The sequence below is a fragment of the Sorghum bicolor genome, chromosome 2 (assembly GCF_000003195.3).
Source record: "Sorghum bicolor cultivar BTx623 chromosome 2, Sorghum_bicolor_NCBIv3, whole genome shotgun sequence".
Taxonomy (NCBI): Eukaryota; Viridiplantae; Streptophyta; class Magnoliopsida; order Poales; family Poaceae; genus Sorghum; species Sorghum bicolor.
Genome location: NC_012871.2, coordinates 11,926,771 through 11,998,859, shown reverse-complemented (window position 1 = coordinate 11,998,859; position 72,089 = coordinate 11,926,771). Strand labels below are relative to the sequence as shown.

At 44.3% G+C, this 72,089-nt stretch overlaps 3 protein-coding genes, 1 long non-coding RNA gene and 1 pseudogene across 4 annotated transcripts; 3 read left to right on the top strand and 2 right to left on the bottom strand.

Moving 5' to 3' along the window:
* On the top strand, positions 30,841-31,437 carry LOC8084594. Its single transcript, XM_002461775.1, has one exon. The coding sequence runs from the start codon at positions 30,841-30,843 to the stop codon at positions 31,435-31,437; it is 597 nt and encodes a 198-aa protein (XP_002461820.1).
* LOC8084593 lies at positions 40,139-41,879 on the top strand (annotated as a pseudogene).
* LOC8057267 lies at positions 46,019-46,573 on the top strand. The gene has a single exon (XM_002461773.1). The coding sequence runs from the start codon at positions 46,019-46,021 to the stop codon at positions 46,571-46,573; it is 555 nt and encodes a 184-aa protein (XP_002461818.1).
* On the bottom strand, positions 49,571-53,786 carry LOC8084592 (cytochrome P450 87A3). The gene is made up of 9 exons (XM_021454740.1): positions 53,502-53,786; positions 52,671-52,989; positions 52,284-52,430; positions 51,425-51,676; positions 51,155-51,244; positions 50,952-51,030; positions 50,308-50,414; positions 50,100-50,230; positions 49,571-50,006 (listed from the first exon to the last, which is right to left on the bottom strand). Exons 1-9 carry the CDS (start codon positions 53,717-53,719, stop codon positions 49,916-49,918), a joined length of 1,434 nt encoding a protein of 477 aa, XP_021310415.1. The 5' UTR covers positions 53,720-53,786; the 3' UTR covers positions 49,571-49,915.
* Positions 65,475-66,042, bottom strand: LOC110432298. Its single transcript, XR_002449715.1, has 3 exons — positions 65,967-66,042; positions 65,630-65,863; positions 65,475-65,549 (listed from the first exon to the last, which is right to left on the bottom strand). It is a non-coding gene; the product is annotated as an uncharacterized LOC110432298 (long non-coding RNA).

The following is a 72,089-nucleotide window of genomic DNA, read 5'->3' as shown; positions in this document are numbered from 1 at the left end:
GTATATGCAAGGGTACCCAATCCCCAAGTGTGCACTACATATATGCAACAAGGCCATTAGATAGGCATAGGAGATGTCAGGAGCAGTAGTCATGGATAAAATGGAATCTGTAGAACAGGCACGTCCATCGATTCCTCAGCTGGAGTGGACAGGCGGGGTCTGAGAGGCCGTCATTGTCCAAAGGTCATCGATGTGCCTCTGATGCTAATAATAATAGCTAATAATTGTTGCTAATAATGGTAGATAATAAGTGTTACTTATTGATTGTGGCTAATAATTATGCCTAATAATCATTCCTGACACAATTATTGCTAATAATTGTTGCTAATAATTATTCTCAAGTAATTACTTAATTTTTTTTTGTTTTTATAAAGATGGAGGACAGGGTTACTTGGATGTATGGTTTGCCACGGTACTCGCAAGTCTATGTTGATGAGGTGGATAAATTTATTACAGTCGCGGTAAACCATGCAAAGACATTGTCAGCATGGACTAATTGTTCAATTATTTATCCCTACAAAGATTGCAAGAACCACTTGGCAACTTATGATGTGGAAACATCATATCACATCTGATTAGGCGAGGATTTGTTCCGGACTATATAGTATGGCTTCATCATGGTGAAATAATGGTTCTTGACGGCAACGATGATGACCAAGAAGACGATGCCGAAGGCCAATTATTGTCCCAATTGTCAGACATGTTTGGAACATAAATGCAACATGATTCAGCCAATGAACAAGCACGTGGTGATGATACTGGTGGTGTCGAAAATAATGATGGTGATGTTGGCGGTGTCGACAATAATGATGCTGGAGCATGTGAGGGGAATGCATAAAACTTTGACAACTTAGAGGAAATGCTTCAGGCCATTGGACCAGAAATACTACAACAGAGGAAGGGTCTAGAAAATCTAGAGCGGATGAAAACAACATCGAAGAAGACTGTGTATGGTGTTGAGAAGGGTTGTCCGACACACTGGACACTGCTCCATTTTGTGCTTGAGCTACTCATCTTGAAGGCTAAGTACAGCTACTCGGACTGCAGTTTTCACGATCTGTTGCATCTTCTCTCATCTATGCTGCCACTGTCAAACTTAGTTCCCTCCAACACATACCATGCTAAGAAGTTCATAAATCCATTGAGAATGGGTGTTGAAAAGATCCATGCATGCCCCAACCATTGTATCCTTTTTCGTGGTAAAACATTCGAAGGTCTGGATAAATGCCCTCGTTGTGGGGCAAGTCGGTACAAGGACAATGACCTTTATAGTAGCGGATAAGCCTCCACCTGGAACAAGAGGAGTACGAAGGGTTCTGTTGACGGTTGATAACATCAATTTTAATAGAACTTAAAACTCAAAGGAAACTATGAAAACACACTAGTCTAGGGTTTAAACTCACAATTTTCACGAGTTTTACATATTCTGTGATTTTCAAGGATTATTTTAGAAAGTGCTGAAAAGAGGTATTTAAGTGCCAATTAACCACAAAACTTATCCGCGGTGCAAGGAGGACACTAGAGGGATGAGGAAGATTCCTAGAGCAAGAGGACTGGCAGAGACCACTAGGTGGGGCCGGGCAGCACACCCTAGCGCCGCCCAGCCCATTGTGGTTAGGGTTTGGCCTCCCCTTCTGGAAGCTTCCCCCACCGCCTCTCTTGATGCATCTTGTCCCTTAGTTAAGTCAGTTTGATCCTATGGCGCACGTGCACTCCACTGGGCTATAAATAGAGGGGCAGACCCCTCCTCCCAGGAGACACCCCAGATTCAATTCATTCCTCCTGCTTCATTTGTCAAGAGTAGTCAGAAGTTAGGGTTTCTAGATATTAGAAGTAGAGCTCTAGTTCTTCAAGTTCTTAGTATAGGCGTCTAGCGAGGTTCAAGTAGAGATCGGGCACTTCGCTAGGGATTCTAGAGCTATCTTCTATAAATTGGTAATATTATCTTGTATTTTATTATGACTTTGCTCTACTTCAATATATTGCTATTTATTTAGTTCTTAGTTTATTCTAGTTGCATATTTGATATAGATGTGGTTTATGATGCTTATTGTTATATGATCGTAAAGAGCCTGATTCAGTACTCGAGTGAGTCAAGTGGTGCACATTATGTAGACGTGGTGTCTAGATATTTTGTGTACCTACGGAGGCACCCTGATGTGCCGGGTCGTGTGGTAGTCAGCGTAGGTGACAGCTGCGTTCGTTCCTCTGTAGTCCACCCCCCGTACGTAGGACTAGCCGAGTGCGGTCGCGAAGGAGGTGATGGTTGTGTCTTAAAACCCTCATTAGTTGATGCTTCTTATGATGTTTTTTGAGTTTATCACACTATAGATGAAAATGTGTACCATAGCGTAGGCTGTAGATTTTATATTAGTAATTACATAGGTTTCTTTTATTTATTTGAATATCAAGATTGTCTTGCTACATTAGTGAGTCTTTATTTTCTATCTCTAGAATACAATTTACTTCATTACTCATTATCATTTATCATTTATCATATTTTATTATTTATCGCTAAAGCATTAGTGCTATTGGTTATGATAGATTTACATAATTTCTTTAGTTCATACAAGATCACTTAAGCCTAATGAATAGAATGCTGCTTTATTTTTTTAGCATAAAATAAATCAACAATACTCGGAATATTTCCTAGGTGAAATGCTGCAATGGGAGAATTTTCTGTGCGCTTGTGGATATATTCCTTTTAGAGTTATTGTGTGTAGATTATTATTATTCTTGGTTTTGGCATCATGATAGGGATGACAACTTAATATGAAGTGATGCTAAAAATACCAAAAGGTTCCAAAAAGGCGGTACAAGAATAATCTCGACCTCGAGGACACCCCATTAGGTAGCGACGCAAAGAAGAGAAAAATTCCTGCCTTAGTAATGTGGTACCTGCTAGTGACCAACCGCTTGAGGCGTATTTTCCTGAACCCTAAGGAAGCCGCGCTCATGACATGGTGGGACGATGAGCGCAAGGTCGATGACGATGTGATTGCACACCCGGCGGATGGCAGTTAGTGCCAGAACTTCGATAATAACAACCCACTATTTAGCTCAGACCCAAGGAATGTATGGTTCGCCTTTGGCACTGATGGAATGAATCCCTTCAACCAGAGGACAAGCAACCATAGCACTTGGTCAGTGATCTTGAAAATGTAGAACATCCCAATGTGGTTGTGTGAGAAGACAAAGTACATGTTCCTCACAGTTCTTGTTTCTGGCCCTCAGCAACCATGTTTTGATATGAACGTGTTCCTCAAGCCTATGATGGAAGAATTTGAGAATCTATGGAGGAATGGGGAGCTGATGTATAATGCATTCCAAAAGGAGACCTTCACATTAAGAGCAATAATATTTGTGACTATCAACGACCACCTCGCGCTGTTTGCCTTGTCTGGACAGATCCAAGGCAAGACAGGATGCTTAGTCTATCTAGATGATACTAAATGGGTGTACCTAGATGGATCCAAGAAGACTGTTTCCATTAGGAATCGTTGCTTTTTAAAGCAAGGTCACAAGTACCGCAGCAAACTATACTTAAAGTACTTTGGCAACATCCTAGAGGATGAAGATCAGCCTCCGAAGAGATGTCATGATGGACAATATGTGTTCCAAATGGTGAAAACATAAGCATCATCTATGGAAAGAAGAAAAGGGATGGAACACCCAGAGATAGAAGCACACCTCCTATTGAAGGCCTGTGTTTTAAGAAAAAGTCAATCTTCTTTCAGTATCTTAAATATTGGCCACAATTGGAGGTCCCCCCATGCCATTGATGCTATGCATATGCAGAAGAATGTCTTTAAGAGTCTCATCGCTACCTTGATGGACACATTGAAGTCAAAGGATAGTCTCAAAGCAAGGAGGGACATGGAGAAACTACATGTGATGCTAGAGCTTCACCCGGTACTTGAGACAAAAACTAGAAAATACACCCTGCCCGTGGCTAGCTACAACCTAGAACTAGAAGAGAGGAGAGGTTTATGCACTTCTGTGAAGGGGATCAAAGTCCCGACTAGGTTTTCGGCAAACTCGAAGAAGCTAGTGTCGATGAAGGACCTGTCATTTCCACACTGCAAGGCTCACGATTGTCATATGATGATGACGGTGTTCCTACCAATCGCAATTAGGGCTATCAAGCTAGAGTTTCTGAAGATGGCTATCACCCGCATGTGCTACTTCTGGTCAAAGATCTCACAGAAGAAGGTTAGCAAGACAGAGTTGAGTGACCTACATGATTTTGTCATGGAGACCCAGAACCAACTAGAGATGTGTTTACCTCCCGCTTTGTTCGACCCAATGGTACATCTCATGATTCACATGGTTCATCAGATACAAGCGTTGGGTCCTTGCTACTTGCATGAAATGTGGTCGTACGAGCGGTTCATGTCAGTTCTAAGACGATACGTGCATAATCGTGCATACCTAGGGCTCCATGATAGAGGGCTACAGTAGTGAAGAAGTCATCGAGTGCTATCAAGAGTACCTAAAAGTACAAAGAGTGATTGGTATTCTCGGTTCTCGCTATAAAGATCCCCATCATGATAAGGTCGACATCTTTTGTGGATATGAATTTCACGGGTATGTACAAGTGGTATGCTTATGACCAGTTCAAGCCAGAGAACCAAGGCCCGAACAAATTTTCCTACAGGATGCCCATTGACACCTCAGACTACACAATGGTAAAGAAGTATCTAGATGTTGAAACCATCAAGTGGTCGAAGGATTTCTTGAAAGAATATGTAAGAGGCAAACATTTCCTACCAAATCGGATCCTGTGTAAGATGCCATATGGAATGAGAAGGTTCCATGATTGGTACAACTTGCATGTTACACGTCTAGAACTGGATGTGTTGGAAGCAGTAATACCTGCTCACACATTTGGAGGCCCAGCTTCGGGTATTGCCTTTAACTTCAGCGACATCCAATCATGCTTTCACCTCAATTCAATGTTGATGAATCCGATTCGCACTTGGTGCCTATAAGTCCATTCCTCCTGATGTGATCTGAATGTAACCTAGTTCGATGTTGTTGTAACTAACTTACATCGTGTTTTGTAGAATGCAACCATACTTTATGAAATCTACACGCTCAACGAAAGCTGAGTATATAGACCCTATGCATGTAGCACAAATAAATTTTAATTACCCATCGAGATGGGAACTGGATGCGCCACAGCTAGCTGCTGGAGAGAAGCTAAAGGAGAAAGCGAAGATCCGTGCAGCCAAAATAAGGGAAGAGTCCCTTAAGGTTGCGGCGTGGATTGTCGTATGTTTAAAGAATCTCCTACACTTCGAAACAATATGGATACCATACCACTTTAAGTAAGTTCGATTGTATACTTAAAGATTGTTCGGTAAATCTTATTTCGATGCAAAGAAACTTATGTGTTTATTCTATATTTAAAATTCTTGCAGCCAACACTAGATAGTCATATGCGTCGACGTCGGGATGAACACGACATGGGTCTGCAATTCTAGAGATTTTGACCCTCACACATATAAAGACTTCATATCAATTCTCATGACATAAGCAAATTAGTAATCCTAGTAACCTTATATGATTCACTTTAATGTTGACTTCTGCATACTATAAGTTGCATTTGCACTTTAATGTTCACTTTAATCCTAGTGACCTCACACATATAAAGACTTCACATCAATTCTCATTCGAATAGGGTATTCAGAGCCTATGTCAAGAATCATAAAGGAAGGCATGACCTAGATTTGGGGAGCCACTTGCGTCTCAAAACTCTATGTTTGGTAAGTGCAACTTAGTTTGGCACTAAATTACATGGTTTTCAATAGTTGTATTTGACATTTCCATTTGCGAATTGAAACACAAAAAGTTTCCCAAGCAAAGGCCACGGAGTCTGCATTGTGGATACTACGTATGTGCTTTCATCGGTAACACACAAGGCTTAGTGTTGACGGTCCTTAATGCTCACATTTAACCATCAACTAATCATGGAAAAGGATCCAAATGCAACCAACACCTAGACTTAGGGTTTTATCTGACAGAATTCCATGAGTTTTGTGTTTTTCTATTTCTGCAGGGGGTTATTAGGAAATACGGAAGAAAGGCCCACACGTCGGATTTACATTTAGAGGCATGGGACTATGCAAAAATTTAATTCGAAAAAAGAAAAAAAAAGAGAGTGAGACGAGAGGTAAAAATGGACAAGTGTCCGAAGTAGAATTAGGGGTACAAAGATACCCACCTGAGTGGAAAAAATGGACATGTGTCCGACAGTAGAATTAGGGGTACTTGCTGCCCACTTGAAAAAAAAAGAGACTGAAAAAAAAGAAAAAAAATGATAGCCCATGGTCCCTCTAATAAGCAATATGCCAATAAGAGATGACAAACTTTTCAAAAAGGTCAGAGGTCTTGATCTAGGAGTATGACATTCCTCTCCCTAGCTCCGAGCGTTGACATAGCAAAATGCAAAGTAAGAATGCTAAAACTATTAAAGCTCTACTTATATATCTTTCGAGAAGAAGGCAAATGCCTCAGTTTTATTTTGCAGGCTTATAAAAAAAACTCTAGAACAAAGGTAAGACAGAAGAACTTGAGACATAGTGCTTGACTTAATTGTTCTGTTTTTCAATCACTTAAGACCTTAAAAAACCCTGTAGTGAGAGGCATAAAAGTAACCCCTGTTTTCTTGCTAATTTTAGCTTTGCTCAGGGACGAGCAAAGATTAAGCTTGGGGGAGCTTGTTGACAGTCCTTAATGCTCACATTTAACCATCAACTAATCATGGAAAAGGATCCAAATGCAACCAACACCTAGACTTAGGGTTTTATCTGACAGAATTCCATGAGTTTTGTGTTTGTCTATTTCTGCAGGGGGTTATTAGGAAATACGGAAGAAAGGCCCACACGTCGGGTTTACATAGAGATATTAACGTGCCGCGTAATTTTCTACCATCTAGAAGACTCCAGAAGCCACGGGAACGAACGGGAAGGCGATCGGGCTCGGAGGCAAGGCGCCCGCCCTACTCTCCTGGGCGCCCGCCCTGCTACAGTACCCAATCAGGGTCAACTTCGCGGATCGTGCTCCACCGACTCTAAGGATCGAGGAAAATCACACGATTAAGGTCGGTTTGATCGGATGGTGGAGAATAACGTGGAAATTCCTTGGGAGCTACTCTTCCTAGATTTCTTGGGAGCTACTCTTCCTAGATTTCTTGGGGGCTACTCTTCCTGGACTATATAAGCAGACCCCCAACAGCCCCTGGAGGCATACCTCTTCTACAGAATCAAAGCTAGGGTTTCAATTCTTCATCCAAGTAGAGAGGATCTCTCTAGTTCTTCTAGTTCTACCTCTAGTTCATCTAGATCTAGTTCTAGTTCATCTAGTTCTAGTTCTAGTTCCTCTAGTTCTAGTTCTAGTTAGTTCTAGTTGTAATTTAGAAAATAGGGAGAGAGAAAAGGAGAGCGGAGGAGGAGGAGCCGGATCTGTCGGATCTTCCTCAACATTGTACTTTTGCAGCAACTGGTTCGTTCTTCATCGTTCTCCAGGTTCTTCAATTCATAATCCTGAGTTCTTTAATTACTTTTATTTACATTCAAGTTATTTATTGGATTCCCGCTTGCATCAAGTGCTCTAATCCTTGCAACATTAGAGTAGTAATTAATAGATTAGACGTGGTGTTTAGTCTTGCAATTACCTGAAATTGCACCCAATCCTGCGGATTGTTGTGGTAGCCTTAGGGTAGTGACAGCCCTAACGGTCGACGTATTCCACCTCGTTCGGATCGGTGTTTGTAGGACCGTAGTCAGACCTTCCTAGCCCCCTTCTCATCTCTTTCTGTGGTTAGTGCTCTGATGTCCCGAAATAGATAATCTTGAAGTAATTCTTGATTCTTAGATCAACTAGAGAACTCTCAGGAAACTTCCTCTCTTCCCACCAAAAATAATTATATAGTTATCCTTGGACGATCTTGATTCTTAATTAGTACACTCACGTTCCCTGTGGAAAATCGATACTCTGGAATACTCCCGGGTGAAAGCTACATCGGTATCCGTGTGCTTGCGGATTTTTTATGTTTGCGTTTAAAATACCCAACACTTACACACCCTGAATTGGTAAGTTCGAATCTCTTAGTAGGTCGTAGTATGAAAACATAGTATAAAAACTTAGCTTTGCAATCTCTTCTTTACACTAGACCTAAACTTGTATTTTGTGATCATATAATGGAAAGAAGAAAAAGGACTCAAAAGGGATGTTTACAAGGATGATGACCTCTTAGAGATTGTTGGTGACCTTTGTAACTTTATAATGGACCAGTCAGATTGCAGGCGGGCTCGTTCGCGGCCGGCCGCTAACCCGCATCGCTTGCCACAAAGTTTATTAGCGGGTTTGCGGCTTGCCACAAAGCTACAAATCTCGCGGACAAGTGTTCCGCGGACACAACAAATTTATATGCAAGACCCGCAAGATCCGCAAGACCAAAAAAACTACCTGTATTCATGTGGGACTAATTCAAAACTGCACACTGCCAAAGTCTCGAATCTATGCTGTTATAAGTGTTGCTCTGTTTTCCTTAACTAATGGTTTCCTTTGTTGATGCAACCTGCCCTGCCGAGTCAATCTGCCACAATATTCAGCTAGCAAAGCTATTGCTTCAGCCTTCATCAGATTATATTTTTCACAAAAACAAATCTTGCTTCGTATAAAAATTGTGTAGCAGTTACCTTAAGTATTCACGAAAACAAAGTGAACACTGCACACTACCTCCAAGCCAGATACATTAATTATCCGTGATGTTCAGCCTCCCATTCAAATAATCTAAATCCACTCAAACTATACATTAGCTCAATGAACCATTCAACCATAAGGAGGTGATAAATGTTATATTCAAGAGTCTCAATACATATATCATCATCACTAAAATTCATGCATCTGGTAACATGTGCTAATCGAAGTCATACATGAAGCAACTGCCTTAGTTGCAAGTTTCAACACAAAGTTAGCAGAGGCCAAGTTGCTTACACATGCATGAACTAGTGAAGTCTGATCACAGTTTATTAACAGTCATCCTTCCTTGAACTTACACTGTGCATGCATTTATTTTTTTTGAAGGGTAATTATCGTCCCATGGGGAGCATCAAGGAGCAACTGTGTTGCATTATCAGCTGAGAGATCTATGGAGGAGTCCTAGGGGAACAGTTCTCCCTGTCTTGCACCCCGCTTTTGCCACCTTCTTTGTTCAACTTGACACCTCCTTTCCTCAAATATCATCGCCATCGCCAATGTCATCTTCTGATAATTTAATATCTAATAAACCTGAAACATGAGTGAGTAGTGAGTTATAAGATGTCATTGTTGCTCAATCAAGAATACTTAAACTATCATTATGCTACTTTCTACAATTAAAAGAAAATGTACCTTCTGCTCTCAACCAATCTTGCAGGCATACAAATTGCACATTCGAAGCAGATGGCTTCCTCCGCTTCTCTATCGGAGGCTTTCGAGCATTAACAACAGATGACTTCTGTTTCACTAGCAATGACTTCTTCACGTTCACACTCCTTGAAGTTGCATGCTTACTCCTTTGTTGATCTTCTTCTTGACCACTAAATTCTTCTGGCGCAAGCTCATATGGCAGGGTTGCAATGTCAACACCAGCACATCTGGATAGAATTCAATAACATGACTGCTCTCAGAAAAAGATGAAAGATGCATAATAAAGGCCTATACAGCCTAGTGGAAGGAAGCCAAGACATGATCGAGACATCTATGCCAAGATAAAAGATGCATAATAAAGGCCTTGGTTGTGAGTAGTTAACTAAGTCAGGCTGATACTAACTAAAATGGCTAGATTGCAGATTAAAGAATTTCAGAAAATGGATTTCTTTTTAGCCTAAATTCTTTTTTGATGTACTTGCTTCATCCATGCAGAAATTGGACACGAAATAAGTCTGACAAAGTTTGGAGCACATAATGATACCCATATATGTAGAAATAAATCTAGAGGGAACTAACAACAGGAAAGGAAAGAGGAGAAAGGAACTGAACAAAACACTCATTATTCTAAAATATTTTCAATTTCAAATAAAATAAAAATCTAGGTGGGGACATCCATGGACGTGCTCACCTCCTGTAGCTCCGGCCCTCTTCTCACCATTGTCCATTGCAGTAGTACAGCTCTAACACACCACACAAGGCCACTACCGACAGCCCTCTCTCTCTCTAAAACAAGCTGGATTCCTAACAGTGCAAGCAAAGCAAAGCAAGCAGCAGAAGCACCCCCTCTCCCTCAGCAACGCATCTGGTCATATACTGTCCGGCATAATATCTGCTGACCAGATGCGGTGCTCGTGAGAGCAAATCGCCAAATCCTTTCACCTCCTATAAAATTGATCGAATGAGAGTAAATGACCAGATGCGGTGCTCATGACCCCCAGTCCCCAGATGCGGTGCTCATGACCCCAGATGCGGTGCTCAAACCAAAATCCTTACCCATATTTATCTCGCCCCAATCCTGCAAAAGCCGACGCCTGGAACTTGGAGGCTTCATGGTCCCCGTCCTCTCCTGCCTCCTCTTGCTCCACCATAGATGAGCGCGAGTCGAGGGCCAGGTTTCGGCCACCTGCCACGGCCGGAATCGGCGTTCCCACCATTTTGCGCCAAGGGCCAGGACGAGCGGAGGAGGACGATGTGGTGACGGCGGCACGACGCCTCGTGCGATAGCAGCCGGTAGGGTTCCCACCATTTTGCGCCAAGGGCCAGGACGAGCGGAGGAGGACGATGTGGTGACGGCGGCACGACGCCTCGTGCGATAGCAGCCGGTAGGGTTAGGAGATGCAGTAGTTGCGGGTCTTGCGGTCTTTGTCTCTTGTCCAATGGGCTTAGTGGGTTCAAATATGTTGGGCCACAAAAATACTGCAGCTGGGCCACTACAGCCACGAATAGAAATTTTGCGGGGCGAACATGCGGGCCTCGTTAAAAGCCCGCCCCGCCTGCAATTGTATGGACAAGGTTGTTTATTACAAAGGTGATTACCATAACCTACTTTTTGACTTAGGTAGCAATCCTCTTTACAAGTCCATCAGTGGGATAGGCTATGTCTAGGTCATTGATTACGTGTGAACTTGTGCTAATGGACTGTGATGAATTTGTAATAGACTTGGAAACATATCAGACTTTTGGATGGAATTGTAAATGTGGTGATGTGGTTAGATTAGAAATAGACATGCTGTGAATATATATATATATATATATATATATATATATATGTGTGTGTTGTGTTGGCTGTCAATTTTATTATTCTAATTTTTATTTTTTTTTCTAAAAATTAATTGTAGGGGCGGTTCTAGATTGAACCGCTCTTACAAATACAGAAAATAGAGGTGGCTGGAACAACAGCCGTCCTTACTAATGCTCACTGTAAGGACGGCTAGAAACACCTGGCGCTCTTGCGGTGGTCACTAGTAAGGGCAGCTAGTGTTCTCAGCCACCCTCAGCTAGTGTTGAACCGCTTTTATTGTGCAATCCATTGTAAGAGCATTTATATACTCACAGCTAGACCAGCGGGCTTTATAGAGTATATTTAGCCACTCCTGCTGTGTGTAACTGTAGTAGTGTATGTATCATTAATTTTGTGGTGGTGATCAACAACACCATCAACTACAACCTACCCATCGAGTGGATATATGATGCCCCTACAATGGCGTTCATTTTCAACGTGTGTGTGGTTAGAATGTATTGCCTATACTCTTTGTGCCTCTCATCTCTCCTGTCCGTACATAGGTCTTGTGTGGACTGCGGCACGGGTAGACTTCATAGGTATCCGAACCTACAAGCTCGTTTATTGGATCGAGGATTAGATTTAAGGATGAAAATGGTCGGAAACGATCGAAAAACTCCTCAATTATATTTGAAATACTAAAACAAAAACGTAAACAGAAAAATCGAACACGAAAATGAACGCGAACTTACGAGATATCGAGAATTTAGAAAACAAACCAATTCGAGCTGATTATGTCGAACACGGTCGATATACGAAAACTCAATACGGAATAACGACCCGTAGTACCAAGTGGATGACTAAGTAGATCAAATTCAAGTGCATATAATAATTAAAAAATACATGATCTAGAACACACATAAATATAAGTCTAATGGCCATTTTAAGTATTTAATATAATAGCCCACACATAAATATAAGTCTAGAACAAGCAAATAATAGCTAGCAGGATAATAGAAACTAAAATTAGGTGTAGCAATTAATATACCATTTTAAAATTTGAGCTAAAATTAAATCTTATTGAAATATAAACTCGAACTTAGAGGACAACACCTCGTGAGGTCAAAAGAGATGAGACGGTGTCGTCCATAAAAGAGAGGGCAGCTGACCACCAGTAGAAAGAACACAACTGCATGGTGAGTAGACTGTAATTGTGCTGTGTGACCGTTGCAGTTGGCTAAATTCGGTTTAAACCAAATTTTGAATTCAAAATATTTCAAATTAAAAGTAGAAAACTAGAAAATGGTCGAAACTATCTAAACTGTTTTCTACTTTAACATTTAAAATACGAAACATCTAAAATACAAAACAAAAACGGTAAAGTCGGATAAGAGAATATGAATCCGATCTGATTAAATATAGAAAATGATGCGGCTCGGATTGGGATATTTCCATTATGTTTTCATCCTTAATTAGATTGGTGTCATCAGGGCCTTGTTTAGTTGATCTCAAAATTCAAAAAAATTTCAAGATTTTCCATTACATCATATCTTACGGTATATGCATGAAGCACTAAATATAAATAAAAAATAATTAATTGCACAGTTTACCTGTAATTTGTAAGCTGAATGTTTTAAGTCTAATTAGTACATGGTTAAATAATTATTACCAAATATAAACAAAAGTACTACAGTGTCAAATCTAAAAAAATTCGGATCTAAACAAGGCCCAAGCCATTCTTTGGTAGCTACAAATACAGTTCAATTCTGACAACTAACTCATCCGTTGCAAAAACAAGGATGACCTCATCCGGAGCCACCTGACCCAAACTCCTTCCGCCTATTTAAAATGTCATTTTTTATTTTTAGATAGACTTCTTATTTAATTATTTATCTTAGTTAATTTTTGTATAAATGATAAAGTAAATAAATTATTATTAAAGTATCTCTAATAATAAAATAAATCATAAATAAATAAATAATATTTATATACAAAGTTTGAATACGACGAATGGTAAAACAAGCAGTTTGAAAATCAGAAAAACCATATTTTCAATGGGACAGACGGAATAACTGAGAAATCAAACCAAACAACCTCTAATAAATTCCCAACTGACACTACGTGAAAAACTTACTAAGACTTGGAAAAACTTAGGTAGCAATCCTCTTTAACAACACCTCCATCAATGGGATAGGCTATGTCTAGGTCGCTGATTACATGTGAACTTGTCGTAATTGACTGTGATAGATTTGTAATGGACTTAGAAAAATTTCCGACTTTTTGGATGGATTTATAATGGACTTGGAAACATTTCGGACTTGAAATGTGTTGGACTATAAATGTGGTGTTGTCGATCTGATTATATATGTATGGATCTGTGATGTTGTGAATCTGTGATGCTGTGAATCTGATTATATATGTATATATATATGTTGTGCTGTGCTGTCAATTTAATTATTGTAATTTTTATTTTTTTTAAAAAAAAAATAACTGTAGGGGCGGTTCTAGATTGAACCGACCTTACAAATGCAGACAATAGGGGCGGTTGAGACCCCAGCCGCCCTTACAGTGGTCACTAGTAAGGGCAGTTGTTGTTTCCAACTACCCTTACAGTGGCCCACTGTAAGGGCGGCTGATGTTGAACCGCTTTTAGAATGAATTCCACTGTAAGAGCGTTTGCATAAGGGCGTTTGCGTAAGAGCGTTTGCATAAGCGCGTACCTTATCTTACAGGAGAAGGAAGAGCCGTGGCGGTTCGCTTTCTTGCCCATTGGGCGCGCCTTTTTAGGCGGGAGCCATTGCAGCACTATGCCGTTGTGGAATTTGTAGCGTCCTGTCAGTGAGAGTAACAAGACCGTTAGGCGGTGCATTTACTAGGGAGGTTACCGTATTCGCCGGATCTACCTGTTAGGGGTTGGACGTCTATAAATATCGTTGGGTCTCTCGGCTGCTTCCCCTTCCACTTTCCGCCATTGTTCTTGCCTTTGCTCTCCTTGCCATCTTAACGCACACGCATCCTCGAGCACATAGCAGCAGAGCCACCTTTCTTCTTCCGTCAAGATGCCGGTTTGGCTCGTCGCTCCCGATGACTGGCGCCCGTCGTCGATGACTGACCGCCGGTTGCTGGACCTCGAGAAGGAGGGACTCCTGCGCCCCCGCGTTTCCTCGTCGCGGCCGGAGTGGATCGCACTGGCGGCAGACCACTGGGAGCCGAGACCGCCTAAGGGGTACGTGGTTTCCTTCGCCAAGTTTCATCGCCACGGCCTCGGTTCTCCCCCAAGCCGCTTCATGCGGGTGCTCTGCAACCACTACGGTGTGGAGCTCCAGCATTTTTCGCCGAACGCCATCACCGCCGCGACGATTTTTGCCCCGGTGTGTGAAGGCTACCTGGGGATGATGCCACACTGGGATCTGTGGCTTCATTTGTATCGGGGCAAGCTCTTCCGCGCCCCTAGTGGAGCCACAGGGGTGAGGAAGCCAGTGCGGGCCGGCTGCCTTAACCTGGTGCAGAAGAAAGGCCAGGCGGAGGAACCTCGAGAGTACATCCCAATTGGGCTGACGTCGAACCACGCCCAATGGGATTCCCAATGGTTCTATCTTTGAAACGACGACGACCTCTTACCTAACTACACCGGATGCTTGATTTCGGAGCGCACGGAGCACTGGAACTACGGTGTCGTCAAGACCCTCTAATCGCGGTTCCGCCCCATCCTCGATGCCCTAAAGACGCTGCGCGAGAAAGGCCTGACCGCCGCACTTGTCCTCTCAGTGGTCCATCACCGACGGGTACTCCCGTTGATGTCTCGACCGCTAAGGATGGACGAGATGGGTCCTGGTGTCTCGTCTCGGGACCTTGAGGCTTGCCGGATTTCCAACCAGGCTCCCGTTTTCCGATCTTCCCGATCCTCCCTAGGACTTACGCTAGCTTGTACAGGGATCGATCGACGCTCGGTCCTTGAAGCCTCCGGTAAAGGAGGACGGCGTCCATCGTGAGAGGAGACGCGAGTCCACGGAGAAGCAAAAGTCCGCAAAGGACTTGGAAAAGAAAAAAGAGAAGAAAAAGAATCTCGAGCGGCAAGCGCTCGAGAAACGCCGCGCGAAATCGAGGCAGAAGGGGTACTCCGAGGAGGATTCCCCTGACGAGGACGATGGCAACGAGGGAGACGATGACAGCGATGACTCCGAGGGGATGGCAGCTCGCCTTGACAGAATCCTCGAGGGCCCGTTGTGAGGCGACGCCGACGTATCGCGGGCGGGGGCTCCTAAGAGGACATCAGGCTGTCCTCACGATGGTCAGCAAAGGGAGCCCTCGCTGTGCTGCTCTCGTGCCGATACCCCTCCTGCGCCCCCAGCGGGCCACCGGGGCAAGACTATGGCGACGGGGCCATCGACCTGCAGCTGCGCCGCCGTGGCGGCCTCAAGTCAGATGGAAGGAGGTCATGGGAGCACTAGCCCCGGCGCTCGCCCGGCGGGAGGCGTGGAGCCGAGGCCCGCGCCTGCCTAGGAGAAACCCGGGGTCTCGACGCGAGGTGGCTCAAGGCTGGCTGGTCGAGGGACTGGCAGGCACGTTGTTCTTCCCGTGGGGTAAGATTTTTACGTTGTGATTTTTGTTTCTGATGTCTTGTTCCCCTTTTGGTCTCTGCTCTTCTTAAGCTATTCCTCCTTTTTGCCAGGTTAAAGAGGCCATTGGAGCAGGCCCAACCTTCGATGGCCAAGAAACTTAAGGTGGGGGCGGTCTCCAGAGGCTCGGGTGAGTAATTTATTCTTCTTTTAGTGGTTCTGGAGTCGGGTCGGTCTCATGCTAAATCCCTTTGCGACTAACGTACTGCTTGGGGCGTGCACAGGTTCCTCCGATCCTCGACCGTCAGCGGATGTCGAGGGGACCCCACCTCGACCGTTGGAGGGGGCGACGTTTGTAGAACCGCCTTGCCATCACCTGGGCGGGTCGAGATGCCTCATCTCCAGGGTCACGAGGGAGCCCCCGAGCCTCCCCAGTCTGGGGGCGTGGGTGACCCCATCACCGTCAGCGATGGGTCGGGTGGCGATCCGTTCTCGAAGGATGCTCGTACTACGGACAAGGAGGTCGTGGCCTCTCTTGTTGAGAAACGGACGTCGTGGCCCATCGGGCTCCACTCCGTCAAGGAGAGGAGGAAGAAAGAAGAAGAAAAGTGTGAGGGGGAAGAAGAAAAGGAAAAAGAAGAAGAAGAACAGAGCCACCTACAGGGAAGACTATCGCAAGAGGCGTAGGCGCAGCGGCTGCAGCAGGAGTAGCGGCAACAGCTGCAGGAGGAGTAGCCACAGTTGCGGCGGGGAGAACACCTCGAGGAGTAGTTGGAGCAGTGCCGACAGCAGGAGCTGTAGGAGCTTCAACGACAGCAGCAACAGCGGAGTCAACGGCTGGAAGAGCTGCTCGAGCAGCCACCGTGAAGCCCGCGCCAACCAGAATCGCTGCCGCCGCAAGGGCCTGAGGCCGGGGAAGAGAGACTTCCGATTTATGGTCCTCCAACCCCCACGTGGCTCCGTCCAGGGGGGCCCGCTTCCATCCCGGCCGAGCCTGGGCGGGAAGACGGTGTGGTGGCGCTCGCTTGTGCCATGCGCACTCCAGCAGACCCCCAGTCAGAGATCGATGGCACGATTTACGGTATCGAGGAGATCGCTCCCGGGTTCCTTCGAGACCGACGGCCATGGGTGGATCTCAGTACCGTCGGGGAAGATGAAGCTGGGACCTCGGGCGGAGGCGATACCAGCAAGACCGGGACCTGGAGGTCGGTGGACGACGACGGGCGGTTCCCCTACCTCGTTGACTTGTTCTTGCGCCATGGGGGGTCGCTCGAGACCATTCAAGAGCTCATCCAGAGCATTAAGGCACGCACGGAGGAGGAGATGGAGAACTGGAGCCCTAGGAGGATCCACCTTCGAGCCTCTACCTGTCCGGAGGAGCCCAACATCATGATGGACGACTGGAAGGAGTCGAAGAAGTGGGAGCACCTCGAGGAGCTTCGTCTCTAGATGAAGCACGTTGTGGGACTTATGTCCGACATTGTCAACAACGGGCTCGGCTAAGCCTATTTCGTAAGTATCTTTGGTCCTTAGCTATTTGGGTACTTAGTCTCGTATTCTTATCATTCGGTCACTTGTTGCAGGATCTGAAAGAGACCTCTCACCTAAAGTCGGGTTTTATTCACGCGACAAGAGGCGGTTGGGAGCAGCTCCCTCTTCTCAAGGAGCAACTCCTCGAGTCGCAAGAAAAGCTTCTCTAGGCGTACAAGGACCTCATGGTAGCTACGGAGGAGAAGAAAGAGAGGGAGGCTGCCCTGGCCAAGGCTCGGCAGGCCTCGGAAAAGATGAAAGAGGAGGTCGAGCAGCTAAGGGAGCGGACCGCTTCAGCCGAGGAGACAGCTTCCAAGGCCTGGGAAGAGGCCGCGCACTACAAAGGTGTGGCCACCAAGCTTGACATGGAGAAGTGCCTCATTAAGTCAGACCTTGCCTCTGCCCGGGAGGCTTATCGTGAGATAAAGGAGGAGTGTGTGAAGAGTGCCGCGGAGGAAGCTGGGAAGAAGACCCATGAGGACCTCGAGGCAGAGCGAATCCGTTCTCGCGGCCTCTCTGACAACATAGACCGTCTGAAGAAAATGCTGCTGGAGAAGGAGGGAGCCATCTTACAGGCAGGTAAGCTGATCGAGGACCTGCGGGTCGCAAATACTAATCTGGCTCGTTCTTATGAGGAGATTGAGAGCGATAACACCGACTTGGTTGGTGAGAACACGGCTCTCAAAGAAAGGATCCGCGATAAGTTTCTCCATAATTTTCGTGTTTCTTTTATAAGGTATTTCTCTTGTGTTGCCTAACTCTCCTGTGTCGGTCTTTGTAGGGCTCAAGGATGATCTCCTGGCCGCCCAGGTCGATGCCCGTTCTACCAATGCTCAGCTCGAGGGGGAGGTTGCTTTAAACGGTCGACTAAGGACTGTGATAAGCGACCTCTCGGCCTCCTGCGAGCTCGAGCCTATGGATGAGTTGAGGGAGGTGGCTCGAGGCGATGCGCTGGTCGACCAGCTGTGCTACTTAGGTGCCACGCTGAGGGATCGGGTGCGGGATGCCCTTCATACCAGGGTGAAGCGAGCGATGGCGGTCGTCTGCTCAGGCTTCTCCTATGACATGGAGGTAGTGTCCTACGGCTTCGTCACCGATATTTCCAAGACCGACGCCGAGAACGAGGAGAGGCTCCATGCCTTGATCGACAATGCAGAGGTCCCTAGGGAAAGGCTGGCGAGGCTGTTCGAGCCAGAGGTGCTCCCTCCTGAGACTAGCCCGGGCGCAGGAGACGGTGGTGAGGGCAGAGATGTGGACTAAGGCCCGCGAGCCTATTCTAGGTATCTAGACCCGTTGTAAAATACTTATCACTTGTCTTAACTAAACGATATGGCTTGAGCCTATTCACGTACATTTGTTTATTTTTACGCTTGAATTTCCTTTGTTTCCTTTCCTACCTAAGTTTGTATTCTCGTTCGATCTTTTGATGAGGCGTCTTCGATTGCCTTAAGGGTGAGGAAGTGAGTAGAGTTGCCATAGCCCCGGGGGCGTAAGGGTTCTCAGGCTCGACGTTTCTCGACCCTTAAGGGGTTCGAGGCGGCTTTGCTACTTGATATTGCGGGGTTTCCTTAGGGCTTGAAAAGAAAAATTTGTTCGATTTTTAGGAACCTGGGGGGGTCCCCCCTGCTAGCCCCCGAGGGAGTGTCGACTATGATGGTTCATAGTTGGGACTACCTCCTAACGTCGAGATTTGACCGGTGATAGCGTAAATTACTTGAGAAAAAAATTATCATTTATTCACATATTCATTCATAGAGTCTTGGTACAAAATGTGCATGAAAACGTAAAGCCTCGAAGCTCTAAGGGTAGAAGCGACGTAGTTGTTCGATGTTCCACGCGTTGGTGAAGATCGCCCCTTTTTCGTCCGCGAGCTTGTACGTCCCCGGCTTCAAGACCTCAGCCACCACGTATGGGCCTTCCCATGGTGGAGTCAGCTTGTGGCGTCCTTGGTTACTTTGTCGTCGTCGTAGGACGAGGTCGCCCACGTTCAGATCCCTTTTGCGCACGTGCTTGTCGTGATAGCGTCGAAGCTTCTGCTGGTATCTTGCGGAGTTGAGGAGGGCCATGTCTCGAGCTTCCTCGAGCTGGTCAACAGCGTTCTCTCGGGTCTCCTTATTTGTCTGTTCGTTGTAGGCTTTGAGTCAAGGTGACCCATACTCAAGGTCTGTTGGAAGCACAGCCTCGGAGCCGTAGACCATAAAGAACGGGGTATATTTCGTGGCCCTGCTTGGCGTCGTCCTTAAGCTCCATAGGACCGAGGAGAGTTCTTCGACCCATTTCTTGCCAAATTTCTTCAACTGGTTGTAGATTCTTGGTTTAAGTCCTTGCAAGATCATGCCGTTGGCACGCTCGACCTGGCCGTTAGTTCGAGGGTGAGCTACCGCGGACCAGTTCACACGGATGTGATGGTGGTCGCAGAAGTCCAGGAACGTTTTGCCGGTGAACTGCGTGCCATTGTCGGTGATAATGACGTTGGGTATTCCGAACCGGTGGATAATGTCGGTGAAGAAAAGGACGGCCTGCTCGGAGCGGATGTTCGTGATGGGTCGAGCCTCGATCCATTTGGAGAATTTGTCGATGGCTACCAGCAAATGGGTGTATCCTCCTGTAGCTTTCTGTAGAGTGCCCACGAGGTCGAGACCCCACACTATGAATGGCCACGTGAAATGGATCATCTGGATAGCATGAGTAGGGAGGTGGGTTTGCTTGGCATAGAATTGACACTCGTGGCACGAGCGAACGAGCTCTATGGCGTCAGCTATGGCCGTTGGCCAGTAGAAATCTTGTCGGAAGGCATTCCCTACACGGGTTCTAGGAGCAGCATGGTGGCCGCAAGCCCCCGAGTGTATATCCTCGAGGAGCTTTTGTCCTTCTTCTATGGTGATGCAGTGCTGCAGGATCCCTGTCGGGCTTCGTCGGTATAGCTCTTTGTTTTCGTCGTAGATCACGTACGATTTGGCCCGTCGAGCGATACGCCAGGCCTCAAATCGATTCTTCGGTAGTTCACACCGGATTTGGCAATCGAGGAACGGCGTACGCCAGTCGAACGGTCGACCGGGACGCTGTTCGACCTCCATTACTTCTGCTGTCGTTAGTAAGGCTTCGATAGCATCGGTTAGTTTGGGAGTGGGGGTTTCGATGTCAGCCCCCGTGCCCAGGTTGACAGATGGCTCGTGCAGGTCCCTCGAGAACGCGTCGGGTGGGACGGTGCCTCGAGTTGATGCGATGTTAGCGAGCTCGTCGGCTGCCTCGTTGTATCGTCGTGCGATGTGAACGAGCTCGAGGCCATGGAATTTGTCCTCGAGCCTGCGTACTTCCTTGCAGTATGCCTCCATTTTTTGGTTGTGGCAGCCCGAGGCCTTCATTACTTGGTCGATAACTAGCTGAGAGTCGCCTCGAACGTCGAGGCGACGAACCCCCTAGCTCGATGGTGATCCTTAACCCGTTGACGAGGGGCTCGTGTTCTGCAACGTTGTTGGACGCGGCAAAGTGTATTCTAATGACATACCTCATGTGGACGCCGAGGGGTGAGATGAGTAGCAAGACTGCCCCAGCTGCTGTCTTCATGAGGGATCCGTCGAAGTACATCGTCCATAGCTCTGCTTGAACCCGAGCTGGGGGGAGCTGAGTGTCTGTCCATTCCACGACGAAATCCGCCAGGGCTTGAGACTTGATGGCTTTGCGGGGCACATAAGTGAGGGTCTCACCCATGAGTTCGACTGACCATTTGGCGATCCTCCTAGTGGCCTCTCGATTCTGGATGATCTCGCCCAAGGGGAAGGACGAGACCACCGTGATCGGGTGGCCGAGGAAGTAGTGCTGTAGCTTGCGTCGGGCGAGAATCACAGCATAGATCAATTTCTGAATCTAGGGGTACCGTACTTTGGTTTCCGAGATCACCTCGCTGATGAAGTAGACCGGCCGCTGGACTGGTAACGTGTGTCCTTCCTCCGGCCTTTCGACAACCACAGCTACACTGACCACCTGGGTCGTCGCTGCGACGTATAGGAGCAGAGGCTCCGCAGGCTGAGGGCGAACTAGGACTGGGGTGGTGGTCAACGTCTTTTTCACGTTGTCGAGGGCTTCCTCGGCCTTGGGGGTCCAGGAGAAACGATCAGCTTTTTTCAAGAGCTGATACAGTGGCAACACCTTTTCTCCTAACCTTGAAATGAAACGGCTCAGTGCCGCCAGGCAACCCGTGACTTTTTGCACGCCCTTGACGTCTCGAATCGGCCCCATCCTTGCAACGGCCGAGACTTTCTTGGGATTAGCCTCAATGCCGCATTGGGAGACTATGTAACCCAGGAGCATGCCTCGTGGTACGTCGAAGACGCACTTCTCGAGGTTGAGCTTGATTCTATTAGCGCGTAAACAGCTAAAGGCGATCTCGAGGTCCTGAATTAGGTCATCTCGCTTTTTCGATTTGACGACGATGTCATCAACGTATGCCTCAACCGTCGACCCTATGTGTTCGCCGAACACGTGGAGCATGCATCGCTAGTATGTCGCCCCAGCATTTCGAAGCCCGAAGGGCATGGTCATGTAACAATACATCCCAAAAGGCGTGATGAAAGATGTCGCGAGGTGGTCGGACTCTTTCATCTTTATTTGATGGTAGCCAGAATATGCATCAAGGAACAAAAGAGTTTCACATCCCGCGGTAGAATCAACAATTTGGTCGATGCGTGGTAAAGGAAAGGGAACTTTTGGACATGCTTTATTCAAACTCATGTAATCGACACACATCCTCATTTTCCCATTCTTTTTCTTAACTAATACAGGATTTGCTAACCAGTCGGGATGGTGAACCTCCTTGATGAATCCGGCCATCAAAAGCTTGTGGATCTCCTCGCCAATGATCTTGCGTTTCTCCTCATCGAAGCAACGCAATCGTTGCTTCACTGGCTTGGAGCCGGCTCGAATCTCCAAGGAGTGCTCGGCGACTTCCCTAGGTATGCCAAGCATGTCCGAAGGACTCCATGCGACATTTGCCTGGACATGAACTCGAGGCTCCCAAACCAAATCACCATGGAGCGTGGGATCGGTGAAATGAGAGTGGCCATCTGGAAGGAGATGGGAAGTCGGTGGAAAACACGCAAGACCCCTACCTGGCGCGCCAACTGTCAGTGTTTTGACCCCGGGGGTAACACCAACGAGTGAATTTGCGTGCATGTTCCCTCTCCTAGATGGTGATGCAAGAATGACACAGAGATTTATCCTGGTTCGCGCAAGAAAAGGCCCTACGTCCAGCGGGGGGAGGAGATCTTCTATTATCTTGCACCTAAGTGCTTGTATAGGGTGAATACAGGCAAATGTTGCTAAAGTTTCTAAGTCCTAGACGGTAGTGATGAATGGGAGGTTGTTCTCCGTGTAGTGTTTTTGTATATCTCTTCCTCAGCCTCCCCTTTTATAGTTCCAAGGGGAACCTAGGTTACATGGCGTAGGCAATAGAATAAGGCTTGATAGGGGAATGGTGTGCTGACCTACTTGAGGCCTCCGTACCGGCGTGGCCTCGAGCCGTCTTGTTACTGAGCACTGTGATGATGATCGTGCATGCTTCTGAATTCGGCTCTTGTACATCGCCTTGGATTGGCTTAAGCGTGGGCACGCCTGTACGTCGTGGCAGTAGTCACATCTAGGGTGGTTGAGGTGCTGTCTTTTGTTGCCTGACTCTTCCCTGGGAAGGAACCGGTTCGCTCGAGGGTCTGGCGCTACGTATGACCTTGTTGAGCGGTACGCTGACTTTGGGTGCCTCGAGGGACACCGTGACGTGACATCCCGACTATCTCACTGTGCTTGGTTGTACTCTTGCTTATCTGGGGGATAAAGCTGTGGAAAGTGGGATTGGACGGGTGCTTGCTCCCTATCACGTTTCCCGTGACTGTCGGGTTAGGTGAGGGCATGGCTGGCGCATTAAATGCCCTGGCTTCCGTACCCGCGACAGGCGGCGGGCGGCGCCTTTGCGCTAGAGGCCTGTCGATTTGCCCGAGCCACTTCCGTATTCGATGGTTCGTTTGTTTAGTTGAGCCTCTGTCAATTCGCACAACCTTATTTCCTTTTTTGAGGCTATGGTCGACATCGAGCTTGGGTGATCATACGTGTAAACGAGGGTGTCGAGTTAGGGCCTCGATTTATGTACGGCCCCTTTCGTTATGTGCGTTGGTTGGGGTACCCCTTATTAACACCCTCGACATCATGATACTTCCCTTCGCATGGAATCACATATTTCAAGATGAATGTGCACACGTCCTCAACTATGTTGTATAAAGCTTTTTCGGTGATGTGCGCCACCTTTTCTTCCTTATATTTCTGCACATAAAGTTTATAAAAATCATATACTTAAAATTTGCACTTTTAATTAATGTCACAACTACGATATACATGACTATTACTTATATTAATTACTTTGGAAGGGTTGCTGGCGAATCGTCCGGTCTCTTTCATGTGGTAGCACACATAGTATCCACAGAGGATAGATCCCCATATGTTTTAAAAGATAACAGGTGGAAAGTGGTTATTTGTAGATCCAACCATGGTCCTATGTATCATACATGTATGATTTGTATTTATAAAAGACGTACCGGCCAGTCATATTGAACATGCAATGGCTACCCTTCTGTCTTGGACTCGCACTTTCCATCTGTTATCTTATAAAACCTATATGCCCTATGATATCAAATAGAATCACCATGTTATTCTCAAACTCTCATAATGCAAAAGTATGAATGCATATCTCAACTTACACCTCTAAGAGTTCAAGGAATGGTGCATAGGATTCTTTAGGGTAATCTAAGGAGTCTTCTACCATCATCATTCCTTCTTTGGGCTTAATGCGAACGCAGATCTAGTGGTCCCTACACGAATCAAATTTTTAGTGCACTTGTGCATTGGAATTATTTAGTTTCATCTAGGCAAACTCACACTTACCCAAAGTGGTGTGGAAGGACTACTGATTCCCTATCTTGATACGTTTTCAGTGATTGCCCAATGTAGAAGGCGTAGTCAGATTCAAATTTCAACCTCAACTGTTTGATTTTCGTGGCACGTTCTTCACCTTCTAAGCACAATAACTCTTTATTATCATTCCCGATTGGTGTGCCGTTCTTGGCATATATCAATTGGGTTCAGAAAGGCAACCCTTTCATTAGCTTCATAATTAATATCAGGACCATAATACAGCTCCCGCTGCTCATATAGCATTCTGCAAGACACATGCATGTCAGAGATTGATCATTGATGCAAGTACAATGCATGTAGAAATATGTAACACTTACAATGCAAACGTGATTATGATTTGTACGTCTAGTCTCTCGAGGTTCATCATCAACCATATGTCTTCAAAGTTAATCATGCACTTCTGAGTTGGACTTTGAAATGCCTTGTGTGGTATACATATGTTGATGGTGTTGATGCCAATAGAAGAGGCTCTCATGTACCAGTCATGCAGTCTTCTTATATTGGTTGGAAACTTTAAGAATTTCTCCCACTTGAGTAGAGGCCTTCCAACCACAAATTTTTTAGGGATGTTCTTGTAATCTTGTTTAGTTGGCACCTTGATTGTGTACGGAATTACCTTAGGCACCGACTTCGGTGCCTCCGCGAGCTTAGACAAGTCAGGCACTTCTATAGTGCATTTCTATCCAATGCCTAACATAATTTTGGCGGTGCCAGCTATTTTTTCTGGCTCGTATGGGGAAATCAACTTTGGCACCAAAATTTTTTTCATTGGCTTTTTTGGTGAGTAAGGATCTTTAGGTTGTGGGGAAGGTGTGGAATTTAATGGTGGCAGAGACGATGGTGGGATAGGAAGAGAAAGGGGAGGTGATGATGGAGGTGGGTTAGGATGAGGATCAATGGGTGCTGATGACTCCTGAGTGGGTGGTACCTCTTGAGAGGATGGTGGTGGCTCCCTTAGCTGGACATCCCGACGAGGCCAAAGGATGATATTGTTTATCGCCTATATGAATTTCTCAATGCCCTTAGGACCGGGGATGTTAGAATCTCATCCTCGTATTCTTTACCCACAGTCTCAACTGCAACTGTGTAGTAGTCTTCAGGAATGTTGGCACCATGGTATGTGGGTCCTTGTGGGATCGCTTTGCCTATGGCTTGATATGCCTCAAGGACTGTATTGTAATCTGGCAGGATGAATGATTTCCGTCCAATCCTCCCACTTCCATGCAGCCTACCCTCATGCCTTGACGGAGGCAAACCTATTGCGACCTGGTCTTTTAGGAAACTATTGCAGAATGGTCCTCCGGACTCAATTGCCTCTTCCGTACAATACCCCTCTATCATGGATGCCTCAGGATGGGCACGAGTTGATACATAGCTATTTAGTATTGCCATGAAATGCCCGTACATCCACATTTCATGCAGGTACATGGGACCCAATGCTTGTATTTGTGGAAGCAAGTGCACCACAAGGTGCACCATGATATCTAAGAATGACGGGGGAAACACATCTCAAACCGTGACACTATCTCCACTGTGAATTCTTAAAGGGATTCCAACTCATCACGGTCAATTACCTTTTGTGTGACCTTATTGAAAAAGTAGCACAATCGTGTGACTACTATCTTCAAGAACACTAGAGTTATAGCCCTTATTGCATAGGGAGGAAAGTAGTCAGCATTACATGACAATCATGTGAGTTGTAGTTGGTGAGTGTAAGGTCTTTCATTGACACAATACTCTGTATACTAGAGCAGAGTCTAGAGGGGACTTTCAAATTCTTCAACCAGTCAAGCATCACATGTTTCTCATCTATGTTGAGGTTGTAGCTTGCTGCTGGGAGATGGTACTTCCCATTTTCTTGAAAAATAGGATGAAGCTCTTTTTTTATACCTAACTGTACCATGTTGAAGCTTGAATTGAGTCCTTCCTTTGTCTTCGTCTTGATATCTAGCAATGTGCCAATTAGGCTTTCAAACACGTTCTTCTGGACATGCATACCATCGATCGCGTGTCGTACGTCCAAGTCTTTCTAATATGGCAAATACTCGAAGAAAATGGACTTCTTCTCGAATGTTGCCCATGGAGTTGGTTTGACATCCTTTCTTGGTTTTCCGTCCTTTGTCTTCTTTCCGAACACAAAGTTGATGTTGCTCACTATTTTGAAAACTCTTTGGCCTTTGCTATAACCTGATGGTGCATCTGAGTTTCTTTCATCATTATTGTCGAAGTACTTATCCATCTTTTTAAGGCGGTGCCTGTGCCCTTTTGATAAGAAGCGTCTATGCCTCATGTACACTATTTTCTTAGATGCATTAAGGGACACGTAATGGGTTCCATCTATGCACACCACACAACCAACCTTTCCCTTGAATTGCCCTGACAATGTCAAGAGAGCAGGGTAATCGTTGACCTTAACAAAAATAATTGCTCTCAGTGTGAATAAATCTTTGCGATACTCATCCTTCATTTGAACACCTTGTATCCATAACATTTTCAACTCCTCCATTAAGGGCTCTAAAAAAACATCCATGTCAACTCTAGGTTGGACTGGTCCAGAGATAAGTATGGTTAGCAAAATGTATTTTTGCTTCTGCATCAACCATGGAGGAAGGTTGTAGATGGTGAGAATCACCGGCCATGTGCTGTGCTTGCTACTCCTCTCAGCAAATGGATTCATTCCGTCGGTACTCAGTGCAAACCTAACATTTCTTGGTTCGCTGGCAAAGCCTTGATGGTTCTCATTAAAATCTTGCCACTCCTTTCCATCAGCTAGATGGCGAAGCTTACCATCATTTTTGTGCTCATCCGAACCATGCCAACTCATAAGTTTTGCATCGTCAGGGTTAGCAAACAAACTCCTTAGTTGATCTAACACTTGAAGGTACCACATCACTAAAGCAGGAATCTTTTTTTGCGCATAATAATCAACCTCTTCTTTATCTTTGCTGGTGGGTTTTGAACTCTGTTGGGTCTTCTTTTGGGTCTTCTTTCGCTTCTTCCCTGCTTTACACATGGAGGCAGCACAATTCTCCTATCGATAGTCTTTATTTGTCTTACACCCACTGGCACCACACTTTAGACACCTATCCAAGTCCTTGTATTCATCACCGCGATATAGGATACAATAATTCCTACACGCATGGATCTTCTCGACACCCATGGTGAGCGGACTAATCAGCTTATTTGCATGGTACGTGTTAGCAGGCAATTTGTTCTCCTTTGGAAGCATGTCTCTGATAATACTTAAGAACGTATCGAATCCAACATCAGACAGACCATACCTGGCTTTTGCCATCAATAGTTTTAGCACAGATCTCAGCATCGTGAACTCTTTGGTACAACCCTTGGACTCATCATACAGAGGCTCTTCAGCTGCCTTCTTCAAGGCCTCCATCCCTTTCATTAATAACATTGATGGTTCAGTATGACGATGCAACATTGCCTCTAAAAATTCAAAATCTTCCACAACTGTATCATTTGGTAAGACATGAGTTCTGTGATCATCATTTCCCCCAGCAAAACCACCAGCAGTAACATTTGGCACAACATGTTCACTTTGGTGTGTGTCGTGGAAAAACTGAAATTCTTCATCAGGCATGCCTGGACCATCAGTGTCAATATTCGCAAGGTCCCCAATTGTATAAGGTGCTGAGCTACCTTCTCCATGCTTCGTCCAAATCAAGTAATCCTTCATAAATCCTCGGTAGACCAGATGAGAAATGATTGCTTTAGTATCTTCATAAATGTTAATATTTCTGCAGTGGATACATGGACAATATATGTGCTTCGTCTTTGTTCTCAAAGCATGGTTCTTAGCAGCATCAACAAACCTATGGACCTCGGGTATGTATGATGGATCTAGTCTTGATAAGTTATACATACAGAAGGACCGCTCCATCATGAGCTGTGGAAAAATTAGTAAATTAATAGATCTCAATGCAAAACAAGTATGAAATATTGTCTAGGAATATTGTTATCTAACCTTTCCAGCAACAAGTGAAGATGAAAACCTCCCACTTGTATATCTATCCAATTTGTAGACCTCGGAGCTAACATTAAAAATAAAGACAAAACCATAAGTAATAATTCAAAAAAGAACACCTAACAACTAAATCAATTTGACAAGGTAGAAAAACACCATTGATGGAATCAACTAAATATATATCTTGATTTCACTAAAATAAATTTGAGAAGGAAACATGGAAATGGTGAGAGGAGAGGCATCATCTCACCATCTTAAGCAACCTCGTACATAAAAAATGCATATTGCATAATTAAATCAAATTTACATAAAAAATGACATCCTAAACAATATAATTTAAAAAACTAAAAAGAAAACCTATCTTTCTCTCTCTTCCCAAGCATGAAAACACCATTCATGGAAACCATTACATATATATTTCTTGGAATCACTAATTAGAGAAAGAAACATGGAAATGGGGAGAGGAGAGACATCATCTTACCATCTTAAGCAATCTCATTTGAGCAAATATAGTGCATACCTAGCTAGTCTACTCTCTCCCTCTCATGGTGAAACCCTAGATCCAAAAAGTAGCTCAATTGAGCAAGAGGGCACAAAAAAGGCATTAGAGGCATGAACTAACCTTTCTTAGCCCCCTCCTTACAAGAAATGAAGTTCAAAACCTCCCCCTTGTAGTTCGGAAAATCTAGACCTCCAAGATGGCCTCCAATGGAAGGTGGCTGCTAGCAACAGTTCTGCTCGAGGAGGAAGAAGGGAGGTTGGGGGTATTTATAGAAAGAATAGCACATGCGGTTTGTAAGAAACCGCCTGTGTAAATAGATTAACATAGGCGGTTCACATAACTGAACCGCCTGTGTAAATGGAGCATTAACGTATACAGGCGGTTCAGTTATGTGAACTGCTTTTGTTAATCTATTTACACAGGTGTTTTCTAATCCTCGCCGTACAAGTTTACAACACAGGCGCACGATAATTAAAACCGTCTGTTTTAAAATTTTTACCACCGCCAGCTTAGAGCATCTGTGTACTAGTGGTAACAATATTCAACTTTAGAAAAATTAGAACTCTTTGAAATGATCTCAACTGTAGATCTTTATTTAAAAATTGTAGATATCAGTAAGACCTACAAATTCCTAGTTTTGGGTATGGACAAAAAATAATATAAATATTCGACACCATAAATATAATATATTTTATGGATGGTGACAAATGAAGATAATTTTTGTATGAAAGTTGTAGTTCTCAATGAGATCTCTAAGTTTATATATAATTTAAGTTTTTACATTTGATGTTGTTAAGATGCTTGAGAAGATAATATAAAGTTTCAACAACCTATTAATTGTGCACCAGGTTCGCCTAATTAGAATTATATTTTTCTTGAAAAGATGTGAAATAAAGATACTTATCAAAGTTGTAGCGAGATTTACAAGTTTTTAGTTTTGAAGTTTTTTATTTCAGATTGTTAAAATGCAGAAGAAAAATAATACAAAATTTGAGGGGCATATTAATTGCGTACCAAAATTTGAGAGGCATATTTTAAATGAAAGATTTAGATCTTATTGAAGGCTACAGCTTTCATATAAAAAGTATATTTACTCAACATTATATGAACAGATATGATTTTTTATTGTTGCAGAGGCCAAACAGTTGGTGTTTGCGAATTACCAATGAATGAATATTTTAGAGCATCTCCAACGGTTTGGCAAATGACTTACCATCTATAATTTTTTTAGCAAAATGAAGAAAAACCTTCTCCAACAGTTTGGCATCCTAATTCATCCTCTTTTTTAACTTGCATATATCGTTGTCTAGCGTGCAAATATGCGCACAGGCTCCGTGTGTTTGGCATCGGTCTTTCTCCTTATGCTTAGTGGGGCTCTTCATTTGCTTGCGGGCTCTTCGTTCGCTTAGTGGGCCTTTTTATTTCATTAGCTGGTTTTAAAGTTTTTGGAAATGAAATTTGCTAAATTATTGGAGACGAGATCTTTTTTTTCTCATATTTATTTTGGAAGTTGACAAACAACAAGATTTGAGAAATAAATTTTGGCAAACTGTTGGAGATGCTCGAAAAGAAACTTTTAAAAATTTATCAAGGACGGCACTAACATCAGCCTACATATATAAAAGATCTTTAATGTTGCACCTTACTACCTGCAGTCTCTGTTTGTGTGTGCGTTCATCATAAGATGCATGTGATGAGCTCCGCCACAACTGTTTTGGAAAACACGCAGACTTTAATTTCTTTTTATAAGTAGATCTTGATGCTTCGTTCTAGAAAATCAAATTTGGTAGCACAATTTACTTACCAAAGCAGGCCCATTATTACATACAGTTATGCAGAAGGTTTTAAATCAGAATGAATAATATAATCAAGAAATGTTGGTTCACCACTCAATTGGCATAATGTTCAATGATTCCTTTCCACAAATCAAAACAAAAAAAAAATCTCTGCCAGGGCATCCTGCATGCGTTAATTATAACCAACGAAATTCGCTGCTAAAAAAAATGGAGCAAATATACAGGGTCAGGAACAACGCGCATATAATGCTACAGCAAGCCCGGTTCATTTGTATGGTCCTCTGTAGACTGTAGTAATATCCTTAGAAGCGACAATGGCAACCGGGACCGGCATGGACTCCACTTTCACCGATCGTAGCACCACCGCCATTCCGCTCCTCGTGCTCCTGATGACGACCATCTTCTTGGACGCACCACCGGTCGCCGGCGAGCCACCCAGCGAAGTGCCATTTGCGTGCAAGGGTGCCGCCGCCGCCAGCGGCGGCACATTCACCGAGGCCTTCTGTCTGTCGACGCTTCATGGCAGCAAAAGCACCGTCGGCGCCGCGGACTACGCGGACCTGGCTCTCGTCGCGGTGGACCTCGCCACGGCCAACGCCACGGCCACCGAGGCCATGATCGACGCCCTTCTTGCTGCCGGCACTAATGGCGCCACGCCCGAGGGGTTGGGGCTGCAGTCGTGCCGGGCGCTGTACGGCGCGGTGGTGCGGCAGTACCAGCCGGAGTGCCGCGCCGCCGTGAAGGACGGCAGGTACGGCGACGGAAAGGCGTGCCTGGGCAGGACGGCGCAGGAGGCCGCGGCGTGCGAGCGGTGGTTCCAGCAGCGGAAGGTGGCGTCGCCGGTGGCACGGGAGGATGACGCCCTCGCCAAGCTCGCCAGCCTCGCCATCGCCCTGGCTTCCATCGCCTGATTTTTCCAGTGGCTTTAGTTTGCACTGTGATCTTATTTGATAAGCTGAAACTAACAGCCAGTTTAACCGGCGGTATTATCTAGGTGCCTAAACTTCTAAAGCTATATTTGTGTGTGCGTAAATTTGGCAGACTGTGTCATCTATATCTCTGAACTTTTAAGTAATCACCACAGGTCCCTAAACTTGGCCGGTAATGTCATTCAGTCCTTAAACATCCAAAGTGATCACCATAGGTCTCTAAACTTAACAAGCAGTATCATCCCTATCCAAACATAGTCTAACCTATATAAGCTAACGTGAATCCAACATGTGTCAATTAATTAATCATTATTTATCTTGTATTTATCATAAAAATATAAATTATATAAAATAATTTACATCAACAAAAAACAAATTAAAGTATTAAAATAATTTACAATTACAAATATATTACGTTTAAACTAAAGTATAAAAATAGTAAAATTAATTAAATATTTATGTATCATTGATAGTATTACAAAATAATATTAGAATTCCTATAGTATTAAAAGTTTTTTCTATTAAAAGTTACTTCTAATTTTAGTATTATTATAAAACTTTTAATAATGTTATTATAGAAGTGACCTTTAATAGTAGTATTATAGTATTAAAACTTTAATAGTAGTATTATGGTATTAAAATTTTTAATAATAATGTGATGGTATTAATAACAGAGAAAAGTTAACCTTTAATAGTAGAACTATAGTATTAAAACTTTTAATAGTAGTATTATGGTATTAAAATATTTAATAATAATGTGATAGTATTAATAGCAGAGAAAAGTTACTTCTATAATAGTACTATTAAAATTTTAAAAATAATACTAAAATTAGAAGTATCTTTTAATAGAAAAACTTTTAATACTATATATAGGAATTTCAATATTATTTTATAAGAATATCAATAATACATAAATATTTAATGAATTTTACTATTTTTATAATTTAGCTTAAACCTAATATATTTGTTGGTGTAAATTATTTTAACACTTTAATTTTTTTTTTGTTAATGTAAATTATTTTATATAATTTATATTTTTTTATGATAAATATTAGATCAATAATGCTTCATTAATTGACACGTGTTGGATTCATGACAGCTTATAGAGTAGGTTAGACCATATTTGGACAAGGATGATACCACTTTAGAAGTTTAGGGACCTACCGTAATTCCTTGAAAGTTCAGGGACTAAAATGACACCACCGACCAAGTTTAGGGACATGTGGTGATTATCTTGAAAGTTCAGGAATTTAGATGATATAGTTTGCCAAATTTACGGACTCATAAATATCACTTTAGAAGTTTAGAGACCTAAATGACGCTGTCGGCCAAATTCAACGACCGACGATGGATTTTACTCGTGAAACAAAACTCAAATGAGCGTGCCTATATGCATAATCTAGTTGTTGGTCGACGTTGAATTCAATTCAACACCATAGCGACATCCAAAGTGTACGCCAGAGGTGGCAATTGCTGCCATGATTGTAATTGATGACGAATCTATAATGTACCATAGGTTCATGCATGTACAGAGCAACATTTTTGACTCTACAAACTGCAATAGATTCACGCGCAGAAACCGCGTCCACATCGCCCCAAATTGCCACAGCCGCCCGATCTCGCCTACCCACGGTCTAGATTAGTCAGGTCGGATTCCGCCTGGAGCAGCTTCTTCTGCGTCTTGTGCACTTCTCTAGCTTCACCAGCTTCGAATCCAGAGAATCAAATAAATATAGCAGCTCTAGCTTCTGCTTCCAGATTCTTCTCTCTTCCTCATCTCTCTCTCTCTCTCTTCGCTCTCTCTCCCTCGTTCTCCTAATGCGAGCAGGGACGACGGCGCCGCCGCGAGAGTGGCGGTGGCAGGCGGTTGCCACGGTCTCCTTCCTCCTCCTCCTGCTCCTTTTCTTCCGCCACTTTCCCTCCACTTCCTCTCCCTCTCGATCCGGCGGCGGTCGCGAGGTGAGGCGGGCGTGACGTGACAGCGCCCCACACGGGCGGCACGCCGGAGCAGGGTGCCTAGCCTGCTTACGCAGGCCACTCCGTCCCCACCTTGTTGCGCCTTGGATCTGCGTGGACGCCTAGCCGTGTGGTTGTCAGGCCACCTCCACCCGTGGCCTAGGGTTTTGCCGCCTGCTCGGCCGTGGGCCGCCAGCGTGCTTGCTCCTGCTGCAGCTTTGCTGACCACGCAGGTGTGTGCTCCAACCTGTGTCTTCATCGACGCTCCTACCTGCTTGTGTTAGACCCGGCGGCACTGCTCGTTTTTCTGCAAAGAAGACAGACAAAGGAATTGCTAGAGATTATTTGGCGCTACTCTATTCAAACCTAATGCTGTTGTTATTAGTTCAGGGTGATTGGAGAGATCCACTTTAATTTGAGTTAGCTCAATTTTTAGCTTTTATTGCCAGCCACAATTTCTGTGAAAGGGTCATTATTTGCAAAATGTTGTTATGCGTCAATGGCGTGTGGCTCCAGGTGAATTACTACAAAGAGGCTTGCTGGCCTTGCCCACCGGTGGGTGTAGCATGTCCTCGAGGTCTCTGTTGATGATCTGGGTAGTTCTAATACCATAGTGTTCTATGTATCTCTGGACAATATTGACTGTTTTACGTGCTCTTGTGGACCATAGGGTAATTTTCATGTACATCTTCTCGACGTGTCTTCCCATGAGACGTTATATGCCGTCTTTTTGAGGTCAGCTAGGCCCACATTATCTGCGTTTGTTGTGTTCTGAATGTTGGACTATCCATGTGTGTTAGCACTCGAGATGTGGGACCTTCTTAGCGTCACACACTTTTTTGGCAACTCGATCTGTTGAGGAAGAAATCTCATGTTGTAGAAGCCACTGGAAAAAGACTTTATAAACTTTATGGATATCAACTCTCATACCGTTGGAATTCTCTTTGACTTAGGATAAATTTAGTTCCCTTATATTTGAGGATAAAGTTAGCAAAAGAGCACTTATATTTGCTCGTGTATAGAAGAGTATCAAACACTGCCACTGCCGAGGGATGGGCCAACACAAGATTTATTGCACCTGCAGCAGAGTGTATATGTAGGGATTGCTTGGTTGCCTTCCATGCATGCCAAAAGATTTGGATTGACTGTTATTTGCTTTGCTACCAAAACTTGCCAACCTCTCACATTTAGCTTGCTAAATCTATGAATTTCTTATGTCCAATTTTTCCATGCCAAATCTTTGACATGCATTTATCCGCGACTTCTTTTGATGGGTCGATCTTGATAATTTCACGCATTAGAGAACAAGCCACGATCCAAGAATCTGTCTTGGGACGGTAATTTTTTTTTCCAGAATTACCATTTCAATTTTTTGCTTACAATTGTGAGATGGACATACCATACGTCCTACAAGAGAGAGCAGACGCTATTTACACCTAGACGGGCACTTGGACCACGACCGATGGACGCATCTGACCGGCTCAGAGAAAGGCTTTAGTATCAGTTAATTCTGCGCCCTTTTATGTTACAGTATCTGAGACGGAGGAAAGTGGTCGGTCACCATGAGCCCCGGTTAATTGAGTTGAAATTATTAGGGAGCAGGATCGAGCAGCAAGCAAATACATGCTACTGTATCTGCATAGCCGTGGTACTGAAGTGTTCCAGTCGAAGTGAAGCTGAATTCGATGGACTGATGATAGATCGCCTGGACCATATGTTTTCTTAGGACCAGCCTCGATGTGTGCAGGACGACGATGCCTGATCGGACAAACAGCAGAGGCCATTCTTTATAATCGATTCTTGATCAGCTATGAACACAGTAGGGGCATTAATTGGCGCCACGTCTATCAAAAGGCGCCATAACACGACACCGGGCGTTCAATTTAATTTACTGGTCTGGGCAATGCTCCTACATCGGCCGAATCGTGGAAGAGGGGTTCGGCAGCCAAATCATGTTGGGGGCTAGCATGTCCAACACAGTGGCAGTCGCAGTACAGCTGATCGAACGTCTGTAAATAATTGCACCTGCACATATATGACACACAGTACTACACAATCAAGCTACTGTGATGCCATTACATGCATGCATTTAACAGTGTATTAGCTGCTGGGCTCCAACTGGATACTACACCTATTCTATTAGAATGCGAATAGCCAAGCATATGAAGAGTCAGCATGTAACTCTTGTATTATAAACTCTTATTCAACAAATGGAAACTCAAGCCAGTTATATAGGTATCACCTAGCTAGGTACTGACTCCTCCCCTACCCGTCACTTCCCATCGCACCCCTTCTCCTCTTGGTCATCATGACGCCCCACCCTTCCTGCTGCATCGTCGCCTCCTCCTCCTATCATAATCCATGAACATGGCAGGCAACGACGCCCTGGCTACAGCCGGCCTAGCTACAGCGATCGTCACTGCCCCTACCTCCACCCCCACCCCGAGCCTAGCTTCGGCGATTGCCACGATAAATGTCAAAGCTCATATTCCCTTCGCCCTAGATCTTGATCCACCTATCTACTCCACCTAGCGTGAACTCTTCCTCACCCTCGTCGGCACACCGAAATCCAAAGATCCTGATGGGTCGTGGTTGGTGATCGATTGCTCATTACGCTCTCTAATATACTCCTCGATGGTCATGACCCCACATGATGCGCCTAATCATTGAGAGCGCCTCTACCCACACCATCTGGACTAAGGTGGACAACCTCTTCCTTTACAACAAGGCATCTTGTGGCATGACTCTGGAAGCCAAGTTCAGCTCTCTATTCGATCTAGGGCTATTTGCCAATGCTTGAGTATGCTCAGCGGCTCAAAAACCTCACCGATGGACTCCCTGATTTGGAACAGCCCGTCAGTGATCCCATACTGCCACTCGCCCTCCTCCGTGGCATGGCCTCCATATTGAAGATGAAGACTCCGCTGCCCTCGTTCATCGAAGCCCAGTCGGTTCTTGCCCTGGAGGAGTCCGAGCTCCAGGTGTCCACCTTGGCTGCAACATTCATTGTTCCCAGAGGCGCCTTTGTGACTCCTTGTCCTATTGCACTGATGCTTGCATCATTTGCTGCAACCTCAGTGTTGTCGGTGCCGTTCTCCATCTCATCCTTGGGGTCATGACAAAGGCAAGGGAAGAGGCCTTAACAACATGTGTGCTCCCCATCCATGGTCCAATCAATAAAAAATGCCTGGCCAAGGCATTTTGGGCCCTCGCTATGTATTTGTCCATAAATAGGAATTATGTGAGAATAACATCAGTGATGTGTATTTGTCCACAAATCTAATTTATCACCAAAGAACCAAGCACATGGAGAACGATCTCCATTTCACTCTGGAGCGTGTGGCCCTTGGAGCTGTGCGAGTTCTTCATGTTTCAATGTCCCTTCAATATGCTAACATATTCACTAAGGGATTGCCAACTATTGTCTTCATCAACTTTGGCCCCATTTTCCATGCTCCTCTCCTTGATTCTTGAGTTCACCTCTTTGATTCTCCAATGGGGTGACTCCATTGGATTCATAGGAGGGAGCAGGGTAGGGAGCTAATGAGAATTGATTCTCTAGTGATCCCTCCAGAATATAATAGGGACCAGGGTAAATTTATCAAATATGTACCAAAACTATTTCTGGAAAAAATAAAATTATAGACTTTGACTTTACTGTGTAAGAAGCCAATTCAGCCTACGGCCAATCCCCGTGGCCAGCAGCACAGCCGCCCAGTGACACACCCTTTTTTCTCATTACTTTTGGCCCACCCAAAAGGGCTCGGCCTAGAAGTGTTGCTAGCCAGCCGCATGCGCCATGCTCAGGCCACAACCTAGGCCTGGACCGGGATTTGGCGAACCCGCCTGGGTCAAATCTGGCACAAACAACCCATGGCGCTCCCTCAGCCGTCCATTTGGATCAGACGACTATCTACCATTCTCGTGAGATCAAAAGGAGCCACCGGCTGTCTCCCCCTGCAACCCTAAACCATTCCTATTTTCTTCCCCTCCCTCGGCAGTCGTACAGGAGTGAGCAGCAGCAACGTTCGGCCCCACGGTCACTAGAGAAGGAGATGGCACCGCCATGGGTCCTCTCACCTGTGACCACGCCCATCAGAGGGTGGACGCGTTGCTATCGGAGTGGCTCTAGGGTGGTGCCCTGATCAGGCGCTCATGGCACAGCCCAGCGCCGACGAGATGAGCAACCACGTGCCGGCGAGGCTTTACCTTCCCGCACGACGACGGTTGTGATGGTGAAGCCCACGTAGGCCATCATCCTCTCCATCCCTAGCTAGGCACCCACGACCAGGGCGCAAGGCCAGTGCCCCAAAAGGCTATTGGGCCTATTGGTAGAGAGATCAACCTAACATTCTCCCCCTTGATCTTACCTTGTACTTTAACATTTAAACTTTGATTTAAATACTTTTTACTTTACTCGTTTCATCACAAATAAGTGCATAGAGCATGTATTCAATACCATTGTTAGCTCCATTGGATCAGGTAGTAGTAGATTAGTGGGGTATTTTTTACATTTGGGAATAACTCATGGTGTCCTAATACATGATCTACTAGAGCCGAGGGGAGAGGGAGAGAGGGAGGTGATGTTACCGACCGTCGGGGAGAGGGAAGGTGGTGGATCCAAATGCCACCACGGGGTCAGTGTAGATCTATGTATAGGCAACGGCGTTTGGTGAAGAGGCGATGTAGTGGTGACCAGCGGTGAAGACACGGATGTCGAGGTGGTGCCGATGAGGAAGATCCGATGAGAGGCGTAATAGAGCTTGTCGTCGCCTACAGAAGTGTAAATAGATCAGCACACAAACACACTGGTTGTCGCTGATTCCTTGCACGATGGGATGGACATTGTGAGCCAATAGGCACCTCAGGACGCGCTGGGAGGGAGACAGAGAGATTTACAGGACTAGAGGAATTAAAGGAAAATGCAAAAGCTATATCCATCCGTGGCATGGCACCCAGAGGCGGAGCCAGAGAAACAAATTAGTGAGGGCCGAGATAAAAAAAGGCTATGAAAATAATATCTTGAAAAACTTATTTTATTTAAAATAACTACTTATACTAGCGGCTGAAGCAGGATTATATACAAAAGTTTCAGACCATAAGGTGGCCTTGGCCCCTGCTAGCTCCCCACCCCCTAGCTACTGATGGTACCACGACCGATGAACAACATCCTGCACCTATAATTTTCTAAATGGGCCAAGCCTGCTAGGCCAACAATGCCAGCAGCCTGGGCCACAATGTCCTGACCCCATCCTACACCTATAGTTTTCCAAATGTCCCGACCCCGTGCTTGTGCCTGGGCCACAATGCCAGCGGCACGAGCATGACCCGATTCAATGTGCGGCACGGGCCAAGCATGGCTTCGAGCCGTTGGATGGAGCCCTCCTCGCCTCCTCACCGTTGGATTGAGGAATGAGGTGGGACAGCTATTTAAGCCAGCGCCACTCCGGGCTCCCCCGATCGACTCAAACCCTAGCTCATTTGATTCTTAATTTCCTAGATGGATCTCCCTGTGATCCTCTCTCCCATCGAATGAAACCCTAGCCGCTCTCCTCACTTCTTCCCGTCGTCTGGTGGCTGGTTAAGGCGGCGTTGGCTAGCACAGGCACATGACACCACCTTCTACAACACTCTTTCTTCTCCCTGACCGACAATGTAGCTTTGTCCTCGAGATCTCCACTCATCGTCTTCGTCTCTGTCTCGTCTCTCTCGTTGACCTGGTCGAAGTCTGCCAATCTCCGCGACGTCGCCGTTGCCGTTGTCTCTGGTTCTCCGTCAAGGGAGGTGAGCCGTAAGCTTAGATCTTCTTCTTCTTCTTTTTCTTCTTCTTGAATTCTTCTTGATCTGCCTATAACCCTAGGTCGTAACCCTAGATCTTGTTTTTGGTAGCCGTTGGTGTTTGAGGGACCGGAGGCCAGTGACGACAAGATGTTGGATGATCAGGAGGACTTCGGTCATTCCATGATTGTCAATGCGAGCTGCGTCTCTGCAGGATGAACGAAGACAATTTTATTTTGTTATATGTGTTGTTTTTTTCATGTTCTGTTTGAATTGGTCACTGAGTTCTAAGTTTTTGAAGTTGTTATGTGCCATAGTGCTCAGGTACGGTACTATCCCGATGGGTTGCGATGCTCTGTGGCATGGCACGACACTATATTTAAGCACTTAGTGTCGTGCCTAGACCAAGGTCTAGACACAGTGGCACTACACGGCACGGCAGGGTCATCGTGCCTGATAGTGCTATACCTGATAGTGTTGTGCGGTATAGTTCTAGTGCCATATAGTGTCACAGTGCTGCTCCCGTTGGAAAACTATACCCGCACCACACTAGCGGCACTTGGCTTGGCTGGGTGGGACGGCGCCGTGCCTTAGACTGACGGATCGATCGGACCAGACTAGATTACAACTATTACTCACGGCACATGGTCGCTAATCAGTTATCAGACCAATGGCCTCAAGCTGCCGTGTAGTACTGCTAGTACCCATACCCGCAGCGCGAATCAGTCCTTGCCTCGCCTCGCGTCCTCGGCGGCTCGGCCCCCCCTTTGTCTGAAACCTGAAACGCGTCCATGGATTCGATTCGTCGACAACTCCTGTTTCCACGGGGCCCTGCCCCAACAGCGCGCGCGCCTTTTATATCGTCCGGGCGCCAACCAATCGATCGGCTTCTTGTCTCTATCCTCCTGCTACTAGGTGTGTGCTAGCAAGCCATCAAGGCCGGCCGAGGATGGAAGGACGGGCGGCGGTGGCAGAGAACGGCGGCGAGGGGAAAGCGTCCGACTCCAGCAGCAGGTTCAGGCGGCTTTGTGTGTTCTGCGGCAGCAGCTCCGGCAAGCGGAGCAGCTACCGGGACGCCGCCGTCGAGCTCGGGAAGTAGCTGGTGAGTGATGAGGGCAGGGAGCACCCGGCCGGCCGCACCCCTGCCCATAACTGCATCTGCATGATGCTGTGTTCTGTTTGGTTCGGAGCCTGACTCTGGGATGGTACGTCGTTGCATGCACAGGTGGCGAGGAAGGTGGATTTGGTGTACGGAGGGGGCAGCCTGGGGCTCATGGGGCAGGTCTCGGAGGCCGTGCACAAGGGCGGCGGCCATGTCATTGGGTCCGTCCCCTCTCTCTCTCTCGCTTCTTGTCCGTTAATTCACCGCCTATTATTATTAGTGCCTCTCACCAATGACAGATGCTTTGTTTTGCTGCTGCAGAGTCATACCGACCACACTCATGGGCAAGGAGGTGAGTTGAGAATTAATAAGGTTTTCTTTTTCGGTGGGCACCTGCCGATAAATAAGAAATTTCGAATGAAATTTAAATAAATTCAAATTGATTTTTTTAAAAAAATAGAATCATTTTATTAGAAAAATTTTCTAATCTATCCTTCGTCACAAATTTATATAATATCAATAAAAATAACACAATATAACATTGCGGTAGTACAACGGGCTGACGGTGGGTGAGCTGCATATGCTAGTGTGACGAAATATGTGAGTGAGAAAATTAAATAATTTTGAAGAAATTTAGAGCTTTGATAAGTCTAGAAGATATGATGAGTCATTTTATTGTTGTCTGAAGTAATTTTAAAGCGAAACATGAATTTAACCGAAAAATCTGACCGATATAAAAAAAAAATCGAACCTCACCGAAAAACGCGAAATTTCGGTGAAATTTCACGGAAAAAGAAAACCCTCGTTGAGATTGAGAAACAGAGACTCACGCTAGCTGGCTGAGCATGTCTAACTGACTAACTGTGGCAAGGAGGTGTGCATGCAGATCACCGGGGAGACGGTGGGCGAGGTGCGTGCCGTGGCCGGGATGCACCAGCGCAAGGCGGAGATGGCGCGCAACTCCGACGCCTTCATCGCCCTCCCCGGTACACCTGCCCTGCCGGCATCATTGAGCCCGGCGGCGGATCGGAGCCACGAAATGAAATCATACATGATGCGTGCGTGTGTTAATTGTTGCATATATGCATGCAGGCGGGTACGGGACGCTGGAGGAGGTGCTGGAGGTGATCGCGTGGTCGCAGCTCGGCATCCACAGCAAGCCGGTGGGATTGCTGAACGTGGACGGCTACTACGACTTCCTGCTGGCGTTCATCGACAAGGCCGTCGACGACGGCTTCGTCAAGCCCTCCCAGCGCCACATCTTCGTCAGCGCCCCCGACGCCAGGGAACTCGTGCAGAAGCTCGAGGTATATATGCTATGGTAAACACTCGATGTACAAGTGTCTTGTTTTGATTATTGTCGTACTTAAGTGTGCCAGGGTGAAGCCAGCAGTTACCCGATCGACGTTAACAACATGAACGTTCATGAATCATGATATGCTGACCGTCGTCCGTGCAAACAAAAATGTAAATGCAGGAGTACGAGGCGGTGCAGGACGACGAGGACCCGGCGATGCCCAAGCTGCTGTGGGAGATGGAGCAGGCAGGCTACAACGCCTCGCCGCTCTTGGCTGAGATCGCCGGCTGATGGATCGTCGCCCGATCCCGGCCTGATGGCTCAGTGGCGGTTCTCGCTCCACACCTATCGTCGTCGCCTGCTGGTCATACCACCACCTCTGTATCGATCTCTACCCATATATGTATTTCTCTCCTTATTAGGCCTTATTAGCTGTAGCCTTAGCATGCAACAGGCAAGTTCTCGACAGCAAAAACGGGGGCAGCGCCGAGCAAAACGCACGCAAGCATTTGCGATGATGTGCGTTCTGCTGCTAGTGTCCTAGCTAGAAGCGGCTTGTATTATATTGGTTGTCATGTCCTGCTACTATGTATTCTGCTCCAGCTAGACTCGTACGTAGTCGTACTAGTCATAATATATTCCTAAGCTACGTACCCTGATCACGTGTTGTTTACTACCTACCCAGTACCAAGTATTGTAGTGTACTTGTCCCCTCAATCGGTCCGTGATGATGTATTCTAGTGTAGTACGTAGATATATAACTCGTTGTTGGTATTCTGGTAATGTAATTGACAACCTTAGTAGCTGCAAGATTATTTCATCCAGCACTAGCTAGTGTTTCTCTCTCACCCTCATGGCGAACATATCGACGTTTAACTTCCTCCGTGTGCTCGTCACGCATGATAAATAATGTGACGGGTATACCCATCAATAATAATCATCTTTCTAGATTAAAAATTATATTACCTCTAAATTTAGTTTCTCAACTTTCTTCTAAATTTAAATTACCTCTCACTAGTACACAGAGGTACTATATAGGCGGTTCGTAACCCTTTTTACAGGCGGTTTGACGAACCGCCTGTGTTTGGTGGCCTGTTTTCCACAGGCGGGTAACTGAGAACCGCCTAATTTTAATACAGGGAAGGCCCACCGGCTATTCGCCCGCCCGTCTCCGTCTCAAGTCGCAAGTCGCGCATTTTTTGGCGTAAAATCGTGTGCTACGCGGTCGGTGGGATTCGAACCTGAGACCTCGCCCTCGCGCGTACCCTCCTCTACTACTCTACCTATCACTCAGTTGTGTTTGTATTAAAGTTTAGTTCCCCACATACTATCATAAACTAAGCATAAATTGATTATTTGAGGCCCTAAATGGATTCAAATGGAAAAGTCGTCAACTATAAAGTTTTATAACTTTTTAAGATCTACAACTTTTATATTGGTGGTTCCTTCATCCGAGGTCAAGTACAAAATATGAATTTTAAATTTGAGAAATTGAAACATAGTTTTCGATGACAAGATGATTTCAAATAAAAAAATTATCAACTACAAAGTTTCATTACTTTTTAAGATCTACAACTTTCATTTCGACAGTTTTTTCAAATGAGGTCATTTGAAAAGCTCAAAAAATTCAAGTTCACATTATTTCTACATGCAGATTTCTACAGGCGGTTTCTTAAGAAATCCGCCTGTAGAAATACATGATTTCTACAGGCGGTTTTGTTAGGAAAACCGTCTGTAAAAATTGATTTTTACAGACGGTTTTGTAGTCAGTAAGCCAATTTCTTTCCACAGGCGTTCTTTAATTAAAACCGCCTATAAAAATTATATTCGACCGCTGGCTTTGAGCACTTCTGTACTAGTGTCTCACGCATCCTATTCCGGATTCATGCATAGATACCTTTTTTTTCTCTTAAATCATCACCATATTCATCACAATGTTCTTCATGTATGTGCATCCAGCAATCGTTAGTCGGCCTGTCATCACGCCCGTGTCCTAAGGCTATCTCTAACAGACACTCCAAACGCTCCCTTTACAGTGTTTTTGCGTCCCCAAATCAAGCTCCAACAAATGACTCAAACCAGCAATGCATTTTGCCTACCAAGCAATCCGAGACGCAAAAATGCGTCGTTCGGAGACAACGACGCAAATCACGAGCAGATTGAGACGGACGCAGATTGAAGCCCCAACGACGACCCACAAGCAGAGCGGCGGTGGTGCAATGGTGGGGTGGCTGCCACCTCCTTCACTGGCACGAGGGTGGCGGCGAGGCTTGGCTATGGCTGCGACAGAGGAAGGCAAGGGCGGCGCCGGGTCTCCTCCGGCCTTCATGACAACGGATGCGTGGTGGGTCTGCCGTGCCGGCCTCTGCTCCGTCCCACATCCAGCGACCGTGGTCCGCGGCTCGTCGGCAGGATGTGGGGTGCGACTAGTGGGGAACGGGGCGCGGCCAGGCGGGTCTGTCTTGGGGCGTAGCGAGGGACAACCAGTGAGACTAGGCGCGAGAGGAGGGAAGAGAGGTCGCAAGATGAGTCGCCGCTGTTGGAGAAGAGAGCTGATGGGTCATGGACCCTTTACCTGTGTGCGACCCAAACCTGCAAATGGCTATTGTGTTTGGGTTAAATATGTTGGAGACAGTCTAATAGGCCTTATTATCGATGACTACAGAAACAAAATCAGAGATTAACACGATGGATCAAGAGTTAGAGGCGCTCAATATGTAGCCTGTGTTGTACCCGACGACTCAACAATCAATATCATTTCATCATTCAGGCCTTGTTTAGTTCCCACCTAAAAACTTTTCATCTTATCCCATCGAATGTTTGGACACATGCTAATGATAGATTAATTAGGGTTAATAAATTCATTTCACGGTTTCTTGATGAATTCTGTAATTTGTTTTTCTCTATTAGTATTCAAACACCCCATACTACACCCCCACATATATGTGACATACGATCAGTTGTATTTCAGTCTAGTTCCGTAGCTTTGAATCTTGCACCAAGTTTAATGTTGTTTGGCGGATTTGTTATAACTTTGAATCTTGTTATCTGCAATGACTCCAAACATCCACAGGCGGCAGACGGCAGTGTCACATTCACGCTCGCCTGCCCGGGCTTCGATCGATTCCTTTCGATTTCCATGGCCAGATTCTTCTTTCACCTCTCTGGTACGGAGTAGTACAGCCGAGTTGAAATTGAAACAGTCTTGTGTCTCTCTTGCTTTGATTATCCTACTGAAACAAAGTGTGTCAGGTGCATGTAGCCAGCAGCAGTTAATACGTGTGATAACATGCATGCAGTTCATGCATGATGCGTCTCTGACCGTCCTCCGTGCAAAACAAAATATGTACATGCAGGAGTACGAGGCAGGCAAGTATGGGCATGCCACGTATTGTTTATCAGATACTTAATCCATACCAAATTATAACACATTTGACACCAAGTTTGATCATTCTTGGTCTTATTTAAAAATTTATGCAAAAGATGTAGCGGCAGAATATGAGCCCACTGATGATCTTTGTTAGTCCATTCTCATTGCATAGAGAAACTGCAAAAGTGAAAAGGTGAAAATCAAGTCCGAGGGCATGCTAAAAACTCACAAGAAATTGATATACCCAAATTGTAAAGAGGGACAAAAAGTTAGGTACCACGTTAGAATTACTGCAATGGAAGACAAAGAATGATCTATGCGACAAGGGATTTGGGGAGATACTGAAATTCGCAAAGAAAAGTCTTCCAAAGGATAACAAATTGCTCGCCACGACATTCCAAGCAAAACAGGCCTGGAGAATTTCAATCCATGCCTAGTATGTCATGCATTGTGGTATAAGATTAGGCATGATGATCCTAGTGATGTTGAGGGCTTTGAAACAATGAGCCAAGAATAGAATCCCTTGAGGGTGTTATTTAACCGGTTTTGGAAAGTTTAGGGATAGAAAATCTGGTTTTATAGTTCAGGGGTGAAGTAGTCCATCGTGTATAGTTCAGGGTGTTATGTAGACTTTTTTCAAATTTAATTTGTTTACATATATATATATATATATATATATATGTTGACGCTTCACTCCAGAAAATCAAATTCGGTTGCACAATTCATTACTTAACAAAGCAGGCCATCAACACGTAGGTTTATATATGCAGAAAGTTTTAAATCAGTATGAATCAAGAAATATTCATCTCTGATCAATTGGCAGCACCTTGCACAAATATCTCTACACGGCAGAACTGGAAAGGCATAACCTGCAATGATACCTTTCCACAAAGAAAAACAAAAAATCTCTGGCAGGGCATCCTTCGTTAATAATAACCAATGAATTTCGCGGCTAAAACAACTGTATATAATGCTACGGCAAGCCCTGTTCATCTTCATTCGTGTTGTGTACCGTATCTGCTAGCAGAGTTTGTCTGTAGTAATATCGTCAGAGGCGACAATGGCCACCATTCCGCTCCTCGTGCTCCTGATGGCGACCATCTTCTCGGCCGCACCGCCGGTCGCCGGCGAGCCTCCCAACGTGGTGCCCTTCGCGTGCAAGGCGGCCACCGCCGCCGGCGGCGGCACATTCGACGAGGCCTTCTGTCTGTCGACGCTCGAGGGCAGCAAAAGCAGCGTGGGCGCCGCGGACTACGCGGACCTGGCCGTCGTCGCGGTGGACCTCGCCACGGCGAACGTGACGGCCACCGAGGCCAAGATCGACGCCCTGCTTGCCAGCAATAACATCAGTGGCGCGGCAGTCGTCCAGGGCCTGCAGTCGTGCCGGGCGCTGTACGGCGCGGTGGTGCGGCAGTACCAGCCGGAGTGCCGCGCCGCCGTGAAGGGCGGCAGGTACGGCGACGGGAAGAAGTGTCTGGGCAGGACGGCGCAGGCGGTTGCGGCGTGCGAGCGGTGGTTCCAGCAGCGGAAGGTGGCGTCGCCGGTGGCCGCGGAGGACGTCGTCCTCGCCATGCTCGCCAACCTCGCCATCGCGCTGGCCTCCATCGCCAATTGATATACACGCATGCTATGCTGCTTTATAATCACAACAGTTCTTATATATTCTGTCGCTTCAGTGTCAAGGGCTACGGCCGGGTTAATTTATGATCATAATATAAAGAGGACCGGGAGTGAAGGGTCAGCTGAATAATCTGATTACAGCAGTATAGCTTATTATGTGCGCACAATCCTCTTTCTAGCAGAAGGCCTTGTTTAGTTTGGCGAAAAATTTTAGGTTAGCTGCTCTGCGAATGCATATAAAGATTTAATGTGACAAAAAATCTTAAGAATTTTTAGGATTTTAGGATGAATTAAACAAGCCGGCTCATGGAGGCTCTGCTCAACAGACAACACAACAGCACTCACAGCACCCTTTTTTTTCCTGCCTGTTAACAGATTTATGCCAGAACACCGGCAGTGATTATGCTTTATTAGGGCGTCCACAACGGCCTGGGTCAAAGTTGCTAGCAATGAAGAGCGCAGAGAAAATAAAAAAATGACTACTTGTTTAGTTTTCTAAATTTTTCAAGGTTACCCGTCATATTAAATCTTTGGACGTATGCATATAGATAAGAGAAACAATTAATTATACAGTTTGCCTGTAATTTGTGAGACGAATCTTTTGAGCACAGTTAGTCCATAATCGGACAATAATTACCGAATACAAACGAAAGTGCTAAAGTAGACAATAATTACCAAATACAAATGAAAGTTATACAGTAGCCAAAGCCAAAATTTTTTCCTAACTATTTCTTCTAGCTATTTGCGTCCTTGTTGGGGAAAGACCTTATTGTCGCGCCCTAACTTCTAAGGCCCCGATTGGTCCCTCTTGATTTTTTTGACAACCATATATTGAATGTTTAGACATATGTAAGGTGTACTAAATATATATTATTTACAAAACTAAAAACACAGTTAGAGGATAATTTGTTACACTGATCTTTTGAGCCTAATTAGTCCATAATTGAACAATAATTGTCAAATAAAACAAAAATGCAACAGTACCCGTTAATTTTTAACATCCCCAACCAAACAACCCCTAAATCTAGGATCTGGGCAATATAACTGAGATCGTACTAGGGTGTTTGGTTGGGGTTGTTAAAGTTTAACTGCTATAACATTTTCTCGTTTTATTTGGCAATTAGTGTTTAATCATAGACTAATTAGGCTCAAAAGATTTGTCTCGCAAATTACTCTCTAGGCATGTTTTTACATAGTGAAATATTCGATGTGACGGACGGTAAATTCTACCGTCCGTAACCAAACAGGCCCTAACTACTTTCACTGATCCGGTATTGATATAACTTATCACTATCGGTTAGTGCTAAGAAGTAAAAACCAGTAGAATAGTAAAAAAAATCACTACTGATCGATAAGGCCACTCCCCATTGTGTTCGACTCTGATCGATTGCCATCAACAAGAACTCCTTGGAGCCCCTGCAAGACTGGACCATGTGTGGTAGGTGCGTCAATCTATAGCTTATGAAGAAGAAATGAATAGGGAGTAGAGATTGGGATCTCGAGAGAAGAATGCCGAGGAGCTCACGGATTGCCGAGCAGGATGTCAGCGCGAGGATGGAACATGCACAGGAGCGGTTGAGCAGAAACTCGAGGAGGATGAATCATGAGTGTGCCGACCGATGGTTGGGCTGAGCTGGTGTTGGGCTAAAGCTGAGTGGATTGTTTGGGCTGAAGGATGATGGGCCGGACCAAAAATCAGAAAGACAATTTATGGGCCTGCGGTGGACTATCTAGTGGGATGCTACCCTGGGAATGGTGGTGTGCTTCATGTGCACTAGAGGCGATGCCTCCTAATCTCTTCTTTGCGTGTGTCTAGTGTTGTAAGCATGCAGTGTGTAGGTTGTGTGCATGCAAGTTGTATCGATAAAAAAACGTTGATAGAATTGTACAACATATCTTTTATCCCTTCTATAAACTTTCAAATCAACATTTTATTTTATGATAACTATGAAATTCTAATACAAAGCCTATATCACAGCAACAAATATTTTTTCCTTCTAATACAATGCATAGAAATATTTAGACATAAATATATTGTAACTTCAATTTTCAAGAACCATGACTTTTTTGAGGGTCCATAAAAATATGTAATTATTATCTCTAACTAAAGTGGGTAAGGAGTTATTCATTGAAATATCAAAGATTGGTCTATGATGGAAAAAAAAACTCTCTTGATTTTTCACATGGTAGCTCTTGTCAAGGACTGTAGATACATTTATTTAGATCGGGCTAGACAATAGACTACTCGTGGTTTTCACATTTTGATTAGACGATAGACCGTCTAATCTAGATTTTAATAAAAATATGTTTTTACTAATATGTAATTGATTTTTACAGGTGTCTTTGTTTTTTAGTAGAGCGGCTCTATTAAACCGGCCTCAAAAAATGGTTTCCACACAAAAGAGCCTCTAGCAGAAAGCCATTTTTTGTACAATTTTGGCATGCATGCCTCCTCAGAAATAGGTAAGCGAACCCAGATGAAGAGATGTAAATACTGTATATATGCGTATAGCACGATTTTTGTTTGTGGTTTCCAAAGTCTTGGAAACGGGGTACGCTGGTTTCATAGTCTAGATGAAAACGTTCTCACATCACTCTTCATATATAGATATTGTGCCATGCCATATCATATAGGTTTGATGGGCTTTATCTTGACGAAGGCAACGTACTAGGGCTCATCATTTTTTTTATGATGTACCACTAAAAAAAACCCTAATCCATTCTGGGCCCGAAAGCGTATAGTGTTGGACCTGGGCTGCCTGAATGCACACTCATGCGAATCCTGGCTTCAGAATTCGAATCTTCAGAACGCACAGCCTCGACTGCATCTGTTTACCAAAATTCAGTAGCAGAGGATGGAGCCTGCTAACTGATTGATTGCTAACTATCATCTGAAAACATATGGTATCTTTAGGAGAGACTTCTTGATCTTCAAGCCATTTTTGCTCCTAGTAGTATATAACAGCCAACGACACACAGTTCAGATTAATTACATATCCAGTATATATAAATATAGTATTCCATATTTGTACATTATTAATGTTTACAAACTGTTGCCTCGGCTGAGGATGATCTTGATGGAATGTTAACAGAATAGAGGCTGATCCATATACACCTCTTATAAAACAACAGCAATTTCTACAACCATGCAAGTACCATCCGCGTACAATATAAACTTTGCATACAAACGCAGTAATATTTTAACATACACTTCCATTTTCTGCAACACATATTCAGAGCAAATGCGTAGCACACATTTTATTTTCCACTGCATATATAGTGCAAAGGAAGGCACATTTTTACTCCGAGACTTTACCAGCAATATGTTCATGGTAATTTAAGTCCTTGGGAGGAGTTTAATTTTATACCCATTCGGGAAAATGATCACTCCCATGCGGCCTACTTCCCCGCCATCGATATTCTTCCATCTGTTTAGATCACAGCTCACAGGCCATGTCAAGATGCTGCAACTTTACCAATGCGCACGAACGCAAGCTTTGTAGTTAAAATTCTATAATTACCTGTACTTTGTGACCAGAACATGAAGGAAAATTGCAGTGAAAAGCTTGCTAAAATCTGTGGCAGGGCATGTCCGCATGCCTATCCCAAATGGCATGAAACTCTTCAGTAGTGTGCTCCGTTTGGACTCATCCTGTGTTTTCAGATTTTCTTAATCTTGTTCATAATAGTAGTACTGATGCTCAAGAATTATTGTTTCTTCGCACTCACCTGCCACCTCCATGGGTTAAACTTGAGAGGGTCTTCAAAAAACTCAGGGTTTACATGAACCGCCATGGGGCATACCATGACCATCCAACCGGATGGAATTGTATAACCTGCAACGTGAAGACAGAGTAATATGAAACTCGTATACTTATTACCCACAAAAAGGAAATAGAATAGCTCAAGACAGAAGGGACCCTGTTTGGAGCTCTAGCTCTGACTCCCCCAGCCACTGTAGCAAGGAGCCAGAACTATCCCGTGTCAAACAAGGCCCTAGGTTTTATTCAGTAACTGCATTCCAAATTCGAATGCGTGGGACTACCACTTCGCTTAAAACACACACACACACACACATATATATAGCAGCACTATTATACACCCTAGGTGTAGAATATTCTACACCGCAAGTCAAAACTGAGTAGAAAAAATACTAAGTAATACTGAACAACGTTATACACCCAGGACTACGAAATACTGAACAATACTGAAACACGGGTACTGAACAATACTGAATTTTGTTCAGTATAACAGTTTGGTGTAGAATAGTATTCTACACCTAGGGTGTAGAATAACACTTATATATATAAATATATATATATTATATTTAACTGAAATCATTTTTTTCGAAATAATTGTCAACAAAATAATACCATTCACTTGCACGTCTGTCATTGTTTTCCTGAAAACACCTGGTGTGGCATTACTCATTCGGGTTAGCTCATTCACAACCTTCATGCAGAATTGTTTCACTCGAGTTATTAGTAATAAAAAGAAGCTCCCAACACACAGCGCCTTAGGCACCATGTGTATGGAACTATATTGGAAATAATGGTAGTATAGCATAGTGAATCACCATATTTGTGAATGTTAGTGACTTATACTCCTCCCATGTGATCCCAGAACTTGCATCGCATCTGTTCCTCACAATTGCTTCATGCTCCTCCTGAGGAACTAGGAATCAGTATGTGCACACTGTTGTGCAAGTGTGATGTGTGTGTGAACAAAATTAAATCCGATCCTGATCTCAGTACCTAGGGCGCGATTTAGAATGTGTTCTTACACCCTTCTAAATATGTGCACCAATACATTTTTCGCAAAAATAATAGATACTACTGTACTATACCTCAAGAGCTTTGATTACTTCCGGGTTGTCACTGAGAAACTTGAACGCCAAGGTGAGGATGGGTGCGAGTGTTACGAAGCTGGTAAACAGGAGTGCAACCAATGCATCTGTAGCAAACTTGTCATCTATTGTCGGTTTCTCAGTCTGGAGCTCTTCAATAATTAGATCAAGAAAATCACCATGTTTCACTTCAGGTTTGCTTAGCCTCTTTCTCAACAAATTTGACATTACCTTCTGCATATTTCTCCTCCCCTTCACACAAAAAGAGCAAACATACTTAAACATAAATGGACCATATAGCTTTTTGATAGCGTCAATGGCCACACAAAAGATCACCTTGCTAGTCCTAGCTACAGTGTACTTCAAGAAAGAGAATAAGCTTTATTGTGGTACTTTTAAATAACCATGAGGTGTTCATGTAATTAGATCGGAAAATAGTATAAAAGAAAATTAGTCCCGATAATCAGGATCATCTATTGCTTCCGTAACAGGTAAAATTCTATTTTTTATTTGTAAAATATTACAAATAAGGAAAGATTGAGATACAATTTTTTTTCTAGATCTAATTGACACATGTGAAATCTATTGATGTGGCAGATTTTTTAGTTAATTTAAAATGTCAGGAAAATCAATAGCCCAGATTTATTTGAGATATTATTACCTCCTAGTAAGTAAGGGAAGTATTGTAGCTTTTAATGTTAGTTTTAGAGGACACACTAGTATTCTCTGGCGCACACACAATGTATATGATTTTTTTAGTTGAAATTTATTGAAATTATTCAACTCATTATTAGATACTTTAATGACACTGTGACATTAATTATAAGTGGCAAAACCTCAACCTTTTTTTCTTAATTACCTGCATGCAATGGTAAAATGTTGTTCCTGGTAAGTATAGTGGGAAGGATATCAACCCCTGAAGGAATGCACTGTAATTCTTTGTCCATTCTCTTGACTCGGAAGGATTGAGGCTAAACAGCATCTTAGCCACCTGATCAATAATCATCTATACGAAAGAGAACAAACAGATCTCAGCACCATATCATGTCTGGTTGCACTATTTAATGCTTTTGTAAATATATATCAATCTAACTGTAAATATATACATACAAAGTCAATTTCAGCAACACATAAGTAGTATTATTTCAGTTAACGGTCTGATCAGATGTCTTGCCTTTTTTATTAAATGCAAGATGGTGCTGAACTCCTTTTTTCAGGAGAACGGAGCATCTTATTTCGCACTTACATCTGGGGTGCTATCATGCACATCAATGACACATTTTGCGGACCATTCAGCAAAAGTTTTTCTTATGGCACCATCCACTTCATGAAGGTTGTGCTTCAGGTATTCAAGGCCAAATAATTTGTTAATGGAGTTTCTGATGAACTTGTGAGGAGGGCCATGAAATCCATCGATGGTCTCCTCGCCGGTAATTATATTTGCTGCCTCAGGGTACCAGCTTCGAAACAACTTGCCTTCTTGTTGAAATATGAACCTGTTGACCTCTGGATCTGCAGTTACAACAGGCTGTCCAACCAAGCTTGTCTTGAAAATCGAACCATACCTAAGGGTGAGAACAATGATTATAGAAGGTGATAGAAACGTTAGAGATATCATTCGTTAGCTCAGCTGCGTTCACTACAAGTAATTAATTTGATAATGTCCTTTTTATATTCTATTCAAAAATACCTTATTGGGACAAGGACATCGGAGAATAGCAGATAACACTACTACTCCTATTCTAAACTGTAAGATTGGCTTTTTCATATATATATATATATATATATATATATATATATATATAGCTTTTGCTATACATATAGATATACACAGTAAAAACTATATATTTAGAAAAGTTAGAACGATTTATTTTGAAACTGGCAGAGGTTCCATGGAATATATATAATGTTGACAAAAAAACATGGGGTAAATTAAATTTGCTCTGCGAGTCGCTCTGTTGAAATATTAGACTTCCTTAATATTTTCTGGTTTATTGGGTTCGATGCCGTTGATAAAATTAAAGTAGCAGTGAAGAGGAAGGCAGAAGGGATATCGTCCAAAAGGTTAAGGTATCACCTTTTCAGCCTTATCTTGTAGAAGTCTGGGACGTCCAAGGAAGAGCTCCTTCTGAAGAACTGGATGCTCTCACCAAGAATAGGAAATCCCATGGAACCAGGAGGAAGAGCCCCACTGCACGGTGGGTTCATCCATTTGTATATCCAGTGTAGCAGCCACCCAATGGACAGTGTTGTTGCACCACAGAGACATGCATACGTAACTAGCGATGTCTCCATGTCCTCGTGCTACTATAATACAACTCTAGCCAGGCAATGGAATCTATCTTCTTAATTTGTTGGGTACAAATGAGGGATCCTAGCTAGGAACATATATAAATAGGAACATCGCACTGTCGCTCAGCTAAGATATTTGTTACCTATTATTTAACAGGACAAGTTTCAGCTATTAGGATCATCCATGCCGTCTTTGCGAACATCGCACTGTCGCTTAGCTAAGATATTTGTTACCTATTATATTTGACAGGACAAGTTTCAGCTATTAGGATCATCCACGTCACACACAATACAGAGACACACATGGGCGCGGCGTTCCGGCCGGTTGTAGTGTCAATGTCTGTGCCGGCATGTACCGTTGTGCTCGTGCGCCCCACTACCATTATTAGGTGTTGGGGGACCAACCTTCGGGGCACCATTCCTGATAACAAGTTTTAATTGAATAATATTGGTAGGTGTCAGATTTAGCAATAATGGTGGAAGTCGACCACAGAAACAATATAATCGGCCAAGCAAAAATTTGAGCGCTTACTTTTTCCAACTAAGATAAATGCATGGCAGCAAGCTAGAATATAATGGAACCAGATCGTCTGCAGTTGGCCACCACGAATTATCTCTGCAGTCGCTCGTTGGCCGTTCACTTGTATCCAATGGTGACCAGAACTCCAGGAGCATGTGCGCTGCCTCACGCTGCTCGTTGGGCTTCGGCCCAATATCAGCACGGCGCCACTTCACGCTCGGCAATTTTCCTGGAATGACTCACTACTACTAGACAATACGCCTTTCGTGGATGTGCCCAAATACCTTTAGTCTCGGTATTTTTAGCGTCAGGGACAAAAAGAGTCTTTAGTCTCGGTTGGTAACACCAACCGGATCTAAAGATCCCTCCCCAATGGCTCTACGCTGTCGGGAGGGACCTTTAGCCCCGGTTGTCGTCACCAACCGGGACTAAATCCCGACCATTAGTCTCGGTTTGTGCCATGATCGGGATTAAATCTTTTGTTCCGATTTGTGGCATCGGCCGGGATCTAAAGGCTGGAATTAGATCCGGTTTGTGTTACCAACCGAGAATAAACCCTCCCTCTATAAATTCAAGCTCCTTCTCCCTCCTCTTCCTCCCTTCCCGAGCCCGAGCTCCTTTGTTCTTGCTTGTTCTTCCATTGTTCTTACTTGTTCTTGCTCTCATCTCCGGCGATCAATCCACTTCAACGCTTCTACGCCGTCGTCGATTTGTTTGAAAGGTTGCTAGCTTCATCCTCCTATGTTTTAGCAGCACCATATTATAACTTCATGTTATATATGGCTATTTTATTTCATGTTGCTAGCTTAATCACTTTTCATGTTTGAATTTTTATGAAAGATGATAAAAATAGTATACACATATCATTACTAGTATGTATACACAAATCATATTTAGTTCTATTATAGACAATTGAGGATATTTTTTACTTTAATTTGCTCATGTTCTTATTTTAAAATATTAAATAATGTTGATTCTTTGTAATTTTAAAATAAATTAATTTTAACTTTAAAAATTCTTCAAATTAATTTTATTTAGAGATAAAATTACACTTTTAATAGATAAATTTAAATTCCATGATAATGCAGATGACGACATGCCATTGGATGTACAATGCCGATCGCCGCTCCAATGAGTTCATTACAGGCCTGTGAGAATTCTTAAGAGTGGCAGAGCAAAACAAGCGGGATAGTTTTATGTGTTGCCCATGTGCCGTATGTATGAATTTTAAAGAATTTTGTAGCTCAAGAAGTATTCACTTGCACTTGTTCGAGTCGGGTTTCATGCCAAACTACATTTGTTTTACCAAGCATGGAGAGACCGGGGTTTATGATGGAAGAAGGTGTGTTGACATCATTTTTTTGGTATGAGTCAAGACGGTTGAGGAGAGCTCATCGGTAATAGGGAAATTGTTATGCCGGATCGGCAGAAAGGTGCCGAGAGTCGATTTGAATAATGCCGGTGATGAGACGATAGTTGGTGCTGCTAGCCTGAGGATGGAAGTGACGACTGCTGATTATTGTAGATTGATCGCCAATGCTGATAGGAGAAGATTGGTCATCGATGCCGATGGTGGGAAGTGTAGAAGCTGTTGCCCATGGGGCAGGACCCGATGAAAACTTAAGACAAGGGGTGATGAGGGTTTTGTCGTAGCTAGAGGAAACATAGGGACAGATAGTTATTGCTTATTTTAGTTTACCTTATATGTAAGAGTCCTGCCTACTTTGTTTAGATTTTAGTCGTATTCGGTTGTAACTCTTGGGATCATGGTATAAATATAGAACCAACAGCGATGTAATAGATATACCAATCAATACAACACACAAGTTTTACATCTATTTTTACGTCTACTTTTCGACGTCAACTCGCACAATTTTTCTTTTGTTTACGAGTTCTCAGGGATTCGGCGAGTCATACTCAACGATTTCTTGAGTTCCACGTGAGTACCTCTTGGCCGTGACATCTGGGCGCATCGTTGTTACTAGGACCAAAGTATTCAAGTTATCACCTTTGTCGATTGCTATGTCAAATCGGCTGGCACGCCTTGATATCGAAATTGGGTATTAGCCTTTTGTGTTTGCAGATTTATTTTTTGCATCAACACATCTTTTGGCATACCCAGTGGGACCACTCATCAACAAGATTGACATGGCTACTTTTGATCTCGACACAGATAACGTCATTGCTGTGACAGAAGCCGACCTCAGGGAAGAATAGAAGCAAGCTATGAAGAGTGCTATGGAGGAATACAGGCAGCTCTGTCTGAAATCCTTCAGCGCCGACAGGAGCGGGGAAGTTATCCGGAAGCAAGATCTGCCGATGCCATGAACAAGAGTTAGTTTTTGGTGCTATGTACTCTAATCCATCGGCTACGGAATCAGCTGAAAACATTTGATGGCTAGAGTTTATCGGGCTGCATCGTGTTGGCCCATTATCGGTGTCGTGCCTAGGCCGGCACTACGGTACGACATGGCCGGCGGCCTAGGCAGGTGCCAGGCACTAGCACGATAGGAGCCTAGCTGGGTCGTGGCTCTTAGTGTCGGGTCTAGGCCGGCCCATCGTTCATGGCCAGATGGGCAAGTATATTGATGGAACTCCGTTTGAAAGGTCTAAGAACAGCCTGTAGAACATACTGATTTTTTTTTCTCAAAACGCAGACCAGCTCAACTCCAAGCTTCTGGTTTTCAAAACTGTAAAAATTTCGGAGGCCACCAAATTAGACGAAATTCAATAATTTCAGAAAATTTGGATCAGGATTCAACTAAATTGACTAGTCAAAATTTTGAATTTTGATCAAAATTTGTCAAATTTTAAGGAAATCGCCCGCAGCTTGTAAGAGCAGCGTCACCACCGCCGATGCCTTGCTGCCCAACATCAGAACCCCTCGAGCATGGATTGTGGACTTGTCTGAGCTCATGGATTTTTAATCTGCTGGCATTTAGAACATATTATCTCCCTTGCACAATCTCAGGCGTTCTTGTAGAAAATTAGTATTGGCGCATACCTTGCCTTTGCCCATGAAAGCGACCTTCACACCGAGCTGCTCGACAGGTGTAGTTAGGATTGAACATGGATTTGAGGAAGAGATGGAGCAGAGCAACAGAGAAGAACACGAGTGGGGACTGGGAGGAGCATCAGAAGGCGAGAGACCAAGCAGCCGCCACCAGGTGAGCTACGGAGGAGAAATTTGAGAAAACTAGGGTTTCCAGAGTGAGCTTTGCACTTTTATACCAAGAGAGATATCAGTGCGCTATTTTACACCATATGATGGGCTGGAAATTCAAACTGGGCCGAAATTATTTGGCCGGTTTGGATTTATCTCGGGTCTCACCGAATTGGACGAAATTCGGTTGGTTCGGGCCGAATCCCATAACGTTGCTCCACTCCACCGTCAAGGTCTTCATTGGCGGGGAGTGAAGAACGCCCACACACCCCATGGCTCATGCATGCTGCTTGAAGGTTCAATGCAGAGGAGAAGCACGTCCTGGTCATCGATACGTCCAGGGCGCACAAGGCGTCCCACTGTTTCTTGGCAGTCGTCTTCTTCGTCTCTGTTCTTTTGGTGAACTCAAGACAACTGATGGACCACATGACGAAGGTATGGAAAATTCATGAGGATATCGATGGTAGTCCTCTGGAGTCTGGAGTCCGGTACAGGCAGGGAATTTATCTTGAGATTTTCAGAGGAAGGTGACTGGAGGCTTGACATCCGGGGCAGACCATGGCATTATGAAGGCAACGCTTTCCTGGTGGCGGGGATAGCAGCAGGAGCTGACCAGTCATCTGCAGTCTGCTCTCTTCAGCAATTCAGGAACATCCCGTTCTACCTCCTCACCAAGAAGCAAGCCCATTATCTCGGAGAGAGCACTGGGACAACCATGAAGATCGACAACAACGCAAGTGGATGCATTAATGATAAGTACATCAGAACCAGGCTGCAGCTCTCTTTGTTCATGTACCTTGCAGAAGGAGATCGCGCTGGTCGATGAAATAACAGGTGAAGGGTTTGCTGTTCAAATCCGGTACCAAATTTTTGTTTGTTCTGCGGTTTCATAGGGCACATGGAGGCAAGTGTGACTTACCTGTTGCAGGAAGGAAAATAAATTATAGCTTGTCTCTCCGTGTCCTTCCTTCCTGTCCACTTTGATGATCCACTCTGCTGGTTTTTGCCAAATAAGATGGGGCAGTCCTCCCACCAACCCCTATCCTCCCCTCTGTGGCGTGCCCCTAGCTAGACCTGCAAATGTGAGCACTCCAGTAGTCGTTGATTTGGTTGTAAAGGAGGTGGCTCGCCTATCTGTGACAGATAATGTTTTGTAGGAAAACAAAGCAACGTTGATTGCTGAGGTTTGTGGCGAAACAAGGGATGATGGGGTAGAAAATTAACAAGAAGCAGCCGGTCGCTGCACTCTGCTCCACCGGTACAAAGAAGCGAAAGGGCTGGAAACGCAAAGAACGAGAGGGCTCATAACTCAGAAGTGCAAAACAGTAATGTTGCCGATACGTCACGAGAAAAAACAAGGTAAGCAGAGGGTTGTTGGTCTACGATCACGCTCAGATTTCCTGGATGACGACACCAACATGGAACCAGCTTCTAAAAAGTGTACTTTCTAACGCCCCACTACAGGAAACAGCTGCTTTGTCGAGTGCCCGCGGCACTCGCAAAGGCACTATTGCACTCGGCAAAGGCTTTGCCGAGTGCCGCACTCGGCAAAGGCCCCTCGGCAAAATTTTTGTCGTCAAAGGGTTCTTTGCCGAGTGCCTTTTATCGGACACTCGGCAAAGGCTTTGCCGAGTGTCTGCGGAGGCTCTCAGCAAAGAAAAGTTACTGTCACGGCGGGTTTATAACTAACGGTTGCTTTGCAGTGTCTCCAAGAAAGACACTCGGCAAAGAATTATCTGCGCCAAAACCTACAGCACTCGGCAAAGATCATTTGTGCCGAGTGCCAAACCTCTGGCACTCGTCAAAAATCTGTGCCGAGTGTCAAAATTGTGGCACTCGGTGAAGAGATTTTTTTGTCTTAAAACTTTTATACTTACTTTACACTTTATTTTGAAGCCTAAGTTAAAATTTGACATAATTCTCGATATATTTCATATATATATATATATTTAATTTATTTCGATTAAATGTATTTCTTCCGAAAATATAATATTAAACTACAGGTGTATCCAATCATAGAATACGATGATTGTAAAATATATATTCATAATAATTATTATAGTTTGAGACTATTTCTTAAAGCACGTCCAAAATTTCAAACGTCTTATACATAAAATATGGCGATAAAATTGTGAGAGAAATGATTTTAATTATATAAATTACAAATAACTTCCGAAAATCTTAAAACCTGGCGACACGTCTTAACATCACATGAGGACATTATGATAAAAATTTGAGAACATTTCGCGGAAGTTGTCTTGTACGATAGTTTTAAACCAATGCCTCTCACTTCATTTCACATGTGATCACATGTGAGAGGTGTGAGTTTATAATTAACGTACGTGATAACTTTTGTGAAACGTTCCCAAATTTTTATCATAGCATCTACATGTGAAGTAAAGACACGTCGTCAAGTTTTAAGATTTTTAGACTTCATTTGCAATTTATATAATTTAAATGCATTTCTCCCGCAACTTTGTCGCCATATTTCGTGTATTAGACGTTCAAAATTCTGGGTGCGCTCCTGAAAATGGTCTCAAACTATAGTAAGGCCTTGTTTAGATGCGAAAAGATTTTAGTTTTCACTATTGTAGCACTTTCGTTTGTTTGTGGCAAATATTATCCAATTATAGACTAACTAGGATTAAAAGATTTGTCTCGCGATTTACAGCTAAACTGTGCAATTAGTTTTTATTTTCGTTTATATTTAATACTTCATGCACGTGTCGAAAGATTCGATGTGACGAGAATCTTGAAAAGTTTTTGGTTTTCAGGGTGAACTAAACAAGGCCTAAGTATTGTGAATATCATTTTTCCATCCAACTAATTCTATGATTGGATGCACCATCTTTGCCGAGGGTCGGGCTTTGCCGAGTGTTTGGCACTCGGCAAAGCATTTAACACTCGGCAAAGTTCGGCTTTCCTGTAGTGCCCTACACTCTCTGAATGCTTGGGAAAGGAAGGCCTGCAGTTTGTGAGGGCATCTGACCAGGACGAACCACGTGTTGCAGAAATCTGAGCAAGTTTGTGTTTAGGTATGGCCAAAGGCCTTGTTTAGTTCACCCCAAAAACTAAAAAGTTTTCAAAATTCCCCGTCACATCAAATATTGCGGCACATGCATAAAGCATTAAATATATACAAAAACAAAAACTAATTACACAGTTTGTCTGTAAATCACGAGATAAATCTTTTGACCCTAGTTAGTGTATGATTAGATAATATTTGCAACAAACAAACGAAACTGTTACAGTAGCAAAATCCAAAAAAATTTCACATCTAAAAAAGGCCAAAGCACGAAAGACGGCAGCTGACATGATGGAAGAACCTGTCACAGCTATGTTTAGGTATGGCCAAAGCAAGTTACTGTTCGTTGTGCGTACTCTGTACACCACAAAGCTTTTTATTGCGAGGCTGCCGGAACAGTCCTACGTGGATAAATGAAATTTATAGTATGGGACTGATGGGGATTGGGGAATGGCCCGGCAGTTCGTGGCCTTTAGAATCTTTAGGAGGACCCAACATTCTTTTCTTATGTGAAACCAAAATGGATAAGAATAGAATTGAAAAGTTTAAATGGAAACTTGGTATGACAAATACGGTAGCTAAAAACTGTGTGTTTTTTTTGGAAGAAGGATATTATTTTCATTTTCAGGAAATATCCAGGTATTACATTGACGAGGATGTGGAGAAATATAATGGTTTCCCCTAGAGATTTACAGGTTTCTACGGCGAACCCCATACAAAGTCTTTGTCATGGAGAGCTCTATGAACTCTGCACGCAGCAAGGAAATGTCCTTGGTTATGCATGAATGGGCGACTTCAATGAAACTCCCATAAGTTGTGAAAAAGACTGAGGTCGGCCTCGGGTGCAAAGCTGTATGGACAAATTAAGGGAGGCACTGGAGGACTGTTCTCTCCCTGACATTGGTTTTTCTGGCACCCTTCAGATGGAGGAATAATGGTCACACAAAAAAACTGTATATCGGAGAGAGGCTGGATCATGCTGTTGCTTGGTGGACAGGACCGTGTTTTTTTTTTCTGTTTCGTGGCCAGCCGGCCGGATACAGGAGGAACCAGTGTGTTACAATTATTGAGAGCATCTGGAAATTAACAACTCAATGTAGAGCAGGAAGAGTTAGAGATGCTGTTCGGGAGGTTGCTAGTGAGCTGTGGGATTGGAGCAAGAATGTCGTGGGAGACGTAGAAAACTGTTGTAAGGAAGCACTCACTGAGAGGATATAGCATATGAGCAAATTCTGAGACACAAGTTAGAAAAAATAGAAGATAAGAGGGAGTTGTACTGGCTCCAAAGAGCACATGCCCATGCATTGGCTGCAAAAAGGGGATCGAAACATCAAATATTTCCAAGAACACGTTCGCAAAAAAAATATTTCCAAGAACATGCTACAGAAAAAAAGAATAAATTAAATAAGTTGATCATGGATGATGGTTCACGCGCAATGAGCTCCTTGACCATGTACAATCAAAGGTTAATCCTGATATGAATATTTTTCTGTTGACAGAGTATACAGTGGAGGAAATAAAACAAGATGATATTAGTGATCTTAAAGCCCCTGGTGCTGTTGGAATGCCAGCTGTTTTTTATAAACAATTTTGGACTATTGTGGGGCATGATGTGGTAAGCGTGGTTATGAATTTTCTAAATGGAGGTGCAATGCAACAGGACTGGAATGATACAGTAGTACTGTAGTAGTCCAAATTTCAAAGGTTGCAAACCCTGATAAAGTCCAGGATCTCTGACCAATCAGTTTTTGTAATGTGATATATAAGATCGCATCAAAGGTTCTATAAAAACGCTTGAAAGTCATCCTGCCAGACATTATTTGTTTAAATCAGAGTGCCTTTGTACCTGGAAGACTCATTACTAACAATGTTCTGCTGGCTTATGAAATCACTCACTACACGCAGACCATAAACTCTAAAACCATGGGAATCTATCTTAACCTCTACCAATTTTACCCTTGCATGTTTTCCCTTGCACGAACTAGCTAGTTCCTTGTGGAAAATATGATACCCTGAATACTTTTAGCTAGTTCACTGTGGAAAATATGATACCCTAAATACTTCTAGGTGAAGTGCTACAACGGTAATTCTGTCCATTTTTGGATTATTTCTATACGCGTTAAGAAATACCAACACCGAGCCGACAACCCCTGATGGTTAGAGCATTAGGACAGAGCAGTCGGATGGCGTCCAGGCTCCTCTGACACCTGGACCAGGCCGAGGTCCGTTCACACTACAACAGCACCCTCCTGGACTCTAGCACACGTAGACCATAAACTCAACCCTCGAACGGCCTTGTACTCGACCTACATTTGTTTACAAGGCGAGGGCAGATCTTATAGAGGGGGTCAAAACAGAACAGTACAGTCCTCCTGACCAATTTGAGCTCTGCACCAAGAGTAGGGCAACCTAGAGAGAGGAGCGACCGAGTGCACCTCCCCTCCTTCTTTCTCCTCCAACGCCTCGGTAGCAACCTCACCTTGTCTTATCTGTGTTCTTGAGTCCACTAGAGCCACCGAGACCCACACATAGTGACACCCGACGAACAACATTGCTTGTCGTGGTTTCTACCCTACGATGCCTGCATTGTTATCATACTCAAAACACCGTAGCAAACTCCAGGAATTCAGATCGATAAGCCTGTGCAATGTGATCTACAAGGTTGTCAAGTGCCTGGTAAACTATATCAGACCCCTTCTACAAGATATAATATCTCCCAGCCAAAGTGCTTTTATCGCTGGCACAATCATTATTGTTAATGCTCTAATAGCTTTTGAGTGCCTGCACTTGATTAGTTTTAATTGTGATGATAGGGGTTCTCTTTGTGGACACAAATTGAATCTTGTTGGGACACTGCCCCTCCGCAGGACGGAGGTCTCGAGCCTCAGGCCAGGAGGGACAACCCGAAGGCTACACGCCATGTCCCTACTAATCTAGCTGGCCAAGGAGATCCCACGGCTGAAGCAAGGGCGGCCTTCGGAGGAGCTTGCTTCCCGATGCTTAACACTCGTAACCAGCTAGCATGGCATGTTAGGGAAGAGATACTGACATGGCACGCCAGCTTCCCGGTGGCCAGCAGGCCTAGGCTGGCCCGGCCTGAGGCACCAGGCCGTCCCTAGGCCTCGCCTCAGGCACGCCAAGGTAGCACGGCCCGGCCCGCTAAAATGGCCAAAGGCCGGATGAAGGGTCGGTAAATGGCCAAAAGCCCACCGCGGCGTGCTCCCTTAACCGTAACTTCAAACCCCCTCTCACTCGATGCCGCCGCAGTGCCGCACTTGGCTCCTCACCTCCTGCTCGCTCGCGTCGCACACTGCACTCCTCCCCACTCTTGGTCGCACCCGCATCTTTTCCTCCCTCTCTGCTTTGCTCTCCACTCTGGCACACCCTTAGCAGGCCAGCAGGCAGCAGACAACGGCACGACATGACGGCAAATGAGCAGTTAGCGGCTCACGAGTCGTGCCCAACCTCCTCGTGCACCTCCTCCTCACGCATGTCCGTTGTTCGGCGTGCCTGTCGTCCTCAAGCATGTGACCACGGGGTGCCGGCCTTGAGCACGTACACGTGCCCTCCTCCATTCCTTCTCTAGATCAGGTTTCGAGCTCCCCGGGGGCGAGAGCGCCAGTGTCGATCTCAACGGTGAGTACGACGACCGTCGCCGCCACCTCCCCTGCCTCTTGCCGTCTCAGCCTCCCCTTCCCCTTTCTCACAGGCAGTGGGCCATGGACCGACACGGCCGACTACATTGGCCGGGCTTTTCAGGCCGGCACGACACGGAAAATGGCCCTTAGTGTTGTGCCTGGGCCAGAGGCAAGGCCCGCGTGCCACTGAGGCACGGCCCGTAGGGCACGACGTGCCTTGTTAGCCCGACGAGCATCGGGACGTGCCGGCCCGTTGCCATGTCGTGCCATGCCGGGCTGGGCCGGCCGGTTGCCCATCTATAATCTTGCGTACAAGAGCTTTGAGTTAAAACAAATAAACTGCCCGGGAGACAGCAATTTATAGGCCTACAGAGATGGCCTGGATTTTTATGCTGTCACGGTCACGTGCGCATATTTGTATTCTGAATCATGCTTGAAGAGCTTCGTTTAGGCGTTGTTTAGTTCTCAAAAAATTTTGCAAAAAGTTTCAGATTTCCTTTCATATAAAATCCCACTACACGACAACCTTTCAACAGCGACTGACTTGAAGATGCTGAAAGGGGTGTACAACAATGGACGATCCGTTGCTAAATGCTATAGCAACGGACCCCTGCAGACGCGGTTGAAGCCGTCGTTGTATGTGTACAGCGACGGACATCACCTTTAGCAACCGACCGTTAGACATCCCATCTTCAACAACGGACAGCGTGTTAGACCTTTTAGCAACCGACAGTTCATTGCAATAATAAGTTTTAGCAACTGATAGTCCATCAACCACAATTAAATTGGTAAAAAAAATAAACAAGCTGTATTTCAAAATGTGTAAATTAGGCCAAATATACAGAACCAATACAACTTAAAATATATCATACAGATCTTCAATGACATTTACAAATGGGAACATTAATCATACTCATTCATTCACATATCAAATGAGTACTACATATATAATCATGTCACTAGAATACCTTGTTAACATCAATCAAGCTGACATACAAGAATGTCATGAAGTTGCACAACAAGATAATATTGTACCACATGTAGTGGTAGCTAAGTACAAAAGCCAGCAATTGTAATGAGGTTGTACAGAAGCTAATAGTGTTTGCTTGTTGAGCAAAAACCACCATTCAAAAGTGACCTAACATAATGATCAAGAGATAACACCCTCTGGTTCTTGATGTCAAATGCTAAAGCTACCAGCTTCTAGTCCAAAAGCTAAAACTACCAGGATAGTCCAAAAGCAATCAAAGCTACCATGTAGTTCACCATAAGATAATTGAATGGCTTCCAATCAACAAGTCGCTACCAACAATCTCATGATAAAATCCTGCAACAAATTTAGTCCCAGCAACTTAGTGGCTTCCAGCAACACCTTGAGACGATCCTGCAGCACCTTGAGAAGATCTATGAGAAAATCGAGCAACAACTTGAGAAGATCCAGCCACACCTTGAGAAGGTCTTTTTGGCTGTTGACTGCAAACCTTCAGCTGTCACAAATATCTTTAGTTAGAAATTGTAGATAATCACCACACATCAAAAAAAGAGAATACAATCAAGTGGACATTACTCGATTAAATGGCCAAGCAACCGGCATCTTTACAGCATCACCTAGAGTCTTCATTTCAGCATAAGGACGTGGCACTAATGCATCACGTTTGAAGACAATATTCACAATAACTTCACAAAATTTCGTTCCAAGAGCCTCACCCGCAAGATGATTGTTTGGGTTAATTGAAACAACAGTTGCCTTAGCCACTTTTTCATTACTCGACATGGCAAATAAGATCACATCATTTCCAACCTAAAGAAGAAGATGCTCATATGTATGAGAAATGGATAAATCCTAGGTTGAGCATCTACTAAATCACTTGTACGAAATCTGTATGAGAGGTTGAGAAGATTACAAGATCATCACGTGCGAAGCGTTGGACATCATTCGTTGGTGATGTTGCTGTGTTCACGACGGGCGAGGCTGCAGCGGCTGGAACCTGCTAATTGGCCTCATCATCAAGTTCCTCATTCTCTACATAGTCATCACCTACACAGTCATGATCTTCTTCACCATGAACATGCTGATTGGCCTCAGCATGTTTGTCATACGGTGGGCTCTACATCAAGCATTGGAAGAACAGTTACAACAAAGCAAGTGTTGAATGTAATATGACAATTAGGACATGTTAGATAATACAAGTTCAGATTAGTATATGACCAGAATTTAGATTTCTATACTAGAGCCATGTTGTGAAAAGGCCTTTTGATGTACTTTACCATGTGCTTTCTTGAGTTAGAACCATTGTGTGAGTTTGTTTCAACATTTGGAGGTTCTCGTGCCATGCTCTGCTCCTCCCTTTCTTGCATTTCTAAGATTCTTTGTTGAAGCACTAGATTTTCACTTTCGGCCTGTTGACGTGCCAGAACTTGTATTTGAAGCTTTGTCGATGAGTACGCATTCAGTCCTGGGGTACCAATGTCCTGAGGAGTTGGTCCTAGACCCAAACAACGGACTCGCCCCCTTGGCTCCTTTTCTCCACAAACAACAGCAAAAATATCACCTTGCTGAATTGTCCTGTCCATCAACTCCGGATAGACTTTAACAACTTCTTGCAGATCAGCCTAGGAAGAATGAATATGTGGTTATTACTACTACTACAGACTAGTGTTAATGCTGCTACTAGACAAGATTGAATTTGTGGTTATTACTACTACTACAACCAGGAATGAATATGTGGTTATTACTACTACTGCAGCCAAGAATCAATATGTGGTTATAAAAAACTAGGTTTGGTCTAGACTTTGTACAAAAACTTACAATTGTTGATGCTGCTGGCATTAAAGGAACTCCATTTTTCCTAGTATGTGTTTTTATATAGACTTCATCTCTTCGAGGAGGGCGCCCAAGTTGCTGACCCTACAAGTTTTAAATTTCCACAGGTTAAAATGCCCCAAAAATGATCCATTCAAATGAGATGACATGATAAGAGAATGTACCATTTTATGTGCAGCTGAAGCATAGCTCACACTACCCGATGTATGAAGAAACTTCAGCTTCGCACGATTGTTTTTTCCTCTAGCCGCCAGAGCCTATGAAAAGAAGTATTACAAGAGTTACTACTTAGAATTACATAAGTGTTTTATGAGCAATAACAATTTAGTTCAATGGCTAAAACACAAGCAGTTAATCCTATTTTTAGCTGCAGCAAAATAAAGGGAGCACACAGCTCACGAGCATGCACCGCTGCAATTCCATCGATTTTATTTTGCCAAAAGCACATCCGCACAAAGCCTAGACAAATGCATGTCTATCTGCTACCACCGTCGATGGGCCTCACCTGGATTTGCACACCTTTGGCTGTGGGATCTTGCAGAGCAGAAATTTGGTGACGCAAATCAATCGAACCTGCAAGAACAGAGCCACACGGGCTGTCCTAGGGCGGGCGGCCAGCCTGGAACGATGCCGTGGAGCGGACCTCTGGGGCAAGCAGCGTCCAGGGCCGGGAATCCAGCCGGGGCCGGGGAGTGGAGGCGGGCGGGCGGCCGGCCGGTGTCGACTGGGGTGACGAGCTCGCCAGCCGGCGAAGACCTCCGAGGACTGAGAATTCCGGCGGTGTGGCAGCACGGGCGGGCGGGACTCGGCAGGGGCGGTGTGTGCAGGCGGCCGTCAGCGGGGGAAGCGGTGTGGAGGCGCGGCGAGCGGGCGGCGGGTGGGGCGGCGGTCTGGACGCGAGCGTCTGGGCGTGCTGCAGTGTGGAGGCGCGGGCAGGAGGCTTGGGGGCGTGAAACTGCAACTCGTTTGGAGCAGCGGTCTTCCTTTTGGTGACTTCGGGTTTTTTTTTGCCAAAATTTTCACGGGACGGGCCGAAAACATGGGGCCATTGGGATAATTTTATTCAGCAACGGACCATCTATCTCTATTTATTGGGGCAGCGATCCTCTTTCTGGTGCCTTGGGATTCTTTGGGCCAAAATTTTCGCGGGACGCGCCAAAAACATCGCGCCATTGGGATAATTTATTCAGCAACGGACCATCCATCTCTATTCGTGATATATAGCAACGGAGGATTCAACGCAAAATGAAAATACTTATAGCAACGGCCCATCCATCGAAGTATTGAATTTCAGCAACGGAGCATCCGAGGCGAACCTTTAACAACGGATCGTTCAATGCAAATTTGTATCATTAGCAACCGACGTCCATTGTTGTTTTAGTGTTGTGGTGTAGTGTCCTCCGGCGCATGCATAGAGTATTAAATATAGATAAAAATAATAACTAATTGCACAGTTCACTGAAATTTGTGAGACGAATTTTTTGAACCTAGTTAGTCAATGATTAGACAATATTTGTCTAATACAAACGAAAGTACTACAATGTCTATTTTGTAAAAATTTTTGGAACTAAACAAGACCTTTAGATATCTGCTGTCGCAGTCAGGAACAATAATACATTTCATGGCACCAAAGTGAAGATATTTTGCTGAGGGCTTGCCGATCCCCAGTTTACTGCATTTCAAAAATACATTATCTACTTGGTGGCCACATTGCCGCCTGTATGACAACTGGAACAAAAAATTTTTCACTGTCTACTAATAAGGGCTCTCCTAATAAGGAGGCTAGTAAAAATAAATTATGTGTGTCATTAATCAGTATATTCGAGAGAGATTAGACAGAGCTGTGGCTGATGTTGATTAGAGAATTCGTTTCCCAAATTTCCATGTTATAATGGTGAACCACACCATTCTGAACATAGACCTGTGATTGTTGTGACAGAGGACAATGCTAGAATAAGGGAGCAGGCTTGGACCAGCAGCTTTTCGTTTTGAGGCGGGATGGGTACACGAGGAAAATTGTGCATCTATTGTTGAGAATGCCTGGAAGCTTACAATGCAAGCTCGAGCAGGTAATGTGGGAGAAGCAGTTAAGAATGTGTCGATGGATTTATGGGACTGGAGCAAAAACATCCTTGGAGACTTGGAGAAGCGAATTAAAAGGGCAAGGAGAACTCTTGAGGAATGCAGGAAAAATGTGATTAATGGACAAAATGTTGCACGTGAGGCAGTTCTTTCATACAAATTGGAGAGGCTTGAATATCAGAGAGACCTATATATATTGGCGCCAAAGAGCACACGCTCACTGGTTTCAGAAAGGAGATCGAAGCACCAAATTTTTTCATCAGTATGCATCTGAAAGGAAAAGAATTAATAGAATAAAAAAAATAGTGAAGGAGGATGGTACTGTGGTGGAGGAGATGGCTGGGCTGAAACTGTTGATCACTAACTTCTATAAATCTCTATTTCAATCCCATGCAGGTGATCGCTTTGACGAGCTGTTAAACCAGGTGCAAGAGAAAGTGTCTTCTGAAATCAATGATATGCTAATGAAAGAATATAGTGAGGAGGAAATCAAACAAGCTCTAGATAACACAGGGGATCTGAAGGCACCAGGGGTGGATGGTATGCCTGCTCTTTTTTATAAGCAATACTAGAATATTGTTGGAGAGGATGTGGTAAGGGAAGTAAAGGCCTTTCTAAATGGGGGCACAATGCCAAAGGGCTGGAACGAAACTACAGTTGTCCTGATTCCAGAATTGCAGAATCCTGAAAGATTAAAAGACCTTCGACCAATCAGTTTATGCAATGTTGTGTACAAAATTGCATTCAAAGTCTTATCAATTAGGTTGAAAGTCATCTTGCCAGAGGTTATTTCTTTGAACCAAAGTGCTTTTGTTCCTGGACGGCTTATCACAGATAATATATTGCTGGCCTATGAACTGACACACTATTTGCAAACAAAAAAGTCTGGATCAGATGGTTATGCTGCAGTGAAATTGGACATGAGTAAAGCTTATGATCGCGTTGAATGGTCCTTCTTGGAGAAGATGCTGCTCAAGCTGGGTTTTCATGAAAATTGGGTTCAAGTTATTATGAAATGTGTTTCAACGGTCACCTACCGTATTAAAGTTAATGGTGAATTATCTGATGAGATTATTCCTAATAGAGGTCTTAGACAAGGGGACCCTCTCTCTCCTTACCTGTTTTTAATTTGTGCTGAGGCATTCTCATGCCTGTTAGGGGCAGCAGAAGGTAATGGGGAGTTGTTTGGAGTTAAGATATGCCAGCATGCGCCGAGTATAAATCACCTTTTGTTTGCAGATGATTCTGATGAATGGAGTGCAACTCATCTGCAAAATATTCTTTCTTTGTACGAGGATTGCTCGGGGCAAACGATTAATAAGGATAAGTCTTCAGTGATGTTCAGCAAGAACACCAAAAGTTTTGAGAAAAATCAGTTCATGGCATCTCTGGGAATCACAACAGTGGCACAAAATGAGAAATATTTAGGACTACCAATGTACATGGGAAGGTCAAAGAAAAGAACTTTTGAGTACTTGAAGGAAAGAGTTTGGAAAAGATTGCAGGAGTGGAAGGAGAAACTCTTGTCAAAGGCTGGTAAGGAAGTTCTAATCAAGGCAGTAGTACAAGCCATTCCAAGTTATGCAATGTCATGCTTTGATCTCACAAAACTCTCTGTGATGAGATTAGTAACATGATAGACAGGTTCTGGTGGGCTCAACAGGAAAAGGAAAACAAAATACATTGGTTATCTTGGGATGTACTTTGCCTTAGAAAAGACAAGGGTGGTTTGGGATATAGAGATCTGCACCTTTTTAATCTTGTTATGCTCGCAAGGCAAGGGTGGCGTCTCCTGTTAAGTCTAGAATCTTTATGTGCTCAAGTCTTGAGATTTAAATATTACCCTGATGGTGACCTTTTGTCAGTTGTGGAGAAACCTGGTATATCTTACTCATGGAGAAGTATTATACGAGATCGAGGGGTGCAAGCGCTAAAAAATGGTTTGGTGTGGAGAGTTGGTGATGGTACTCAGATTAATATATGGCTGGATCCTTGGATACCACATGGTGTCACTAGAAGACCCATTACTCCAAGAGGGCATACAATTTTAAAAAAGGTATCTGATCTGATTGACCCGATTTCTGATGAATGGGATGTTTCTTTGATAAATGAAATTTTTTGGGAGGAAGATGTGGAACTCATTTTGGCCATCCCACTGATATATGGTATGGAGGATAGTTTGTCGTGGCACTTTGACTCAAAAGGGAGTTTTTCTGTTAAATCTGCATACCATGTCTTATCAGATAAAAAAGAACATTCAAGATGAAGACAGGTGGGTGAATCTAGTACAAATCCTAATACCTCATGTCATTTCAAATGGAGTCAGGTCTGGAATCTTGAATGCCCACCAAAGGTAAAACAATTTTTTTTGGAGATTTGTACATAATAGTCTTCCCCTATGTATGAATATTCAACGTCAGGGAATGGATATTGACACCAGGTGTCCAGTATGTTGGCGTTTGAATGAGGATGGGGGACATTGTTTTCTCAAGTGCAAGTTTGTCAAGAAATGTTGGAGGACAATTAATTTAGAGGAAATTTGCTTGTGCCTAGTTGATCTGAACTCAGCCAAACATGTGGCCTCTAAAATTCTTTCTTTGGATGATGATAGGAAATCTCTTGTGGTTATTAGTCTTCTATGGGCATGGTGGGATGCACAAAATAAGGCGAATGCAGGGGACAAGATGCTTTCCACTGAGGAGATAATTTATAAAGCCAAAGCCTTGAGATCTGATATAAACTTGTATGCACAGAAGATGCAGGATAAGGAAATCAAATTGAAATCAGCTTGGACTCCACCACCTAGTGACATCCTGAAGATTAATTTTGATGGGGCTTTTTCACAGGAAGAGAGGAAAGGCGGATGGGGTTTCATTGCGAGGGATCATGATGGTTTAGCAATGTTAGCCGGTGCAGGGAGAATAAATTTTCTGCATGATGCCCTTAGCGCAGAGATCCATGGTTGCCTTGCAGCTCTTTCTGCAACGTTTGATCAAGGGATGTCTCATTTTATCCTAGAATCAGACTCAACAGTTCTTGTACGGGCGCTTCAGTCTAATGACTATGATTTCTCGGCTGCTGGTGTTCTCATTATAGAAGCAACATTTTTTATTTCTATGAA

What these genes read in the sequence shown, in the direction of transcription:
- LOC8084594 (XM_002461775.1), top strand. Translation starts at nt 30,841, where the DNA reads ATGGCAACCGGGACCGGCATGGACTCCACTTTCACCGATCGTAGCACC.
- LOC8057267 (XM_002461773.1), top strand. Translation starts at nt 46,019, where the DNA reads ATGGCCACCATTCCGCTCCTCGTGCTCCTGATGGCGACCATCTTCTCG.
- LOC8084592 (XM_021454740.1), bottom strand. Translation starts at nt 53,719, where the DNA reads ATGGAGACATCGCTAGTTACGTATGCATGTCTCTGTGGTGCAACAACA. An exon ending in TACAAGATAAGGCTGAAAAG is followed by an intron (nt 52,990 to 53,501) that starts GTGATACCTTAA and finishes TCTCACCCTTAG; the next exon opens with GTATGGTTCGATTTTCAAGA. An exon ending in CATTTTACCATTGCATGCAG is followed by an intron (nt 51,677 to 52,283) that starts GTAATTAAGAAA and finishes TTTTGTGTGAAG; the next exon opens with GGGAGGAGAAATATGCAGAA.